Here is a 72,089-nt window from a genome sequence, read left to right as displayed (position 1 = left end):
AAACCCATGACAGCTGCCTGGTTCTGTCTCTGCCATTCCTTCTCCCCAAGGCTGCATTCAGACCAAAAATAGCACTATTAAAAAATCACAACACTGCAGGTGCAGGTATGGGTGTGTGAATATGGATGAGAAAAAAAAAGAAATACAAACTGGGAAGTCCAGGTTGAAGACTTATCAGGCGGTGCGTAACATTTTGTACTCCATTGTGGCAGGATTTAACAACTTTAAAGGGTACTTAGGGCAGGAATAATTTGCTCCATCATCCTGACGCTTGCAAGGAAGCTCACAAAAGAAGTAGCACGATAGTACACGGCGCACACTACAAGGTAATCTGACTGAAGTATGTATGTGTTGCCTGTTGACGTTTGACTGCATTGTTGCAGAGGTTTAGGCTGGTTTAACAGTTCAGCTCAATGTGACATCACCCCTGCGGTGCCAGCACAGTGGGTTTTGTTGACTGCTTTTTTTTTTGAAGAAGAAGAAGAAGTGCTCATATCTGTGCAAACTCAAGCTTTGCTCCTGTCCTCCTCATTGTTGTTGTTTCGTACGCACACAGGCCATGCACTAGTCCAGCTCAGCCAACAGACGTCTGTTGACGGAGGCAGGGAGTAGCTACAGCAGCACTTTTTTTTCTTGATATAGCTTAGCCATTGTGTATTCAAAGAAGTACACTCCCACCTATGGTAGATTCAGACTGTGTCATCTTACCTTGATCTCATTGTTCCTGACTAGACGCTGGATCCCGCAGATACTTTATTGCTTTTATCATTCTTATTCCACCCCTCACTTTTTCATTTTTCATTTTTGTCTTCTCCTAATATATTCCTTCTTATCTGTTGTTGCAATTTACCTTGCTTTTATTATCAAATATTCATTACAAACATCTTATCATTATCTCATTATAATAAGCTCTGTTGTAATCTATTATTTTTATTAACAAAACCGCTCTCAATTACCCGCCCATTTATTCTGCTTCTTGTTACTGCCACTGGGCACGGATGGTATTTGAGTGCATATCTGAAGGTGTAAACATGCTTGGTGTGAGGGATATTGGACCATATCTCAACATTAAAAAAACCCTCAGCACAACAAACAAAGCTTCTTAATACGTGCATATCAACAGGACGTAGCTGGTGCTACTGTGTGGTTTTTTTTTTTTCAGTGATTTTTCCTTGAGTCAGAACTTCTTGTTCACTCTTTGATGCATGTTATAAAAAAGGGATTATGTGATTATATGATGTAGTGAACTCCTGCTGTGCTAGCACTCTGTATGAACAGCAGAGTATATTGAAGTTGACACTGAAGCACAGACAGTTTTAAAAAGAATACCCCACACCTCCCACACCACGAGGAGATGTATGAGTTAGAAAAAGACTCTGTAAGTTATTCCTACAAAGTAAAAGCTGAATTCAGCAATGACATGCACTATTGCTCATTTAAATACACTCAGGGTTTTTGCTGTGTCATCCTCAGTTGGTCTGGTCTGGTATGACCGGTTGGTGGCCAGTGTTAGCCAGTATGGGCAAACCTTTGGTAGCATTAAATCATTAGTATTACTTGGAATCAAAGGGGCTACTGTGCAGATTGTGTGGCTTTAAAGTGTTTCACTCAAGCATTTGTATTGATCTTGATCTTAAGTGGTTGAATTTTGAAAAACAGGCTGCAGTGCTGGTTTGCAGTTTTTTTAAACTTAAGACTCAGGCTACCTGATGCCTTCTGTTTTCAGTCTATATGCTAAGATAATCATGTCCTCGATTTAGTTCCATGCAACAGGAACAGGAGAGCAGTATTAGTCTTCTCATCTAACTCTTAGCAAGAGAGAGAATAAGTGCATTTCACCAAATGTCGCCTCTGTTAAACTAGAAATGTTGACATTTGAATTATTTAACCACGGCAGCTACTGTTCCCTTATCTGAAAGTGGTTCTTGTCAAATAATGTTAATCAGATCTTCACTTCTATTTAACAATAATGACGAAATATTACATTGCAAAACGTTGGCAATAAAAATATGCCAATAAATACTTTAACTGAAATGTCAAAGCATTTAATGAACAAAGAAAACACACAACCTCTGATTTTCTTTGCAGTCAGACGGTTTTCTGACTTTGCTTCTTTAAGTTTTAACTAATGTTTTAATTAAAGAGCCTTGTGCCAACTTGCCTTGTTACACAGAGCTCTGGCATCGATACCAGATAAGAGAGAGTGCTGGACCAGCAAGCTTTCCAGGCCAGACTTAAACCTCAGAAATCAGAAGCACATGGTAAATATCTTTCGCCACGGATTCACCTGTATGTTCCCACAGTTCCCATAGTGAGTTATATGTGGAATCTTATGGAAGACTCACACAAAAGAATGAAATAATAGTATTTAAGGTGAAAATGGTCAAGCCTTCTTTGCATTTTTAGTTAAGAACACTGAGCTAATTTCACACCTCAGTGAGCTTCTGCATTTAATCATTTCATGTATTTACTGTTGGTATAAGAGCAATTGTGATTTCTTGCTATCCTGTATTAAAATATTTAGCAGCCTTTGTGGTGTAGGAAGCACACAGAAATTAGTGTGAGAAAGAAGGGGAGTAGAAACAGTTAGCAACAAGCAGAGAAAATCTTACGGTAAAATTAACTAATTTAGACATTGGCCATCTTGAACTGACATTTTCAAAGAGGTGGGTTTCCACTAAATTGGCTTTCATTCAAACCAATCTTCTAAAGGTTTTTTGCGTCTGGCAACGTGCCTGTAGCTTGGTCATCTTGATTCTGTTGAAATAAAAGTCCTTATGTCAGGACAACTGGGGTTAAATGTTGATCCATTAAGATAAGAAAATCCTTTATTAGTCCCTCAGTGGGGAAATTGCATTTAGCAACAGCAGGGGTACAGTACAGTAAGTAAAAGTAAAATATAAGTAAGAGTAAGTTCAGTCATTGTTCAAAGTGGTCCATGCTTTTTCTTAAGTCATATGTTAATGGTGAAATCTTAGGCTGGTATCATCTTAGGCTGGTTTAACAGTTCAGCTCAATGTGACAGCACCCCTGCTAATAAATTATTTGAGACACCACAAATTACTGTGAAAGTCATCAGTAAACCTGTAATTATAATTATTATAATGGTGGTTATTAACAGTTTATCTGTATCAGTAAATAATCATTATTATTATCTTAACTATTGCAAATAATAATACATTACTGCTTCAACCAAAACAGTTCCGTTGCAGGCCATAAAACCAAAACAATGACATGAAGGGCAATAAAAAAAACAACAGAGGGAAACGTTTAAAAATGTTTGATTAGACATAAGCAAGACTAAGTAAAACTAACACCTGTTTATACATCACTTACCTCCTCATGTTGCCCATACTGTGATGGCTGGGTTATTGCCCAGAAAAAGCTAAAATCCCTCAATGCAGGGCTTCCAAAAAGCTACAGAGGCACTGCAGGTAAGTAAGACTCTGAAGATTATGAAGTCTATAAAGATCACTGTGTTTTCAGCTGCTTGCTGATATGGTTTTTCTGTCTGCTTCCATCTAAATTAAGAAAAGCCTCTCAGCTACAACATTTCACCGACCAAGACACATCTGGCTTATGAGGCTTGAGCCTGCTGTGACCACGTACTGTCTGGTAAATACAACTATATTCTTCGCAGCTGGCTTAATCTGGTGGGGACTTCATAAATCCTCAAATTCATCACTGAAAACTGTCAGTATAACTCAGGTTCTCTCCACAGCTGTATCCAGGAAAACTGATTTGTCTTAGGGGCTTGTGAAGCCTGACTTTATTTGTGTAATATTTACTGTTACTTTGGTTTAAAAATTAGCTGTAGTCTTGTTCTACCATTCTGATCCTGATGTTAGTGAATCAATCAAATCAATTCTAAGCTGAACTGATTCTGACCAATTTTTAAAAAAATGTACTGCTTCCACACATGAAAAAGTGACACAATTAATTACCTTCCAAGATGTCATTAAGTGGAAATTTTATTTACCACTGACTGTGGTATTGATTGACACTACTGTCTCTTAATGCAGTCCTCGAGGGAAACTGCCCAACAAATTAGCATTATATGCTAATGCTAATTTGTTGGGCAGTTTGCACCACATAAATCAGTATTAAAGAACAAGAGTCCTGCATTGCACTGGGCCACTGTGTCAAAACCAAGTTCTAACACATGCATTAACTGATTTTTTTTTTTTGGCCACTTGGTGGCAGCGGAACAAGTTGTAAACACTGACATAAGACATAAGACAGTAATTTTAAATCTTAAGTTGATGGGGTGAATAATATCTATCTATTTATCCATCTATTTATACCCAAATCTATGCCCTTGCTCTTCTGTCTTAATGGGTAGTTGAAGATGACAGGGTACATACACAGTGCACAGTGTTTGGGAGGTGGTCAGGGGTCAAAAAGGGCCCAACAGCAAATTTGTGCCCCAGTGGCTTATAGACCAAATGGTCATCCATCACCACAGCCTGTTTCATCTATGAAAAATCTTGTGTTAAACTCTCAAAGGCCTGTGTCACCAGGGCCTAAATGGGGTCACCATTATTAGTGTTGGTGGCATCGATGTCCATTTCTGTGACAGAAAAAAACAAAGAGAAAAAGATGGTGGGAGAACAGTAGAGAGTAAAAATATTAGTCTGACTGTTTTCTTTGCTTGGTTTTGTCACATCTGTTTTATTCACCCACAGTGAATGTATTGAATGAATGTATTCCCTCACTCCATGCAAACATTTCCAAACCAAAATCAATCATTTTCAACTTCATTCTAAATTTCATATCCAAATCTCTTCAGTGTATCTGGACTTGAAATGAACAAAGTATGTGCACATAAAGTAGACTGAGTGACAACAGTTAATACCAGCGAGTGCATAGCGGCGACTATTTATTCCTACTGAGACAAGAACCTGTTGTTGTTTTTGCAAGTAATGTCATCAGCCTGACAAAAATGAAGATAAATCTGCAATTAAACTATGCACAGATGATACAATTCAACAAGCCGTCGCAGCGCATAGGAAAATAACACAGGAAATAAGGACATAAAACACATTTATACATCGTGGTCATCCTACCATCGAGTCATTGTTGGAAATGGCTTTTGACTACAGGTGAATGTGACAAAAGGAAGCCGGGAATACTTAGGAGATCTATATCCTTTACCCTTCTCCGCCTCTCAAAATAGATTTTCTAGTTTAACCAGACATAGTACATGTTTCAGCTCTTTCCATGACCTTTCAGTCTGCCAGTGGAATGCACCATACAATACCATTTAAAGGCTTCATGTCGCTTATACATGGGCCAAGAAAACATAAAGTAATGCACAAGAACTAACCTGTACAAGCACACATGCATAGCGCATAGACACAGAGGAGGACACACTAATATCATAGTAAAGTAGTGAGGTAAAAGCAGCAAAATGTCACAGTAAAAATACATTATGAGAAAAAGTAATATGCAGAAAGTCAATCAATACTTTTATGTTAAATGATTAAATGTCTTTGTGTGATGTGAGAAGGTTGCTTGTAGTGATGGACCAGCATGAAATTATGATCGAACCCTACAATTCCTCTCAGCTCTACAAAGATTTTTTTTTTTTAGCATTTTTTTTTTTTTTTTAGCATTTTTCAGCTAATAGTTTTGGTTTCATGACCTGAAATTGTACCATTTTGGTTCATTCACTGCTCTCCTCAACCTCATAACCACAGAGGGCAGCTGTTCTAGAAGTCAAGCAATAAACCTACTGTGCACTACTTGCCCAGCACCAAACAGGTTACAGGTGAAATCAGCGACTAGCTGGTGAACAAAGTGGAGCAAATAGACGCTAAAAAACCAGATATTTCCCTGAGGAGAAGGTGCAAACTATGCAAGACAGAGCTACAAGAGTCAGCCTTTAATTAACGTGTCATCTGCTACGAAATGCAGTTGCAAATAAATGTTTGTCTGAATAGATAGTTTGCCTTTTGTCAACATCATAGTTTACACGACGATAATATGTGAATGTTTTGTTTACAGCTTCTTTACCATAGCTTTACAATATAGCTCCTGTTTTATGGCCTTTTATCAATTTTGATCATGGTGGAGCTAATTTTTTAAACTGTTGCATAATGAAATCTGTAACAATATGAACGTTTACAAACTCATCACTTATTTTGTGCAAAAAATCTGAATTTATAAAGTAGCTAATAACTGTAGCTTCCTTTTTTTCTCAGAAAGGTAGCAGAGGAGACACAGAAAGTGACATGAAATATAAATTTTCAAGTAAAGCAAGTGCTTCAATTTCGTACTTAAGTATAGCACCTGGGTGAATGTACGCACAAATGAATCCTTGTAGACTGGTGTTTTATACTCCTGGGGAACTGAATCAGTGCCCAGTGTATTCAGTGTTATTCCAGTGAGCTCTGTTAACTCATCCAGACTGAATGGACTTCAAACAGACACACAGAATGCATAATGCATATTATGTCAAAAATGATTCACTTTCGAGGGTAAATATTTTTCATGTTCATAATGTTTCACCTCATCTTTCATGCTTTCTCCACCTACCTTTGTTGACTGACTGAGCAGCTCCCTTTGAGTATTTATTGTTTGAGGTACAGAGGGTTACTGCTGACAGGTTCACAGAGGACAGATTTTGAGCGCTGGATGTGAGAAATGATCAGTGAGAAACTGATGAACTGACCCGTTTCGCTGAAGAGGACACACATGGGATGTGTGAAACAGTGAGCATTTGATAACGAGAGAGAATAATTGAAATAGAATGAACCCTAATCACAAAAAAAGAAAGAAAAAAAATCTGTCTTAACATTTTATGGGAGACATTTGCAGGAGATAAAATCCACATTTAGACAGGGAATTCATAAAACTCTTTCACAGACACACAAACACACACCCCTCTGCTAATGTTAGAGGCCTTTCATGTGAGATAGGTCGGTCTATCAAAGTTTTTTATATTTCACTGGTTTATTTTTGCCTTTCCTCTGTCTCTTTTGCATTCAGAAAGAGGGTGGAGTATTTAAAGCAACAAAACCAGCAAACATTTTTGATGCTAGACTGATACTCATGCTTTGTAGTTCCAGTAATATTATAAAAATTGTGAACTGTAAATATAGACGTAAATAAATCTGCTGTCATCCACAATTGCTTTTCAGATTAAAAACTTCCAAACTAATTCAATGCCCATATTTCATATCTCTTTTGAAGCAGTGATGGAGAGGAGGACTCTGAACAAACTGTTATCCATCATGGATAACCCTGACCACCCTCTCCATCCTGTACTGGACGGACAGCGGAGCGCCTTCTCCAAAAGGCTCAGACAGCTTCGCTGTCATAGGAACCGCTACAGGAAATCATTCCTGCCACATGCTATAGGACTGTATAACTCATCACCCCTGTGCCAGAGATAACCTGTGTTATTGCTGTTATGATGATTATGCACCTTAACCTTGTTTACAACTGTATTTCATCCTGCACTCTTATTCATTTTTATTCTTGCACATTCATATTACTGTCCTACAGTTTTACAGTCTTAATAGTTTTCATAGTTATTTATAACAATTTTTTATCTTGCACTCCTATTCATCTTATTTTGCACATTCATATTACTGTTCTATAGTTTTTACAGTTCTTATAGTTCCATAGCTGTTTATAAGAATATTTCATTCTGCACTCTTATTCCTCTCATATTGCACAGTCATATTACAGTGGTATAGTTTTTATTGTTTCATTGTTGTTTATATACTTATTCATCCTGCACTCTTATTCTTCTTATATTTGCACATCCATACTACTCGACTGTTTTGGTGCACTGACTTGCTACTATGCACTTTCTGGAGAATTCATTGTACTACTTTGTACATTTGTACTCTGGTTTCACAAACTTAACTTATTGTTACCGCTGACTGTTACTCATACTTAGCTTTATTTAGCTTTTTTACTGCAGATTTATGTAGGGCAAATCTCCTTATTTTTTGTACTTGTGACCATTGTACTATTGTGTTTATTACCTGTACACGGCTGCTATAACAGTTGAATTTCCCAGTTTGGGATCAATAAAGTATTTTTATCTTATCTTATCTTATCTTATATTTAATGTCTTAATATTAGACTGTGACAAATTTGTGCTATTTATAAGCTGAACATATTTATAAGCGGAACACCTCCTATACTCTATCCATCTATCAAATACTTTCTTGGATGAGAATCTCTGTTTTGCTTTGACTCTGTAATTCCCGAGTATATCAACCTAATTAGAAAACAGTGAATAAAAAAGCAGAATTCATTGCACCTTAATGTGTAACTGCAGGCCACTGGCTTCCATTATGTTTTGTCACATTGTGATGCCCTAATATGTAATAACTAATGCTCAACAGTCATGACTTATCTGTATGGATTCACTGTGGTTCCGGTGAAAATGCACAAAACCAAATGAACAAACAAACCAGTGTGAGACATGAAATGATGATGAATAAACGCGAAAACATTCTTAAAAATCTTTGTTCTCACTAGCTTTTACTGTCACGCTGGAGAAGACGAGGCTCACCCATATGCATTTGAAAAAGACAATTAATTTGTCATAAAAATGTGACAGGCTCAATCAATATGTAAAATCATGGTGGAAAAGAGAAAATATCGTAAATCTTTATGTTGTGAATGAAGCATTTTCCCGTTGTTATGTAGGATTTGGTGGCTCTAGAGAAAAACACTGGATCACTAAAGTCAATAGTAAACATTGCCAGGGAACAATGAATGTATGGACAAACTTTTGTGTCAATCTATGTGGCAATTGTATCTGTTGACATATTTCTCAGACTGACAGGCTGGCTTTACTATCCTAAGAGTCACGCCGCTAACATGCACACAGGCAGACACACACACACACACACACACACACACACACACACACACACACACACACACACACACACACACACACACACACACACACACACACACACACACACACACACACACAGACAAAATAACTGCTTACAAGTGTTGAACTGAGCAACATTTGATTTCTCAAAAGACTGATTTGAGCCCACACGCTTACGTTGTGTTTGAAAGTCTGACCCATTCAGCCCTCAGATAATACAGAACTATCGCCACTTATCATTACTTCCAGTATCTCCTTTTTTCACTGACAAGGAAAGTAATGAAAAGTTGGAAATGATCATCAGTGAGCTGACAGAAAGGGGTGGGAGAGGAGAGCCTAGGGAGACAAAAAGTTCACACTGCATTTGTTGAGGTTTCAGATAATCTCTCCATCTGTTTCTTCCGAGTTGCTGTGAAAATGAGTCTGAAGAGAAACTGACGTCCTCTTAAGCCCCCAATACTCCCCTGTGCTGGAGTGGGCTGATGATGAATGAGCCCACTGTTGGCCAGCTTAAGTGGTACATCACTCAGAAATAAAGCAACACACACTCCCACACACAACGTCAGCAACAACAACAAAAAAAAAATTAGTTGCTGTTAGATACACACCATGGACTTGAAACACCTTGAAAAATGAAAGAATCCAACACAGATTTATTAGAAAAATAGGATTTCCTTTGAGACTTCTTGAAGCTGCACCAATCAATATTTTCTTATTAACTGTGGGTCAAATGACTATGTGATAGGACAGAGGTCCCTCAAAGTGATGAATTAACAGTGAATTATAATCCAACTCTGCAGTGCTACAGAGTTTTTAAGCATCTTTCAGCTCAGTGTTTCGGTTTTATGACCTGCAGCTTTACTGCTTCGGTTCACTCTCAGCTCTTATCGACTGTTTTAGCCAGCTCTGATTAATCCACTGTACACTACCTGTCCAGCACCAGCACAGCGTCAGACGTATTAAGCTAAAATGGCCCAATATTATTCTCAAGAGTTGGTTGAAACAAAGCAGAGCTAAAAGGCGAGTGAACATTGAACTTAAATTTGTCATGTAGTTAGTCACATCAGTCTAAATGAATGCTAATGTTGCTCTGTCTGCTGGAAATGTTAAAAGACAGCTCTAACATTTTAGCCATACCAAGTTCACAGTGTTGTATTTACAGCTCGTTCCACTGCACCCGAGTGACCAGAAAATCCATTAATGCTGTTTTAAGAATCTTCACTGCAGTAAACTCCTGGTAAGATAATCTGAAACATAACATATTCTGTAATGATATAAAAAAAATAGGTTGAGATTCTAATTATTGTTAGTTTCATATTTGAATGTTAGGGCAAAATTGAGTTGATGAAAATATGGAGTGACTCTCAAGGTGGATTGTTTTCAGAAGATTTAATGGCTCAGGTGTATAACTGATAAGATGTGATGTGACAAAAAGGGCTTAAAGGATTTTACTGATTTTAGTTTTTAACACCAGGACACCTGGAGTGATGATCGTCTTTTCAAGCTTCGCCTCTCCCCTTGTGTCCTCGTTAATCCCCACCCATTAAAACCTGGAAGCCTCACTCCAAACTGTGTTTAATTACCTACCTATGAGTCACAAAATGCTAATGGGAAGATGTATATCTTTATTTGTATAACCATGTTTTCCTTGTTTCACAGTTCGTTTATTGATTAATATGTCTTGCAACCGGTGTTATAAGATCTGCATGTATATCAGAAACGAAAAATTCAATTATACCTAATTTCTCTTTTGATTTACTCCTCTGTTTTCTGTGTGCTGTGATTTGTAAAATATTATTTGAACCATCCAGCTACATATTGATTCCAAACTAATGAACTGCTGAAACAGCTGCTGGATCCTTGTGTTTTAATGTGCATCCAATTCCAGATGTTCTGTGAACCAGTGGCATCATCATTATTCATTCATTAAAGCTTTTTTTTTTATTTCCTTTGTCAGGACTGTGACCACAACAGCTGTCTCTACTGCATAGAGTAAAGCTGTGCTCCCCCACATTTAAAGTTTCACTACAAAGGCAAACGTGCTGAAGGTCTTCATCACAGATGAAGGAGGAGCAGGAAAGAGAAAATCAATAGGACAAAAGTGTTGATTGATGAACTGATTCCCCGAGGTACGAGGGGCCTCAGTTGTATCAGAAGTTGGCCCCTCCTACGTTAACTCACTGCTCTTCCCTGTTATGAGACTCTGAGAGATGTCAGCCCCTATCTGACTTGCGCCTAATCCAGCCAAAGCTATCAGATCTGCAAAGGTCATGGACGAAAGAGTCATTTTCTACGTAGTGTCACACAGATCACAGAGCACAGTGGAAGCAATTTTTGAGGCTTCACTGATTGCCATGGATAGTCCTGGCAAGTCTGTTTAAATGCAGTAACATCAGTATTCAGCACAAAGCTACACCCTGCAAGACAGAAAAGAAGAAAGTAAATCACAGGAATTAAAGATTTACTGTGATGTACATCGTGTTGTATCAGTGTATTACATCTTGTGGTAAAACGACTAGTCTAAGGCAGCATATGGTCTTACCCTCTGCTGGGGTTAGACTGAGATATCAGTTTGCCAACATGGCAGACCTAAAGGTGGTAATCCTCAGAGATAAATGTTGACCATCAAACAAAAATGCCTTCAGAAGCAGTTACTCACATTGCTGCTGTCTCTACAGTTGCTCATAGGCACGAACATAAGTGTTCGATACCACCGCACCCACAACCACTGTTTCAACAAACAAGCCACCAGATTGTTGTTGTACATGGGGAGACCTGTGATACCAGGAAACATATGAAGCGCTCTCTTGAAAAAGTAAATTCCATGAATCGACAATGATCCAAACAACATGTAGTCGGGCGTCGCCGACGATAATGAAATAATGTGGCCAGAAATCGACCTGTTTGTACATATGCTTACACTGAACAAAACCTTAGACCATATATAGACATGTAGTATTTTATGGCAGGATATATCTAATCAAAATCAAGAGGGCTTTTGGTTTCCTGTGAACAGTTTCACAGCCACTTATGAAGTATGACTTCATGTAGCTTCTCTTTAGCCTTTTACAGTCGGGAAAAACTTCTGCCTGAATCCTTTCTAAATCTATTTTGCACACTTGATTGCACAACAGTTCTTTTATTATTTTCACACAACTGTTTTCAATGTTTTTTGTTTTTTTTTCCTATGTCAGTGCTTGATAGCAGATGCTGACTACCACGTTTGCCACTCAGGGGGGAGTGACTATGGTGACTTGAACATATGGTCATTACGTTAAATGCATGAAGCTGAAGTGCATGGGCCCTGGTGAAAATTATTGTTACAGTAATAAAACACTGCATCTTGAGGAGGTTACACTTGGGTTCATGGTGGTTGTTGTATCTATACTGCTTAACATGGCCTTTAAATATGGTATGTCAATACTACCACCCAAATGTCTGATCATCACTAATGTGCTTCATGGACAGCAGTCATACTAATTTGTCACATAGAAATATAAAATGACCTGTTTAATTATTTTGCTTTTGAATAAACGGGAATCATGATTATAACTGAATGTGAGAGGTGGCTCACTACACTATTAACAACCGCTGGCAAACCTGAAATTATTTTGTTAGCCTGGGGTTATTGATGATTGCATGATGCATTATTGACTTTGTAGATATTGGCATTCGTATCAGCCTTTAAAATCCAATATAGGTGGAACTGTACTATCAGCATACGACATTCACAATACACATCACTTCGTATGGAATGAATTCTGTAAGGCTGCTTTATCTGGCTGTTGGTTGTAACTCTTTTCCTAGTTTGCTCTGAGTCTCTGCTACTTCCCTCCATTTTCTTACCTCTACAGCTCCTCTACCTCTTCTGTCCATCATGATGCTTCTTTTTTTTAATATAACTTACATTTTCTTATTTTCGTCTGCCAATCAGGCCACCCCGAGGGCAAAACATGTATGTGCAAATGGTTGCATTCCACCATTCACACAGGTGGACGCACATCTATACATGCAGAGCCACACACAGCAACACAAACACACAGTCCTATCTTTCATAACATAGCAAGTGACTCCCAGTGGAATGCTGTTGGGTAGATTATTGATTGCAAGGCAGGTGAGTGACAGCAGTTCATGGAAACAATATTTCTACAATGATAAACACTCAGTCTGGTGAAATATGATACATATTTTTCTAAAATCACTGTGTGTTACGTATTACGTACATACATATAGGGTCATGCAGAGGAGAGATGCTTATAGTTTTGTGATGTGTTCTGTGATGACAATATTTCTGCTCTCTGGAGGGTTGCCCTGCGGACTGCAGAAATGTTGTTGATGTTAGAAAACCCCAGGGGGGGAAGAATTCAGAAAATCACGTGACACACACATCTCCTCCCCATCTTGCTTGCTCCACTGAGTTTGCTTATTTTATTAATTAGTAAACACAATTTATTTTTAATTTCTTCTCTGATAGTGGTTTCTTTATGCATCATTGGGTCCCTTTGCGTCCGTCTCGCTCTCCCTGTGTGTATGTATGTGTGCATGAGTGTGCACGTCACCCGTAAACTAATATTGTTAAAGTATTCCCTGGGGCACAGGAACACAGGAAGCCTGAATCAGCTATTGACTCTGTCCTCCTTCATTAGAAGAGTATAAAATCACTACTTTATTGATTCCTCTCTAACCTTTGCCTCATTTGATGTTTAACATTGTTTTCTGTCCCTCTCTCCGCTTGTTTCTCCAATTTTTTTTCTTATTGTCTCCTGTTTCTTTCTTCCCTTTTTCCCATTTTTCCCTGCCTTCCACTTTATGGACCCTTGATGGCAACAAATTCTCATTTCTCTGTCCTCACCTTCTGCTCTTTCTTATCTATTTAATATCCTTTTTTTCTCCTAATTGTCCATTTTCCTCCTCTGCCTTTTCCTCACAGATTCCCAGTGACAATAGTTTCTGAGGCAACACCTTGTGTCTGGGTGACCTTGAAGTGACCTCTCTCTTTCCACTGTGACTGAAGCATGATTTCGCTGACTCCATTTCTATTTCGGGCCCTTGCACAGCAGTCCCCCAAGAGGGGTATTTCCTGCATCATGAAGACGCTTTTGACTCAAAAATCAAGAGTAATGTTAATATATGTGAAGCCTTGCAGTTTACAACTACAAGACATGAATATGAGCGTAGTCTGGAAATAAAAAGACTATTCAAATGCACCAATGCCAAGAGAAAATGTGTAAAAGGCTTAACAGTCTGTAGTAATTATGTGTTCCAAGAGTTTATTGACTTTACTGCACCGCCAGAAGACTTTTGATGCTAAAAGCCTTTTTTTTTATGGCTATCATAATCATGGTTTTTAGTTCTCGCCATTCTGCAGATAATTGTAAAGATTTAAAGGTTGACAGAGTTGCCAACAACACAAGGTAACAAAATATAATGTAGATTTATGATTTAAATAAAACTGGTGCATTTGTTTGTGGCGATGTTTACATACTGTGAGTGGAAAAGCCACTGAATGTAAGATGGCTTTTTGTGAACTGCTTTCACATTTTTCACAACAGATGGCAATGAAGGGCACATCTGCAGGCACTTCTGCTGATTTACTTCTTATGGTGTGTGTGTGTGTGTGTACATGTGTATGCGCATCTGAATGTGTGTGTGGTTTTTTTTTGTGCATTTACGTCATCTTCCAGAGAGCGCTGCATTCAGGCCAACCTCAGGAGGGCGAGGGCAGGTGGAGACGGCGAGGAGAGCCACAGAACACCCAAGAGAAAATGGGGGAGCGACTGAGTCGCACTGTTACAGATAAAGAAAGACTGAAGAAAAAAGAGTGATTAAGCAAGGGAGATATGGGGTCCAGGAAAGGGAGACACGAGTGAAGGGAGGGGCAGGGAGGGCAAGGACACTGAACTGAGACAGGCAGAATACTCTTGGGATGAAAGGATGAGAAAGAAAGAGACAGTGACAGAGAGAAAGGGAACTCTTATGTCACTCTGAAGAGGACATGTCTTCTGTCTGACCTTTTCAGACGAATTCACACCCCTCCACCCTCTCCCTCTTCTCACCCAAGCTTTAAAAAAGCCCTTTGTGGCTCCTCCTAGCTTTTATTTCATGTTTTCCTCCTCTTTTCTCACATAAATATTGGCGAGCACAGGCAACTACTCTGACCTCTTACACTGCTGCTCTCCTCTTTGGAATTTGGTGTGGTAATTTAGTAATTACAGCTTATTTGACTGTTGCTTTAAACTCCTCTGGATTAAAATGCCATTTAATGCCCAAGATGACACAGCAAGAAAATGTATACTGTAGACAATAACAAGAAAAAACAATAACCCAGTGTTGCTGGATGTCATGTCTGCTCTGTGTTTTCTCTGTTTATTTGGGTGGCACAGTGGCTCAGAGTTTAGCACTCGCTTCTTACATTTTGTTACACATCATTGTGTTTACATTTTTCCTCTGAGCCTCCCAGTGTATTCCCATGTCAAAAGACACAAATACATATCAGGTATAAGGAATAGTTGTGGCCACTGCCTCAGGCCACTGCACTTGTCATGGAACTAGAATCTGTCCTTAGGTGCAACACTATGGCTGGGAGAGGATGAATCTCCATGTGGGAATCAATGAAGTACTAATGCAGAAGCAGATTTGATGCATAGGAATGAGTTACCAAACCTTGTTACAAGAATTGGTAACATTGGCTGTTTGTTGCTAAATCAAATCGAGACCAGGAGCATAATATGTTGGAGTTTGTCCGTTAAACATGGATTTTAATGCTTGTGGTCCAAGTGGCTTATTTCATGTCGCCCATGGCAATACTGCCATCTCAAATCAGCCCATACCTTGTTTGCCATATTTAAAACTGTGCCACACCTTGGTACATATGCTTTACCCTCATGCCAAATGAATGTCTTCAGTGCAAGATTGGTCTGCTGTGTGGGTACAACATCCATATCCACTTCGTCACATTTAAAAGCAGCATGTACATTTTAATAAGGAAAAGCCAATCACAGCTTGCTGTTGAGCAGTAGGTCTGTACCCACATCTTAAATATTTAGGAAAGTGTTTAGGAAAAAATTCTTTATTTAAGATTTAAGTTGGAATTATGCTATGTCTGAGCAGCCCTCTCATGTGTCCCCAGCCACCACACCACCTTCCCTCACTGTGTTGTGTCGTATAAAATGTACTGATGAATGTAACAGTGCTGCTCTCTGTGGGTCAAACTATACAACTACAATTTTTTATTTCAACTAAGTTACACTCTAATCTAGGTTCATACGTGCTAGAATGATGTAAAACGTGATGGAAGTAGATTAATATTCTAGGATATCCTCCAGCTTATATTTAAGGCTGACAGTGGTGGTTATGATAATGCTGTTGGTGATCTCCATTGCCTTAATGAACTGTTTGTTGGTCTTCGTGATAATTCTTTCTGATTACATTCGCATACAGGTGGATTCATAAAGAGGAGAAATAATGTTGTTTCCTCATGAAATTGGAATAAAACCTCTCATAACAGCTACTCGTCCAAGGTCTGAGGTCTTAAAAGCTTACAGACTTTTAAATCAAATAATTTTTTATTAATCCACTATCGGAGAAACGTGTGTCTAGTTGTTTATAACAACCTACAGCGCTGCGGTTAAATTGAATTCCTCTATATACTAATTTTATACAGTCTATGATACTAACCCATCTGCAGGAAGTCCACAACTGACACTCGCGAGTTGTCAGGAAGTCTCGCGATATCGAATGCAACTCATTCGAGCTAAAGTGGAGGGATTTCTGTGTGTGCGGTGTTGTGACCAAGCTAACGGCTAGTAGAGCAAAGATAAGTTATCTGCAGATAACTTGCTCCTCTTCACGAACAAGTCATCCGTGAGGTGAGGACTTTGCTACCAAGCGAGACTCCGTTAACTCAAAGGCAAGCAGGTGCTTTTAAAATGATTAGCTTGATAGCATTTTACGAATAGCAGCAGAAACTAACGTTCACCCTTTAATTTATCCTCAGCGTGTAACTTACTGTTACAGGAGCGCTGAGCAAGAATTAAACAGCTAAACACAGAGACGTAAACAAAAAAGTACCAGCAGTGTTTGACGCAAATAGGCTAGTAAATACTAGCTTTAGTGTTTGGTTGCTAAGTTAGCTGTAGCTAACTGTAACTGTCTTTTGGCGTTTTTGTAACTTTAATCTGTTGAATCTGACCTGGTTCAAGTTATTATACGACCGTTGACTTAAAGCGTCATGCAGATTGCGAGTTCCCCACTGGGATGAATAAATCTATGTGTCCATCTGTCTGTCTTAGTCACTTAATTGTGACCTCATTATTGTAGCCTACCTTCTGATTGAGTATTAGCAAGTGAACTATCTAAGGCAGTGTTGTTTGCATCACTGTAGTAAAACTTTACTGACTCTTGCCCTCACTCTGAACTTCCCCTCTGCGCACTGCAATACCAGTGACTCTCAAAATGGATTTAGAAGACGACACCACTGTGTTAACAACCTTGAAGTCCTTCAATTCCTTCATCAGCCGCCCTGAACATCCACAGCGGCTGTCAGATCACTCTGCAGGGAGTGGAAACCTGCAGAGTCAGTACAAACGCAGCATGGAGGTATACAGAAACTGACAGCATCACCAGTAACTTGTGTAGAGACAGTATTAACATGCAACCTCCGCACTGACTGACTTGTTTTCCCTTATAGCTGTTGGAAGCAGCAGAGAGGGTTCACTCAAAGAATCGCTACCTTCAGTTGGACCAGGAGAAGAAGCAGATGGAGCTGAGTCACAAGCGAGCTCGCTTTGAATTAGAGAAGGCTGCTTCTGACAGTGCACGAGACTTGGAGGTACCGGTCACACATCCTTACACTTTTATACAATACAAATGAGAATATGGTGATGATTAATTCTTATGTTAGGTTACTGCACAGATATAGTATACAGGATTTTCTCATCATCATCAAGTGTCAGAGAAAACACTAAGTAAAATTTCTTTCTTAAACTTTTACGTTAAAGCATGAGGTTGACCGCAACCAGGAACTCTTGGGACGAATAAAAAAGTTGGAGGACAGAGAGATTGAGGCAGCTAAAAACCTTTCAGAGCAGGTGGAAGCAAGTCGTGCGCTCCGTAAGAACATGGAGGGCCTGAACAAGAAACTGGAGGAGCGAGATTCTAGGCTTAACACTGCTAACCAGGTATACACACACACAGACTCGCACATGAACTTCATTTACTACACTGGTCATGTCTCTTATCTTATGTTGGCTCACTTCTGTAATCTCTTCCCAGACCATCAGTTCTTTGAAGGATGAGATCAGAGAGCTGAAGCAAAAGATTCAAAACAAAGACTCAACAATTTCTACTCAGACGCTGGAAAACCAGGAACTGCAGGAACAGCTAGATTTACAGCGCAGGTACAGACATATACAGAGACAATTCCTTGTGAGCTGTGCTGCATAAGATAAATGCTGACGACACACTTCTCTCTGATTGGTATCATACTCAGGAAGTATCAGGAAGTCTCTCAGCTTTGCCAAAGTCTCCAATCTGCCCAGTCCTCCTGCTCAGAACACATCATCAAGATCAAGGTATGTTGCAGACACACACAAATGGACATTACTTTTGGCCACTCTTGTCATCTCAGAGTTTGTGCTTCGAGGACAGACTTGTTCGTCATGCAAAAATGCAATGTGCAAACTTGAATTAAAGAAGAATTAAATTACAAACATGCATCCCTGCAGACAATATGAAACCTGGATAATATGGGGACACTTTATACAGTGACATGCCACTCACTTTGAGCTGTATGTAAACATCATATCCCAAATATGATTAAAAAAACAGGTTTAAATTTATAACCAGGATAGCTGTGTGCATATAGCTATCTTGTCTGAACTGAACTTTATCACATTTTTGTATTCAGATTACAGAATGTTTAACAAAGGGAAGAGCACTGAATGTTTTTGCAGTGCACTGAATACACATGTACTGTCGTCTTTTCTTTTGGATGATTTCTGTCTTTACTTTTGACAGGAGTTGGAGAGACGCCTTTCTCTCCAGGAGCAAGACATTGCTATTGTGAAGACTGTTAAGTCGGAGGTGGCCAGGGTTCCAGATCTGGAGAAAGAGCTGAAGCGCCTCAGAGATGATAATGCCTTTCTTAGGTTAAATCCATTTTTAACTTTTGAATGCCTTCTAAAAGGTTTCACCTGTCAGTGGAGTAGACAGACTTTCACATTTAAAGACTACATCCTAGTGTGATCCCACAGTGCTCAAAAAGTTTGTCTCAAACTTCTTGACATTTCATTGTTACTTTGCGTCATCACACACAGGAGACATTAGGTGACAGGTGTCTGTGCTCGTTTTGTTTTTGGATCCTCCAAACCAGACACAGTTTGTTCAGGTTTGGGCTGTCTGTATATAAGCACCATGAAAAGATGAAGAGGTTGAGTGGGAGAAAAGTTGTTACATGTAAGAAATATAAAATCAACAGTGAGGATAGATCAAGCGCAGAAAAACTCAGCCATGTTTCCCACTTTGGCAGTATTCTGATTGAATAAGGATTTTCATGCATGTAGATTCCTGCTGATGATACCTGACTGTTTTTTTTTTGTAGTAAACAAATATGGGAAAAGTAATTAATGTTGGAATGTAACATGGACACCATCCACACAGATTGTTAACATCTATTGGCTTTGAAGTTAATTATTGGATTTGAAGCTTTGAAGTTAATTTTGTGTGTTTTTGTCTGCTCAATTCGCTCTGTCTAGAGAAAGCAGAGAGAATTGCAGCTTGCTGAAAGAGGAGGTAGAGGGCTTAAGGAAGAAGCTGGAGAGGATGGAGAAAACCAAAGAAGAGCTGATCAATATGGAACTGGAGAAAGAGGTAAGATGTGTGCAGCTGTGAGATTCACTCTGAATGTAATTAATTTGTAATAATGCTCACTTCGTTATAACATTTTGCTACTTTAAATATGAAATGGAGAGATTGAAAAGCGCATTGTACTTATATTAGAACCTGACTGATGTATCAGCAGGTCAGACTTTTTGGATAATATTGTCTGTCTACACCTGTATTTGTATCATTGTCCACATTTGCATATTATATTTTAGGCTGCACTCTTTGCGTTTTTGACTGATTTTATTTTTTTTAATTCAAGTTTGAACTATTTTTGTTCTATTTGTATTTTTTTAATATTTAACATTCAGTAAAATCTACTTTTTAAAAGTTACTCTCAGCCTGCCTCTCTACTTTTGTCACTACATTTGCATAACTATATGTCCTTGATCATTTCCTAAAACATGTTAAATGTAAATGCACAATGTTGTCTACAGTTTGATATTGTCAACAGCCTTAAAACACACATTTGTCAGACTCTGACTTGCATATATGCATTCTTCTCTACTGTCATAGCAATGACGTGATCTTTCTGTACGTGGACAAACATGTAACCTGATATTTCTTCAATCCTTAGAGGCTGGCTGAGAAGCTTCAAGCTTGGGAAAACCTGGGGCAATCTACTGGACTCAACATAAGGTCAGACACTGTGTGAAGGTGTGTCTGAATGTGAAGCTGTGAGATAGAAACAGAGAGTTGGACATCTGGGTGTTTTCCCAAGTTTTTTTTTTTAAATATATTTTTATGAAATATGAAATAGTGCCACTAGGTGGAGATGTCGTCACTCCAAATGAATACATCTCATCACTGGGTTGATTCCACCAGCATGTATTAGTGTGTGTGTGTGTTTTTTTTATATACCTGCTTATGTGTGCACTGAGTGTGTCTCAATGCATTCGGTCAAAACTGGTAATGAGAGAATGATTGCATGTTTCCTTGTGAGCAGTGGAGCTGATCTGACTGATTATAACTCTCCAACGCTGTCCATTGCATGCATGCACACACGCACACACATACACACACTGACACCATTTTCTCTGTGATTAACTCTGGTTGTGATGTAAACAGAATGTTAAATCGAACACATCCACACAGCCTATCTAATTGTCTGATTGTTTGTGTGTGTGTGTGTGTTGGGTGTGTTGGGTGGGGGTGGGGGGTTAAAATGTATGCAACACCTTCCTACAGGGTAAAAAGAAAAACGTAGACACGCTGTAAATTACGAAATGAAATTAAATCCTTTCTCATGCAAGGCCTCATTTTAGTCCTATGTAATGTGTTATGGGATCTGACAGCATTTGTTAAATTTACAATTATTAAAAGACCTGGGAGGATCATAGGGATGTAATACGAACCTCACTTTAATATATAAAATAATTTGGTTGGGCTGTCCATCATTTCTCTGAAAATGTAAATCTGACTAGGCTGTCATCCTGGGTAGATTGACTTGAAATCCTTCTTAACAGTCAGGTGTTCAGACTGCCATGTGATTGGCTGCCTCAGTGGTGGTGATTTAAAAAACAAACAATCAAAAAAACTGTGTTGCACATAAAGCAAAAGGGCAGCCGAGTTTGTGACGGTCATACTGATCAAAAGTAAAGGTTAATGCAGGTTGGAAATCAACATCAACAACAAACTCTTTGAAGGTGTTTTTACTGTTATTTAAAAGTCTAAATTAATTGTCAGAGGGATCAGAATGTTTTTTTTTTCTTGGCACAGTAAAAGGTAAATAGAAAGTAAGAACGGTTCATTCAGGAGCCTGTTCACCTTAATTGCACTATGAATATTTGTATTGACGTGGATTTCTGCATTAGTGGGACATTGTGATTGCATTATGGGCTGTTAAGCAGTCGTCATCTTTCAGGCATATAATGGTCAAAGTTTTTATGAAGAAGGTTTAGAATGATGAAATAAGTGAAAGTCAGTCTTGATTTATGTCATCATACTGTTTATTTGTCGTTGAAAACGATCAGCAAGTTCCAAAAGAAAAAAAAGAAGAGAAAATTGATAACGCTGCAGTGACAGAATGATAATATCACAGTGCCATCAGCAATATCACGGTGTCTGAATTGATGATGACATCAACACAAAACTGCCTGTTTAGGGTGTTTTTTTCTGATTAAAGATGATATATCTCATCTGGGCTGCAGTGTTGTGGCACACCAGTAAGTATTTGTATTATTGATTTGTTAACTTTACTGGCCAGCAAGTCATTTCTCATAACTGAAAGCTCCTCATACTTTATACATTGTTTTCCTATACTTTACGTATTGTAGCCTCTTCTGTCACTGAAGAATTTGGGGTGGTCATTTATGGCGTGAATAGAATACGTAGTGGAGCAATTGTTAATGAGGAGTAAACACACTGGCGCTGTAGTCGAGGATTTGATTTCTTACCAGTAATTTGTGCTGCTTTGCCAGACGAAAATAACTTTTGGACAGACGTTAACCCTACCCAACAGCAATCAGTGTGGCTGCCCGGTGGAGTAGACAAGCCTCACAGCCACAGCCTGAATTTGCCAGTCGTTGGCTGGTTGCTGGTATTTATTTCCTTTCCTTCTGTTTCATAGCGTGATAACATTGTGCTTGCTTATGTGTGTAGCCATGTGGTTGACAATTGAAAATTGACAGAAACAAAATGAAAATATTTTCTTAAAATTAGGCTGTTGTATGGAACAATGTTGAAGGGACAATATGTGGGGAGATTTTCTGGGAATGGGTTTTCTTCTCACTAACATTTTTTTTTTGTCTGGCTAAAGACAGAAATTAGACAGTTTGGTACATGTGTCTCAAGTTTTTCCCTGCTGGAGGAATAGTTTTGACTCAAAGCTGAAGCTAATTGGGATCACGCCAGGTAGTTCACGCAGTGTGTTTGAAATACAGTTTGAGGTGTTTATGTGTTTGTCTGTGTGTTCTATATATGTGGGTCTTGATGCTGTCACAACAATGGTTCCTGGCTTTTCTTTTTGTGTCCTTACCTGCTCCCAAGTTCCCACAGTTAAGAAGTTTTTGTATTACATTTAGAAAAAGGTGGTGTATATTCTTGCACAAATTGCCATGCTATTAGGTGATCGTAAAATGTAGTCTGTTGACACCTCTCTCTGAGCTCTGTATATTTTTGCCAAAACACGAAAACAATGAGAATGTTAATAAATTACTTATCTAAGTAATTTATCTGGCAGTGATTGGTTCCGACCTGTAAAATGAGGGTTTACTGCTTTTCTCGGTTAAATATTATTGTAATGTCCCTGAAACTGATGAGCATTTTCCACTTCTGCCACATTTTATGTTCCGATCAGTCAAATAATCAAAAGAAAAACCAATAGATTAATATAGGAATAGATAATGAAAATTTTTTGCAGCCTTGTATGTACATGTTTTGAATCATCAGAGTTTTGTAGTGTCCATGTGTGTCCATCTGTGCTGCTCAGATTTTGTAAGCTGATCTCTACAGTATCTTGTTTGTGTTGTTGTTGGAGTAGTGGATAGATAAATACGTCTCTGATCACAAATATTCTCCAGAGTTGAACTCACAACACTTTAACAAGGCTCTGGATTAAACACCGGTGATAGACTCACTTCCCTCTACTCGCTTAAGTGTGTCCTCAAAACTATACGCACAGTGGGCTTACACTGCTTTGACACTACATTTACTCTTGACAGGGTCACACTTCACAGTTGTTCAAGACATGCCACCCAATAATACACACCCGACTCGTTATTCGCAACATGAACAGGGATGGCTTGATGGCTCGTGGCCTCGGGGGTGGGAGGAGAAAAAAACAGCAGAACACAGAAAAAAACAGCCTCTCATATGGACTCAGGAGAAGGCTAATCCTTCTGTGCTTATGGCAAAGTGGAATTACCTACTTTGGGTACCGTAGTTATTCCATCATATGATTCATGAACTCATATTTTAATCATGAGATTATTTCCATACCTAAGGCTCCACCTAGCTGAGAGGAAGTGATGATAAATCCACGCCACCCAGCTTTCACATGGTATACTCTGGTTTTCCAACCTTGACGTTAACCTTGACTGCTCAGCCTTCTCTTTTCATTTAGCTAATTTGTCATATGACTCAGCTCACTGCCGAATGTTGGTGGAGCAAAATAGCTTTCAGGTTACCACTGACTGTCTCTAGTGAAAGCTGAAGTTTGAACATATGCTTTATTTATTTATTTCTTTTCCTGGAAGTAAGCAATGTTGCTCTAACTTCATGATGTCGAGTTGCACTACAGAGCAAGCTGCATCACTTCTCAGGTTTATAATTTTAACTGCTAGGTGGCAGCAAAAGTGGGATTTAGAGCTAAACTCTCCCAACGTTTGCCCATTTCACTGGAGATGAAGATAATTTTTTGTTTTCCATGGTTAAACACAGGATTTAGTCTTTGGAGGTCATGTGGTGAATTTCCGTCTGACTATGTGACCTTCTGTGTTGTCGCCTTCCCATTGCGTGTTTATGTGTTTTGCAATCTGTCAATCTCTCCCATGGAGTGAGTTTGTTTTGTAGAACTGTGGCCAGTATTTAGCCCACTATCCTCCGCTCATCTTTCCCTCTGCTGCTCATGTCATTTTATGTCCCAGCTCCCCACTGACTGACTAACAAAGGAATATGGAAACGCTGTCGTTTTCATCTATTCTTTGTCCTTTCTGCTTTCTCAGTCATATTGATTTTTTATTGTGTGTGTCTATGCGTGTGTGTATATGTGGACACACGTGCATGCTAACTGTTCTGTGCTGTGTCTGTCTGTCTGTAGGAAACCGGAGGATCTGTCCAGGGAGGTGATTCAGATCCAGCAGAGAGAAATTGCTCTGAAAGAGCAGAACTACACACTCAACAGCCGGTAACACACACTTCCTCACGCACACACAAAATCCCTCTCTCTGCCTTCAAACCTTTTTCTCTCGTTCTGTCTTCTGCATGCCTCTTTCCCCCCCATGTATCTATTAGAGCGTATCTCTGAGAAGTCCTTAATTGTCACAAAGTTAATTAAACTGGTCCTGATTCTGATAGCACTCCTGACAGTAACCACTGGTGTGTGAGTGTGTGTGTGAGAGATTGTGAGTGAGAGAGAGGGAATTCACTAATTAAACTTGTCCTGTTTAGGCAGAGGTGATGTCTGTGGGGAGAGCAGCGTGCATGCTCTGGTATATTCATGCTGCATTTCAGTCTTGCTAAGAAAGCTTTCATTAGCTAACAAGCATCTCTCTTCTGCTGAGCATATTGGGCTCATTATGAAATATTAGAAACAGCAGAATGGGAGATGGGTGGGTGCGGGAGGGGATGGTGAAGGGAGCTTATGCTGTAATTAATGTCCTCCGGTATAATTATTGTCCTATTGATCAGACCTGGCACAAATCGCTGCTGCAGATATTTTCTGGACAGTTGTCCAGGAATTATTTGGTGTTAGCCAGGTAAGTTGTCTGTTAGGGAGTGTTATTCTAAATTGACTATGAATTGCTTTTCTCAGATTGTCTGAACATTCAGCACTAATGAGCCAGTTTCCCTCTTTCCCTGCCCTTTCTCCCCCTTGTTATTAACCTGCACACACACACCCTCTTGCTTTGCACCTATTCATTTATCCTGGTCTGTCAGTGTGAGGAGTGTGGAGCGCTCGCAGGCTGAACTCCGTGCAGAGCTGGCCCAGCAGCGCAGCAAGACTCTGGAGGAACAGAAGAAGAGGGAGACACAGGACGCTCTGGTCCGTCGACTACAGAAGAGAGTGTTGTTATTGACAAAGGTGCCTGACCGTCGAAGACACTCACACAAAAACACAGACACACCAGTAACTATTCATACCTTCATGACGCAACCTTTCCAAAATTTTACTTTATACATTCAGGGAACACAGTTTACAGTTGAATCTCCAGGCCAGCACAGAATTCCTAATCTCCCCTTTACCCCTCTCTCCTTCTGATTGGTCGATTAATGTCATGTGAGTGCTCTATCTGTCTGTCCTGCTTTCCCCTGCTCTGCAGTTCCTGACTAGACCTCCCTGTGATATTGATTTCTCCGTGTGTGTAATTCCCTAGGTCAACATGCTCAGTCTCTTAGTACACAAATCACACACACACACACACACACACACACTCTCTCTCTCTCTCTCTCTCTCTCTCTCAGCCACCACCATAACTAAGCAGAGCTAAAGGCATGCTGGAAATATGACTTGGCCCAAGACTGTTTTGGCAGAGACTGCAGTCAGCCATTTGCACTTCACCAAGTATTCAGAGGGTGTGAATAATTGTTTTTTATCATCCAGTCACAATGAATTTAAAAAAATATCCGTTGCAGTTGTTGTTGAATGCACTGCTTTTTAAAACTTTGACCCTTTTATTTATTCACGGATTGTTTTCTGAACATTTTTGTTCTAGCCAGCCAAATATTCTTAAAGTTACATTAGGCTTAATGAATATCCCTGAATATATTAATGCCTCTCACCCAACCACAATCTACAACTGCCCAAGAATATTTGTCCCTTTATTTATCATTTTTATTTCGTTCGTTTTGTATATTTCCAAGAGAACTACATCTTATTAATGTGAGAGATATGGTAGGGCTGCAGCCAATTAACATTTTTCCTGTTTATCTTTATGATGCCTTATTTAGCTAACTGTCATTAGTGTTACTTTCTGAGTAAAAGTCTTTTTTGCATGTTGCAATAAGTTGATTTTCAAGATGTAGACATTTTATACATCATGCAATATCAAACAATGGAATTCATTTGTTCAATAAAACAGAGGAAAGAAGCAAATCCTCACATTTGAAAAGCTTGAACCAGGGAAGATTTTGATACTTTTGTTTGAGGATCGATTATTAATATCGCTGTCAATTCATTTTGTATTGATCAACTAAAATTGTTTGAGCACTAAGATATACAGATCCCTAGATTCCCTTTCCACCTGTGGGAATGTTATAGCCTCACACTCCCTCACAAATCAATGATGATTAAGTGCCTGGTTCAGCTGCAGCTTGACAGCAGTTCTTAAAGAAGTGGAGAGGAGAATAAATTTCATTTCACACACACACACACACACACCCTGGGTTTTTCTAGCCTTACCAGTGAAATGAATCCTTCCCTCTGCCACAAGGCTGCGTCTCCTTTATTCTGCTGTTGCCGTGCTTAGATGTTTTATTTCTTATATACTTTTGTGGGACGGACTTTCTTATCCATTAGAGGCGAAATCACGTCTTCATGCACTAGATAAAACAGTTGACATAAAAGCAATTTAAAAAAAAAAAAATAGATGATGAAAACAGTAATGATAGTTTTATCACTCTGTCCTCCTGCTCCCTGTTTGTTTGTGTGTTTTTAAAATGAGAGTTTTTATCAGAGAAGAGCTGACAGATTTTTGATTTAGATTGAGTGAATTTCATTGCACATTAATAGACAGTAAATAGCCAAAGGGCCTGCTGTTTAGGATAGGCAGCAAACACACACTGACCTCTAAACGTGTTCGTACCTTTCTGTTTTTACTTCTGTTCCCTCTGTCTTCCTGTTTTGTCGTCATCTTCTCTCCTTCTCAAGGTTCTCAGAGGATATACGTATTAGGCATTTTGTGTGATGTTGCATGACAAATGACGCTGCTTCAGTGCCAAAACAAATAAAGTTGAATTAAGGATGATTTTTCATATAGTGTTTTTAAAGGACCCGACTCAGTCATCTTTAAATGGATTATGGTGGTTTTGATCTGGCTAATCACAGGCTGAATCAGATTAGGGTAATCATGGTTTGTTTTTTGATACTACCCTATGAGCTAATCTGATAGGACAATTGCAGCTCATTATTCAAAGAATTTTACATCCAGGGATTTCAAGGTGCTTTTTAAGCCTTTTTAAAAAGACAGCACTACTTAGCAATAAACATATCAGCATACTGGTATTTATTGCTACTATTTATTCACCTGACTTGGACCTGAATGTCATATGTTTCCCCAAATTAGCCCAGTTAAAAATAGACTATTGAGCTGTTAATGACCCTCAAAATTCAAGGATGGTCCTGAGCAGCGTGGTTGTTTGTGAGGTGTGTGTTAAAAGCCTGATTGCCTCAAAATGCTCTTTGCTTAGCTTCATAATACAGAGTGGACCGGCACAGTGAAGGGAGGGGAGGAGACGCATCATTTTAACTGTCTTGACTGACATGGAATTTGCATTAATAAGTGGCCTGTTTGCCTGTTTATAAACAGATTAGATTGTTCTCATTCATCATGTTACCTGGCAACCAGTACAGATTCACTACGTAACAATTACATGTAGTAATTATTCATTACTGGTAAAATTTTCTAATGTGATATTTCTTTTTCCTTTGTTTAGACGTGAGTTTTCAGTTTATTAGTTCACACATGGACGGTAAAAGCGGACTTGTCGTTCAAAGCTGAATGACTAAAAGGGACATATAGTTTTAAGAAAGTGTAATTATTTTGTAGATAATTATGATGTTTATAGTGTGTGCTTACTACTGTGTATTTTTTCTAGTGCCACAACCCTCAATCATGCACACGTCTCACTTCTCTTTAAATGTTTGGGTTTTATTTTTTTGTTTTTTTTTAACCATTCTGAGTCTTGCATATTTTTGTGTGTGAGAGTGAACATACACACTCAAACATCAAGCATAAAGTCACAGACTGACAGAGACTCGTGAGCTGTTTGGATACAGCGTGTCAGTCTGAGTGACACTTGTGAAGATGTTGACTTGAAGAGGTTTTGATCCTCTCTTCACCAAGAGAAGCAGCTACTTGGTGTGTTGATTTACTGGACAGAGTACAGTGCTGAGGACATGTCTTTCATCCCAGTATTCTAGAGGAGAGAAAAATTTGCTGGAATTTTTAAATTATCACATTACATCTCGGATAAGAGAGATGAAGCAGCATAATATTATATGCTTCATTTGCTAAGACATTTCTCTGTCATGACTCTCTGATTTAATTTCTTGATTTATTCTTTGTCTACAAAGACATTTGTCTTTGATTTGATTATTACACGAGGAGAAATGCAAATGAGCGTGACCACAACCCTAGGCTTCTCTTGTCACAGCTTGGATGAGAAATGCGCAGCTGCCTCATACTTTGTTCCTCATTTACAAAGGCATTTGCCCGTCATAAGAACATGCCAAACAGTCATACGAAAGTAACACAGACAAATCAGTAAAACATCAAAGAGCTTTGATACACGTACAGAAGGATTATATATCTGACAGCACAAAATTCTGTAGTATAGAGCAGGATTTCTATTTTGTAGGGTCATGTTAATGTGCATGTGTGTGTATTACAGGAGCGCGATGGAATGCGGGCTATACTAGAGTCCTATGACAGCGAGCTGGCGCCTACCGAGTATTCTCCTCAACTCAGCAAACGGCTCAGAGAGGCAGAGGATGTCCTGCTGAAGACACAGAGCCACAATGCAGAGATGGAGGTTTGTGTGCAGGCCTGTGTGTGTGTACATGCACAAATACAAAACTTGTATTTATTTCTACCCTTCTGTGTCTTGCCATATTGCCAAGTTTATTCTTATAAGAATAACACTGAATTCAGTATGTAATTGAAGTTGCTGGCCAGTTTAGGATGCATGTTGTTGAGTAGCACTTTGCTCATCGTTATTGGGACTATAAATGTGTGCTTCTCAGCTTCTCCCTGTCTACACAATAAGTTCTCTTGCTTATTGAGCAAGTTGACAGATATCTGCACTGAAAAGTGATAAATTGATAAAACTGCTCATGTGGTACACAGAGACATTGAGAGCACTGCAATGAAATTAATAAGGTTGAAGTGTCAGCGTTACAAAGCTTAATGAACTTCAACTTTGGTTGACATATGGTTGCGCCTGCTCCTGCTCTGCTTTCCTGCTCTGTTTCCGTCAATAATGTAATGCAGTAGAATAAGGACAAAAAGTCTTTTTGCACTCTTGTATTTTGTATATGTAACGCCCCCCCTTTTGTCTCGTCTGTCAATTCAGGCCCAGCTGACCAAAGCACAGGAAGAGACGGGGACGCTCAAACTGCAGCTACAAACAGTTAGTATACATGTGCACACAGACTCTTGCGCATGTTATTGTTAGTGCTTTTGTCTGTGACATACAGACAAATACATATGGTTTTCAGTGACTCAAATTGACAGGTGAAGGGAAGCATACTACTAACATTGGAATCTCTTTTTAGTTTTAACTATTACAGCAGCCTGAGTGGTTTCCAGGTTGCAGTGACATTAACGTGAGTTTTGATAGATTAAATGGTCCAATTAATGTGTTAAGTTTGCTGTGTGTATTAATTATGGGTTGTGGAAGCTACAGAAAAGTTACAAGAAAGTAGACTGTTTTAAAATCTGAAATAAAGCTGGGATAAAGTAAAGATTTGGCAGGTGTGACCTGGACTCTCTTATGCACTGTGTGGCTCTGTTTCTATGTCTTCACTTGTTCTATGATCTCCCTTCTTTTCATGGCTCCTTGTTGCCAAGGAGACATCAACATGGCCATGGCAATGAGTATTGACGTGTGAAATCCACCTGTCTGGTATAGCAGTAATTACTTATTCGTCTTGGGAAGACTGGGAGTGAGGATGAGCAGAGAGACAGACAGATGCTGTCAGAAAGAGAGGAAAATGGGTGTGCAAATGGAAATGAGGGATAATTGCAGAGAGGAGAGTGAGATCAGAGAAAAACTAAGAAACAGACAGACTAAGAACAAGTACTAGGGGGAAGAAATCGGGACATTGTGAAATCGAAAATGAGTCTGTGGACTAATGGTGTATAAAGGATGTATCTGTTTGTCTGAATGTCTGTCTGGAAAAGATAGCAGCACACTGGAATAGAGTCTTCAGGATTTCTCTGCAGGCAAAAGGTTTCTGCCAGGCACATGGCCCAAGGTGGTCTGATGTTAGTGCACCAGGCCCATTTTCTTTTCTGTCTGTCCCAGGTGGAGCTGGAGCTGGAGTCTCTGAAGAAGCAGCAGGCCTCTGCTGCTGACAGCAGCTCTTTAGCGACCAAAGAAGAGGTCAGCATACTCAGGTACTTAGCACACATAACACACACACACAACCTGTTGCAGAGACCACTATGTCAAAACCTGGCACATGAAAGATTCATGTCTATGCCTAGGGTGGATTAACTCACCCAGACCTCACACGCTTGTCTGTGAGCAGCACTATACCTCTGGGATTAACCTGTTGTCAACAATATGCGTAGGCGCTATTCTACGTGGTAGATCTCAATTACAAGCAAGTAAGTGTGCGTGCATGTATTTTTCAGACAAAAAATTGAAGACTTAGAGGCAGAGCGGCAGCGTTTGGAGGAGCAGAACAACATTCTGGAGATGAGACTGGAGAGACACAACCTACAGGTAGGCACCAAAAGTTCCCTCCAACTGTTTTCTGTGATGGATTTACTCGTCTGACACAAAGGAACCAATTTAATAACCCCAAGGGCAGGAGCCTAGCCCATATGACACCACAGATTGATGCACACAGACGCTTCCCATATCTGACAGTTTTTCAAATACAATTGGACCCAGGTGTGATTCCAGCAGAGTCCAATGGAAAAGTTGTAGAACTTGCTGCTGACTTAAAGTCCTCCTTTATCTGCTGAAGGGATTAAAATAGACAGAACAGCTGGGGGAGGAGGGGGTATTGTTAAAATAAATGTAGACCTCCCCCAGTGTTGGCGTGTATGTATGTGTGTGCGCACACGTGTGTGTTTCATCTCAGTCAAGTCCTCTAACTCCCCTGACACATACTGTGCCAAACTAAGTCTACCAGGGCACTTTAATGAAACGTGTGTGGGCAAGCGTGTTGGCTCCATTTAGCCGCGTGGTGAATGAAATCCACATGCTCTGAAGCATGACCACCACTTTTAAGGCAATTGACAACCGAGTTTGCGTAGGTGTGTGCATGTGTGTGCGTGCACAGGTTTCAAGGTTGCACAGTAAATGGATCGGGTCAGTTCTTAGGAGTTAATTTTTATGACTCCTCCATGGTCTAATGCACACCAAGAGACCTCTACATAAGACTGCGTGATGAGATGAGTGACTGAATGGAGAAGTATTTGAAAGGAGAAATGAATGGCTGAATGAATAGGCATAGGGTGACTTACAGAATTGAATGCTTGAATAAATTGACAGTAGGATTTTTCATTATATCAACTTGCACTTTAGATTCCCGTGGCATAAGCCATCATTTCCGCCCTGTTCTTATATTTAGATCATACTGACTAGTGTGACTGTCAAGCACTCAGATTACCAGTGTAATGAGACCGCTTTTCGTGGACTTAAGCTCAATCATCCCCACCCGCAGTCTGTCAGGAGGCACTCCTGGGAAATTCTGATTTTCATACACCTATATTTCAAGTCTATATGTATTAGCAGTTGGCATTTTTCAATACTATCGAAACAAACATGCCTAGTCACATATAATAGTAAGTCAGTTTTATCATATTGTTAACAATGCAATATGTTATGATTAGTATCTTGCATACTGGTTAGGTGGTGGATGCTTGTTGTCATGGGAGGTCTCAAAGCCAGGTAATTAGGTTAGCCAGCTATCTTTGCTAACATGTGCCAGGCCCGAAGTAATTAAAGAATAAGCTACTAACTGAAACTTAGGTAATAAAGACGTGTTCATGAAAAACATAAACACATTATGTCCTGTGCACCATATTTTTTACAACCACCACGACTGTTCAGAAAAGTAAAGTAGATGCTTTATGAATTGGTTATATGTATTACCAGTTTCATTTGGGGACAGAGAGTAGCAAAACATAAACTTGACGAAATTATTGCTTTGTGACCAGAATGTACTGGATTATTGTTTTATTAAATTTTTAAGTGTGGTTGTGTTAGGGATATTTGCTCTGAATTTGTCTGACAAGGCCATCTCCAAGAGCCTGCAGTATTCAATTTAGTCTTATTATTAAGAACAATAATGTTATTTCCAGGCAGGCTTTCAGAACCTGTCAAGAGCTTTTCTTCTTTCCTCCGTGTGTGTTCTTTCTTATTTTAAGTTGCCCTTCTGTGGTTTGGACCCTCTGTTCTTTTTGGTAAGACGTGGCATCGTCATCATGCCTGCAAAAAATACAACTGAATTGCTGCTTTTTTGAAATTGGCTGTTAACAAATGAGAATCAGTAGTCACTTATCAATCCATGCTCTACAACCTCCCTTTTTGTTTTGTCCCCCCCCCCCCCCTTTTTGTTTTTTTTGGCCCTACAGACCGTAACAGTTACGATTAAGTCTACCGTAACGGTAGACTTAACACTGGTGTACTTTGTCTTTGTGCTCTGGTGCTCTTGCTGTCATGTCAGTGTCTAGACAAAGATAATTGTTGCGTTGCAAGAGGTTGCATCAACATAGTCTCTGTTGTGCATGTGCTTGCATGGGAAAGCCCAACTGTTTAATATGCAGCCATAGTAACATTATGTTTAGACATTATTTCCAGATAGAAAGAGCAACAGTGCTAGATGTTAAAGCTATTGATTTTTTATCCTGAGTATGTCCTGCTTGTTGCCCAAGTAAGTTTTTCTTTTTTTCTCCAGTTTAAATGTAGGTGTTTAGCTGTGCAGTTGCAGTGGTAGTATTGTCATATGAAGGTTTACATGTTTGCAATGAATAAATCTGAGAACATCGTTAGATTTTGATGGCCTGCAAACAATCGCTCGAGGCTGCCTCTCCGGCAGTGGGGCTTAAATTTTAAAGTTCGTAGTGAGTGTGGGGTTTTTAGGCAATGCAGCAGGTAGTGATAAGATTTTTTGCTCTCTTTTTAGATGTTTTACTCGTCATAATGTCGGGCAGATGGTCAGATAATTGCCAGCAGTCGACGCCAACATGACACCAAAACAACAGTCGTGTGATTAACACTTACCTCTTCAGTTGCCTTGGGGGAACCCTGTCCATATTATATTTCACTGTGATGACTGAATTTTGATTAAGTAGCTTATGCACCTGTCACATTGAAATTGTTACAGAGTGGAGGTTCTTCACTCACAAACGATCTTTGACAAATACTAACAGCAGCGTGCAGAAAGCACTGTCATCAAGTTACTCGTTAATTAGTTACAGCTGAAATGATGTACTGCCGGCGACGTTTGTCAGTGGAAGCAGCGAAAGTGATGCTCAGAACCAGCTAAAAATGAGAAGCTGCTAGCTGAATGTTTTCTACACTGCTTTGCTAATGATTAGCAAGCCTCGTCAGAGCTTAGTGGATCTGTGTACTTTTCCAACCTCGCTCTCTGAACTCAGAGTCCCTCCCCGCTGTGCCTAAATAATATTTCACATTCACACGCTAATTTTCACTGGCTTATGCAGCTGGATGCTGCACAGTAGAGCCGGCCTGCCAGGGAGATGAGCTGCAACACTAAAAGGCTGAGGTGGTCAAAACATAGCGCAGTACAGTAATGAAAGGATCAGATTTTTATCTACGTTGTTTTAGCCGGTACTGATCCGTTAAAATAGGCTCCACTAGATACCAATGGCATCTTACGACTTTTTCTACAAAAGTAACTAGATATTTTTTTAATGAGAATATTTTGTCATGTTAAAAAGCCCAGCCTTCTTCCCTTTCTCCCTGTACTTTTTGTTTGTCCCTTTGTTTTTAAATTTATATCACAGGCCCACATTGTGTGAGATCTCTGCCAGATCATTAAATTTGCGATGCTGTTGTATACTGTGAATGAGTCTTAAACATACCGTACCTTTCCAGGTATTGAATTTGTCTAAATTGATGAGAACCTTCCTTTTATCACCATGAAGCACATAGATTCCAGTGTTGTTGCTATGTACCATTGACTGAGCTTCTTCATCACCACACAGTGTGTCTTCCCATCACACTCCAGGTCTGACATGTAGGGAGTTTTCTGCATTGATAGGAAGAAAAAGTCATGATGTTTCTATGTAAAATTGATAACAGCTTCTCGACTTTTGAGCAGAAGAGATGATGGCACTCCCGCTCGGTTTTTAACCTGTAAATCAGTGAAATGATTCAAGACGCCAGAGAAGAGTGCCTCATCTGTCTTCAGCCTGCTCGGTGTAAGATGCAATTTGAGAGAAAAATGTCAGTAATGACAGTTATGGTGAAACACATTTGATTGAACATAAGTATTTTTTGCATCTACTTCAAGACTTCCAAAGGGGGGATTTTCTTTTCCAGATTTTTATTCTGGAGAATACTTGTGGAATATTGTAAAATCTCCCTTCTACAGCCTTTAAAATCATAAACAGTTCTTTCACAATTAAATTACAGCTATTTCCTGTTTAGCTATAAAATGAGGAAAACCCATCTGTTTTGTGTTTTGTGGCAACAAGCAAATTGGAGTCCAGTTACCAGCTCAAAGACATAAGAGAGATCACCCAGTGCTTGCAATGCTTGCAGGTGCAATGGCTTGTGTATCCATGAACAACCCCAGAGGCCCAGGTCTCTTTGGACAGCAGGCCAGCCCCCCCCACCCTTCTACAATTGCTATGTGAGCCCTCGCAAAAACAACTGATGACATGGACATGAAAGTGCCCAGCAAAGATATGCTGTAAGACACCCTTTCTCTTGGTTCCAACTGCAGTAACATGTTAATGATATTTAAGCCCCGTCTATGCAGCTTGTCAGTATACAGTTTGCACTGGGGAATCTGAAGTTAACCTTGCAGCCTTTTTCTGCTTTTGTCCCTCGCGTCATCAACCCATGCTAACCTGTGCGTCTTGGTTCCTTCTTACTGCTCTTCAGAACAACAGATTATATTCCCAGTTTGTTCTTTGCATGTGTATCTGAGCATAACTAAGGATTTTATCAAAGGATCCGAAAATATTTGTGTCCTCAGCTAAGCCTTATGGGGATAAGCCTGTTACCAAACAAAATTTTCTCTAGGCTGTTTCACTACAACTACTACTCCTAACTCCAACTTGAGCTTGAGCTTGAGGCTCCAGTTGGCTTATGTCTACCTTCCATCAGCCTGGGCTGTTTAAGTGACTCTCTGAATTAAGGACATCTGTGCTACAGTGAGCTGGTAACCATCAAATTTTACCCCTGCAGGAAAAAACACTTGAGTGTAACCTTGCCAGGTTAATCCATGGTTCCCTCATTGCCTTATATAGAGCCTGCCCAGAAACCTTGTTCCTTGTTCATTGTGGCCAGCCCATATCACAAAAGGCCTCAGAAGGGTTTCTTCTCATTGTGAATGTTTTCACATCATATGTCATATAGTAGTTATCAGTTCCTACTTTGTCCTTGTATCACACAGCTTGATGCACCTTTGCGTAGGTAAGGCCACAGATGATATGGACCAAATATGAAGAGATAGCTGATACTGTTGTAATAGTAACACATTCATGCTATAAACTATACACATTACAGTATTTATATATTTAATTATTACTCAAAGGATGGGTATACCCATGGGTATATCCATATTAAAAAATTCTGTTACCACCGCAATACAGTTGAGAAAATGCTTACAACATAAAAACTTAAACAGTGGATGAATACAGTAAATGAAATAATAATGAAAATGTACTTTTCTAAGCAATTGGTGGTGGTGGGGGTACCTTCCCTGAGAAATGAGAGGCAATGCATCATCTTCACTACCAAGCATGACGCTATTATATCTGGATTTGCATAAATCTAAGAACAAGATTAGCATTAAGGTAGTAAGCAATGTATACCATGTTTAGGTTCCCAGGCTTTTTTTCTTTTTCAACATGTCTCTAAATTGTTATAAATAATAGAAAAAGAGTAGCAAAAAAACAGTAACATTTCTTTCTGTGACATACCAGATAGTTAAACTGGATAATCCCGAACGTTGCTGCCAGAGAACTAATTTTTGGTAAAACAAAATCCATCATTTGAGCTCCGCAAATTAAATATTGTACACCTCCACTATGCTGGATGATGCCACAGACCTCAGAGATGGATATCCAAACCTGTACGGCCAGTGCCATGTAATTGGGGATGGGATTTGGGTGAACCAATCCTTTAAATGCACCTGTGACGTTCTCAGGGCAAAAAAAAGCCAACCAAGAAAAGAGCTCAAATCTGTTTTTGATAATATGACTCAGTGAAAGAGGTTTGCTGCTCCAGCGTCTCCTGTCTCCTCATTCAACCTCTCTTTTATCAGTTCATGCGGTTTAAAGGTGTGTGTGTGCGTGCATATTTTTTTTTTCTTCGTTATTTTTTGATAGTAGCCCTCTGCTCTCACACTCATGCACACTCACTCACCATTGGTGTGTCACCTGTTCCATCAGTGACTCATGTGTCCCCTGTGGTCGGTGCTGTGTTGAGTATATAAGTGGATGTTTCAGAGCGATTTGTTCAGCTGTGTTAAAAACAGACATTGTTCCCTGGACTTCGACCCCCTCCCCCCCTCCTCCATGCTCTTGATCTCTTGCTCTCTTGCTCTCTTTCCCTGCCTCTTGCTCTTTTTTTATAACAGACTCTGCTCCCTGGTATTAGATGTGTTGTTATTGTTGTTCTATGAATAAGAGATATGTAGCCTCAGGCACTTACAATGGCACTCCACCTTGCTGCACTGTAAATACTGTGTGGAAGAGGAGACTGTATATATGCATGTAAACACACAAACACACACACACACAGACAAAAATAGGCCAACTGAAATACTGTAATATAATAACTCAGGCAATTTGGCATTTCTCTGTTGTGGCAGCAGTAAGCTAAATTATAATTTATAAGTACACAGTGCACCACTTTCTCTTTTCAAAAGCAGACATACATGTGTAAAGGTACTGAGAATCTTTAGATTTCATGTCCTATTTTTTGTTCAGTGGATCATATTTTCAAGCATACATTCAATTCATTTGATCGCCTTTTGCCAGTCGATTTCTGCTCGTAAGGTAAAATAGATGGACAAGATGCATTTTTCCCAATTCTCATTTCAGTTCAATTTGTGAGGAGGGGTCAACCAGTCAGAAAAATGTTATTTCTCAGCTCACTCTGAAAGTGATGTGCTAAAGAGAAATACATTTCCTTTGTTTTTTTTTTTTGCCATTGAGCAGTCAATTAAAACTTTGCCCCCCCGGCTTTGTCCAGGCTTCCAAAAAGTGAAATCTATGGCCAAATCATTCTAATTTTTGCTAGCTTGACCTAATTTTAAGGAAGTATTTTTGAAAGAGTTTTCACTTTTTGACAGAACGTAGCTGTTGGCTGCGTTTTGAGGACTTTACTGTTTTTTTTGTGCTGGGTTTACAGCTCTAATCTACATATCTGTCTCACACTATCTGGCTCTCCCTCCCATTTTCTCTTGCTGTTTTTCACAGCACACATACAGGCGCATCCTTGAATAAACTCTCCATACACAGACGCAGAACTTCAAAAGATTTACGCAGAAAGAAAATAAACCAGGACTTTATTTGGCTGTGACGTACGTGATGTCCAGTTGAAATGGTTGGATATAAATACACACATGCTCTGTTCCTCATTTTGGAAAGCTCAGTCCCTCTGTTCCTTTTAAATTATACAAAGCGTTATTTATAAGCGTGTGAGGCATTTTTTCCTCCATCCATGTTGCTTTTTCCCCCTACCCTCAAGGCAATGATAGCCCATCCACCCTTTGTTTTCACCGTGTTCTTTTCTGTGTCCTTCACCATTTCCCATCTTCATATCCCCTTTCTCCTCGTCTGCCTCTTGCTCTCCCCCACGCCTGTAGTTTATTTGGAAACCGTCGCTTGGGGGCATATGGAATCTAATTTAGCCAGTAATCAAGAGTTGAGATTGGTGTGTGTGTGTTTGTGCTCCTGTTTTGTGTGTTTTCTTATATTGGCATTAAGCTAAGATAGACTCTTCTCATTTACCCAGACCTTATAGAATAAAAACAAAGCCAGAAAAGAAGGAAATCACGTTTTCAGAAAACATTGTCATTTTTGCTCCAGTGTTTGCTTCCAGTTGAGAGTATTTTCTTGTCGCTCACATCCGTCTGTATTTACTACTCGTTATATGTGACACGTTAGTCTGTTTGAGAGATACACTGCTACTGTTAAATCTTGTTGGACTCAGCTAAACTATAAGAATGGCATCAATATGTTATGAAACAATTACTAAAATTTATCTGTTGCCAGCATTTTTACTGTGGCAGTTTTTGTAAATTTTTATTTCTACAGCTACAAATTTTTTGAGTCATTGTAACTGAAAGCATGGACAGATTTTTGGGAAGACATTTCTGTGCATTGGCCTGCTTTAGCTCTACATCTTAGCTCTGCTAATTTTTGGCTCGTGATTACATAAGAGTTTTCAGTGGAGAACTGCTGTATGAAAGCACACACTATTTTTTATTATTTTATTACTATTTCTGATGATTCTTGAATTAGAGTTTAGACAGCAAGATCATATTTTAAATCCACTCAAGAACTCAGAAGAAAAACTCTTCAACTGATGGTCATCTGATCTTTGTCTTTATGTCTGTTTTTGTCTCAGGGCGACTATGATCCAGTCAAAACCAGAGTTCTTCACCTCAAAATGAACCCCACTGCTGTTGCCAAGCAACAGCGTCAGCAGGAAGTGGAGGCCCTTCGGGAGGAAGTGACACATCTCAGGGAACTTGTGCGCACGTTGCAGGACGGAGGCGCTCTGGTCCATTCTCAGGACGATTCCAGTATGCACAGCTCCAGCCTCGGCCTCTGTTTGCCGCCATCAAAGGAGGTGCTGGGTAAGCTCCACAACACAGACACACACTGACAGACTCCCCTGCACTAAACTGGCTTGTAATAGCCACGTTATAAACAGCAGTGGGCAGTTGCCCTTGTCCATCACATTTCCATTGCCATTCTTTTTTTTTTTATGGACTATATTAACTGAGGTAAGCAGCAGAGCAGATATTATGGGAGAAATAAATTTTGACCAACAGAATATGTTAATGTAGGACACAGAAAGTACATACACCTAAAAGGGCTCAATTTGAGTGATAAAGAACTATAGCCAGTTTTTACACTATAGCACTAAGCTTGAAATGCTATGTAATGTAGGTACTGTTTTGACGCTGTGTTGAATATGATTGGATAAGTTACGCAGTTTGTGTTTGAACAGACAAATTTGCTTACTTTTTCCTGTGAGCTACCAGAATTGTTCAGCTAGGTCCTAGTTTTCTCTGAAACCTGAACTATTTAATATTTCTGTCCAAATTACCAGTTCCCCTCTGTCAGAATAATTTATAAAAACTGAAAGAAGAGAAACTGTTTGCCTACTCCGTCTAAACTGAAGTAAGTAGAAAATAGCTTCATTGATATTTAAGGCCGCTGAGGTCTTTGTCCTCTTAGGTGTGAGAATGTGACAGACAGTTAGAGGGAGGAAGTGTAGTTATGACAGGGTTAAATATTTAATTGGAGTTCAGGGCAGTTCAGCGCTGGAAGTCTGTTGGCTAATTTGTCTTCTGAGGACCACAGTGCACTCTCTCTTGCTCTCTCTCTCTCACCCACCCACTTCTCTCCCCTTGCCCCTTCCTCCTCTCAGCCTTCATTTTCCTTTTTACACTTCCTTTCACTCTTGTCTTCTTTCTGTCCTTTTCCCCAGCCATTATATTTTGCCTGTTCCCGACCCGTTGTTCTTATGTATTTCTTTTTTTTTCCAGGTGAAATGATGATTGATTTTCTTTCCAGTGTGCTCAATTTAAACTCTAGCTCTAGATAATGCAGACCCAATGTGTCTGGAAAATTATCAAAGATGAACTGAATAATTTTAATGTCTCAGACATTGTTTATGTAGAAAAGTTTTACTCCATGGGCTACATATGACTGGCAGTAATGGTGGAATCTCACCATAAGATTAATAATAAATAGACTATAAGTTGGTGGCATGTGTGTGTATATGAGCTGTAGGTGAGCAGTGTTACCAGGGATCTTTTGCTATAAGTATGCTTTACAGTTTTTAATGAGATTTCAAACCATTATGAAAGCAAAAACATTTAAAATGAAGTTTAGGATTAAAGTGACAGGAATTATACTTTAATATGGCTCATTTTTGTGCCAGATTATAAATTCTTCCATTATACTCATCAAGCATTTTTTTTTATTAACATTAAACCAGCGAATTGAGCTTTTGTATTATTCCAAGCTTCACACATGGCTGCATTTTATGAATGGTGGAGGAGTTCTTCTTTTTTTTTGGTTCTTCTTGGAAACATCCTGAGGGTTACTTTGCAGTTGGAAGAGAAAACATTATTGAACATATTGAGTTTGAACACTCAGTTCACCTGCTGTCTTCCTGCTGTAGGGCTTCATTTAAAACAGTAAAACATTTTGACAGTAGTCCATGATGTAGCCAGAAAGTAAATGGTATCACTATTTTTTGTCCTGTATTCCTTTTTCTCTTTCAGCTTGAGTAGTCCTCAGAAATCAGAGGAAACAAAGTCAGGACAACATTACACTTATGTTAGGTTTCCTGGCTTGATAAGCCCCATTTTGTAAACTTCTGCTGTTCTTTGTTGTTACAGCAACAAATGATTTGTGTCATTACCCGTTTTTGTTAATTTTTCTGTCACGTTCAGTTGAACAGATACAAATGCAAACTTTGGGAGCTGTTCAAGTTGAAAAATGAGCAGGCAAAAATATATAAATAAGAAGCTCCCTCAGCAGTGGAATTTTCTTGACAGCTTTCAAGAGAAAGTGTGCCCAGACCCCCAGAGACCAATTAAGGGCAAAAGTCAAAGTCACTAACTTTCTCAAAACTTGACAGTTGGTTTAAAAAGCTTCTTAGCCTAATACTTTGATTTTGCAACTCAATACACACATTGGCATAAACATATATGTACACAATTATCTTTGTGACTGCAGAGGCAGTAACACTCCGTGTCCCCGCACACATCTATTTGTCTGGCTGCTACAGTAAATTTAAGCAGCGTCTACTTCATGCTGTCACTTGAGAATTAACAGCCATTCTCAGTGCTGTTTGATAGCTGTCATAGAGTGACAGTTTTGTCACAATCCCCAATTCTTGAAACAGTATTTATCATCACTGACTGACACTCAAGAGGAGCCCAGTCACCCAGGAGACAGACAGGCTCACAGACGCTCTATCAGACACACTGATAGACTCTTATGTTTATACTTTCTAGCCATCTACTTGTTTAATAAAGACAGATAAAAATGTAATAGGCTAAGATGTATGAAAAGAGGAGTGATGGGTGGAAATAATTATCAATCACAGCAGGGTTAGAAGCCTGAGCTATGAAAATGCACCACTGTCACTATTAACTGCTCTTGCAAGTATATAAAAGGTGCGTGTGTGGGTGTGTATGTATGAGAGTACACAAGAGAATAGAGACGCGGTGACTGGTTAAAGTATCTAATTCTTATCAAAGGAGATGTACATTTGAACAACTGAAATGCCTTTGACCTTGAAAAATTAATCAATGCAAAGTAAGCTTTTCAGGGTTGTTAGCATTAAGCGTTTTATCAAATAGTTTTTCTCCATTTTTAAATTCTCTCTCTGCTTCTCCTGCCTGTTTTTATTACTCTCCTTTTTTTCTTAAACACTTCTCTAAAACTTTTAACTTTGGCAGAAATGATGGACAGTCAGGACAGGCATTTTCTATGATGCAAACAACAGGAACAAGACTGAGGACAGCTGTTCAGTGATAAAGACGAGACTGTGTTTCAGTAGCGCATACACAAACCTATTTAGAACATTTTCCAGTAAATGATGGTCGTTCTGTTCTCCTCGCTCGTTTCACCGTTTCTGAGGTTATGTTATATTCATGCACAAACGCACAGGCTCACGTGTATGTGTATCCCTTTTAACATTGGCTGCAGTGATAACATTGTAAATAATTCCCTCCATAATGACTCATTTTTGCTCAGATAAAGTAATTTCTCTTCCTTCTCAAATCCAGCCTTCAAATGAAAGTAATTATCGCAAATTGATTTTCAACAAATTAAAGTCAAGTCCCATCCTCCTTCTCCTCTCCATGATTCTCTCTGCTCCCAGCTAGGATATGCAACTGACAGCTTTAGCCACCACTGTACTGTGAGCATTATAGTGTTTTGTAGACCCTGAGTGAGCAGATGGAGTGCTGCAGGGAGTGTGTATTTGATATGGAGCCGTCCATCTATGCTGCATGAGCTTAGTGAGTTGAGCATGTACTTGCACAGCTCCTTGGAGAACAAATCTTGCACATGCAGCAGAATCTCAGGAGTGTTAAAAAAACATCACCACCGACCAAAATTCCAAACTTAGTATACATTCCAGACCAGCGTGAGAACATCTGTCTCATGCATTCTCCTAACTTCTCTGTGTGTGGCAGATTTACGTAAGCAGATGGAAAGCTCTGAGCTCAGGAACCAGAGGCTGAAGGAGGTATTTCAGAAGAAAATCCAGGAGTTCCGCACAGTCTGCTACGTCCTGACCGGCTATCAGATAGATATCACCACTGAGAACCAATACAGGCTCACCTCCGTGTATGCAGAGCACATGGACGACTCCTTGCTCTTCAAAAAGGTACGTATGCTTTACATTTAGGGCGGGGTAATGTGGGCACAACGAAATATCACACTATTTTTGACTAACAACTTACATGTTGAGAAAACATGTAAGTATAACTTTGGTGCAATCAAAGACACAGAACAAAGTAAGTGTAAGTTATGTGTAAGTTATGCATAATCTCAGAAATATGTTGAACTGTAACACAACTTTTAAGACCAGAAAAACACTACCATTGAAACCATATCACCACATTACTATCAATAAAATCCCAGATATCCAGTCTCATAAAATGAACCCAGCATTACTGATACATTCTTTTGCCTCCACACCTGCGGCAGCCGTAGCCAGAGGGATTATGTTTTCTTCAAATTTGGCACAGATGTTCACTTGGATTTGAGGATGAACTGACTAGACTTCGGTCGTCAAAGGTCAAGGTCACTGTGACCTCACAAAACACATTTTAGTCCATAACTGAGGAATTCTCATGCCAATTATGAGAAAAGTGTGTTCTTCTGTAAGCGAATGCACGGTGATCATAAACGTAGAAGTGTAAAGTGAAAAGGGAAACACTGTCAGCATCGAAATTCCTACAGGCTGTAGCATCTGTGTGAGTGCTGATATCTGTCTCAGTGAGCTCTCACACAAATGCTTCAGGAAGTGCAAATTTGACCTTGCAAGGTGCATTCTTTCCCCTTTTTACTGTATCCCTCCCACATCCATGTTTATGCACCATTACGCCACGTTATAGCTTTGTGCCCAACTCGGCCATGCAGTGAGAGGAACACTACGCCGACAGAGACCGTCCCCTGCTGTTTGTATTGAATGTGTGGAGGAATGGTTGGTGTGTGTGTGTGAGTGTGAGAGAGAGAGAAAGGAAGAGAGTGATGACTGGGCAGTGTCACAGGGCTGGGCCGCATTAATCGATCACCACTCCCCATACACTCATTGAGTGGGCTAAATAAAAACTGTATTTGTGTCTGTCCCTGAGCTGTTGAGCAAATCTTTCCTTAAGTAGCTTTACAGTGAAAACATCCTGTTGTGCTCCCTTGGCACTTACCTCTTTGTCTCTTTCTTTCCGTTTCTCTCCTCTCTCCATCCTGTCTTGCTACACTTTTCCCTCCTTTATCTCTCTCTTTTTGTTTATCTCCCCCTCTCTCTCTCTCTGTTACTCTCTGATCTGAGTGTGCAGCAGTAGCTAATCACCGTGTTGTTGCTGCGTTGCGTTATGATAGGGGCCCTCTAGCTAGAACAGAAACCATGGAGAATCCATAGCGGCAAGGTAGAAGGCAGCCTTATTATCTTGGCAGGCTAATTATTGTGGTCAAGTGGTAGACGATGGTGACTGGTCATTGCCTTGCTCAGGGATTCTCTTGAATGCCGGTGCAATAGCGAATAACATGAGAGTAAGGAATAGGGAGGATTTGAATGTGCATGTGCGCGTACATGTATTTTTTTCCTCACTGGTGTGTCCAATCTGCTCCATCGAACCCACCTGCGACCCTGCCAGAAGAGATAATTCACTGTCAATATTTATTAACCTCAGACTGCGTTCATAGACCACACGCACACTCGCACACACACAGTCGTAATACCCTCATAGTGCGCACTGTCACACTCAGATGCACACATACTCACTCAAATCTCAACACTCTCCATCACACCACACTTCACCACACAGCATCTCCCACCACCCCTTACTCTGTTGGGTGCACATGCATACAGATGTACAAAGACACCCACACACACAAAACAGATGCTAACACCTCCAGTATTAGTATTCAGGGTGTTCTCCACTGTCTGAGTGTGTATGACACACACGCCTGGTGGCCTATGGGAGCGGAGAGGCCTGTACTACTAATGGAATACGACACTCACACCACGCACATGCACACACACATATAAGGAACACCCACGCTTGAAGGAACACATACACATGACAACACAATATACATAGCATGCTCTTTAGGCGCGCGTGTGAGTGTAATCTGGGTTGTGAGAATATAAAGTGGACTAATTGTAGGATGAAGCAGGAGTAAGTGGAGAGAAAATGGGGGATTTTGGACAGGAAGCATAGAATTCTTTACAAATAGGATTCTAATGTTATTCACCTCAGCAACAGGGTTGCCAGATAATCCTGCTAATATCCCCCTCTAGCAGAGGCACCCAAATCCCCCTCCTATGGTGTAAGCTGTTTAACCTGCAGCTGTCACATTCCCTCTCTCTCTCTTTTCTCATGCATTCATTATGTCGCACTCTCATTCAAATGATTTCTTTACCCTCTATTCACAATTACTTTTCAGCCAACAGTGCTTTAATTTGATAATTTAAATGTTAAAAGTTACATTTTCCGATATGGGCACCTTCTTGTTACTCAGTCACTCAGTCCCGCGTGAGTCTCAACAGGGATGGTAGACAGACAGGATAATGGTGGTAATTATGACTGCAAGAAATGTTTTGTTTATTCAGTCTTTGTCCCTGTGTTGGCTCAGATGTTGTTATTAAAACTATTTTTTCCATTCATCTGTGCAAAGTGTCAGCGTTTTTGGGAAAAAAAGGAACAATGCTTATTTCATCATAACTTATGCAAACATATGCTTAAGCTGCAGAGAAAATATCTCAAATTTAACCTGTGTTCTAAATAAAGTAGCTACTAACGATTATTAGTATTATTTATTAATCTGCCTATTATTTCCTCCCTTATTAGACAGTCTTCTATTCTATCAAAAATGTCAAAGAATTTTCTTTGTGTCTTTTGTCCAATTAAGTCCATAAGATGTGCAGCTGTAAAAGCAGCAAATCTTCACATTGAAAAAGCTGCAACTAAAGGAGGGTTGGAGTGATGAATATTCATGATGGAACATTAGAAACAAGGACAACAATGTACAGCATTATCAGATTTAAAACCAACCGGCTGAATTCCTGTTCTAACATAGCTGGTTGCCATACGAAATGCTGGCATGTTACCATATACATGTTAAAAAGACGATATGATAAACATAGCTGGTAGTCTTTGCTTATTTGTTTTATTGTTGCATGAAATTTATCTTAATCAAGATGCAGACCTCCACAACATTTATCATAAAATACTGAATTTTAGATACATTCGTACACTTCAAAGTCAGAAGGAATCTCATTATGCTGGCACCTCCATGCTGTTGTTTTTGATCAATTTTACAGAATAAAGTCAGAAGCTCAGCTGTGTGTGTTTTCTGTTGACAGCTGATCTTTCACTGGTGGGAGATCAAAAGTTGTGAGTGTCAAAGTCGACTGTAACTGTGCGATTCTGTTTTTTAATGGCAAGTGGCAAACAAGAACCAGGTACTTAGTCATCGCTGGTCTATGTGGAGAAATTATGTTTGTCAATTAATAATGGATTAATGCAATGTTATGTTAAAATGGCTGTGATTCCCGAATTATTTTGATAGGGAAAGCGTGCAAAAAATGTTTGTGTGTATTCGCTGAGTTGAGCATGTGTGTAATGTATATTTTTGGCTCACCCCTAGGTGAGAGGGCTGATTAGCATCAGTGATTAGGTATTTATGAGGCTCTGCTAATCAGCGAGATAAACACCTTAGCTGTGCGAGCAAGTGAGTTATTTGAACATTTTTCTTCCAGAAGTTTCAAGGAGAGGGAGACACGGCTTGCGTTTCACCGTATTAACATTTCCTCATTGAACGGTTCAGATAAACACAAAGTCCAAAAAGCTGACATTATAAGGATAGAGACATTATTTGCAGTTTTTGAATGAAGTGATTTGATTGCTGGAGACCTATGAAATAAGTTGTGTTTATAATTTCCTTTTTATTTCTTCTAAGGTACTGAAAAAAAGTGGTATTTTAATTTCATCGTGCAGTATTGCTGGCTGGAGACATGCAGCAGCTCCAATGAAACAAACTTGACTTGAGAATTGACCTGTGATGTTTGTGTTGTTCTAGTTTGTGCCTGAGAAACTTAAGTTGAGCAACTTTAGTTGAGTCAGACCAGTTAAAAAAAAACAAGAGAGGAATATTGTAGACAAACAAGTCTTACAAGTTGTGTGTCTCTGTAAGCAATCTCCCAGAGCAGATGCACCGCTGGGCTTATACACCTCTGCTATTGATTAGCTCATTAACAAATAAACAAACACTTGCACAGAGCTGTGCTCTCCACAGCGGTTACTAAAAACTTCTAGATGTTCTCAATTGACTCACTTTTTTTTCTTTTTCTTTCCCTCCCTCCTTTGCGCTCTCTCACTCTTCCTTCATTTTTCGTGACACCGGTTCCCCTGTCTTCCCTTCCTAATGAAAGCAGAAGATAGAATCTCGGGGCCAGCTCATTAAAAACATACTCCCAATTAACTGTCAACCCTCTCACCAGAGAGATGGAGGGAACGGAAATAATGTATGGAGAAATGGTGGAGAGTGTTTGACGCGTGGACAGAACGTTTAAAAAATTACAATGGTTTAAAGAAGCAATGAACAAGTGCCTTTTGAAAAAGCAAAATCATTTGTGTCTGTGTGTGAGAGTGGGAGAAGGAAGAGGACAGTTAATAAAGTACAGTTTATGAACACTGTCGAGTCTTAATGACCTGTCTCTGTTTTATCAGCCACTTGGGAATGATTAACGCCACACAAATGTGTGTTTGCCTGTGAGCGTGTGTGTATGTGTGTGTAAGACAGATCGTAAGCCATCACTGCTTGAATGGTGTAGTCATTTGTCGGTTATAGCTTAATTTTGAAATAACTTCGAAGCACAGCTCGACTGTCAGGGTTGCCGGTGGCTACAGAGCCAATCAGACTCGAGCCACGGGAGCAGTCAGGAGCTGGTGTAGTGGAGGCCAACTGGGCCAGTGGCCAGAAAAATTTCCCAGTGATAAGCCTGTTGTCTTTCCCTCTCTCTTTTTCTGACCAATCAGATTTAATGTCACCGGAGTGTTAGTTTTATTTGCAGCAGGCAGTATGGCAGCTACTTAAAATGATAAGGACTGATAAAGGTGGTGTTGTTGTTGTTGTTAATTGATTTTAGAGTAAAGTGGAATGAGAGAGCTCATTTTAAAGAGTTACAGCACATTCATTGCCCACAACAACAGTATTGACAGCACTCAGTGTAAAAGTATTGATACAGCTGCTTTTAAAAATGAGGACAGTTAGAGAACCGTCCTATTTATAACCAGTGCTGTGGTAACGTTCTGTTTTTTTTTTTTTTTTTTTTTATCTCGTGTGACTCTCAAAATATTTCATTGACAAAACAACTGTGCTGCTTGTTCCACGTGTGTATCCAAACAGTAGCAACAGGTACAGTAACAACAACAAAGATCCAACTGGGAACATGAAGAGCATTTATCATATCCAAGTAATTACACACGCCTGCAGGCATACACAGACATGAAGGGTTTTAACTTGCTCATGAAAAGATGCCAGACGGTGAACTGCTTGACAAAAACCGAAAAAAGCCACCCCATCATCATTTGCATAATGTTTGAGGAATTAAAAATCAAATTGATTCCTAACTTCAAAATTAAACTTTGTGTGATATCTTGTACGTGACTTTGCCTGTAGGATGGCAAATATTCAGTTAAAACTCCTTCATTAGGATTTTGAAAAATATTGGTGTGTTGGATAAATGCAGTCTTAGAGAAATTTGATGAATGCCCCCTTTAATGAATGCCTCTCTCAATTTTCATTTAACATGTCCGGCGTATCGCTGGTTTCATTTACCACATTTAGGTAATCAGGCTTCATTCACAAATACTGTGCCAACTGTACTCGTTCTGTGAAGATAATTCTCTTGCTGTAGCCCAGTAGTATATCTATTTTTAGCAGAATCTGATCGAATAAGGTCATGATGCAGACAAAAGAACAATGCAGCTTTAAAAAAAAAAATCAAGATATTGCTGAGCTATTGTTTGTGAGTTTGTGGATGAATGTTTGCGTGTACTCTATATTTATCTCACATAATTCCCTGTGCAAAATAGATCTCGTGTTATTACTGAGATAACGATAAGATCCATTAGGTCTTACATTCCTCTTTTTGTTGTTTTTAGTCATCAAAAATTTCTTTGTTTGTGCACATGGATGAACTCTTGTTTGTGTGTATAAGACAGCGTTTAGAGCAATAAATTGAATATGAAACTAAGAAGGATAGATGAGTGGGTGTTTGAAATATTTTGGGAAAAGAAACAAGGCTTGCTGGGACTGAATTTCACTTTGCTCACTGACTGAAACAAAACATTCACTGATGTATCGCTGATAGCTATGAAGATAAACATGAGCAAAGCACTAATAAACAGTAAACACAAAGGCTGATGGGAATACAAGAGTGAATAAATTAGCTGCATTTCCAGTGCATGTGGCTTTATGTACTTAAACCTTCAGAGAGAAATCTTGGAGTTAAAATCCCGGTGAAAGAAGAAAATGTTGACTGTGATTTCTCCTGACGGTTTCCTGTCCTGCTTGCCCTCGGGGTGTGTATATGTGTGTGTCTGTGCATGCACGTTTGTGTGCGTGCACCTGTCGGCATCACTAGCTCCTCTGGTCGATGTTGAGGACATATGTCTGCTGTCTCCATGGTAACATGATACATCTGAACCACACATAAGTCCACTTGAGTTCATGGTTATTCCTGAGCAGGAGAAGGCCACTCCAGCTTTGTCACAAGACTTCTAGTGGTTCGCACATTAATGTTGTCCTCATAACTTTATTAATCACTTAGCCCAGTCAGCCCCATGTTTTTTGTTGGCACTGATCTCAAATCAGTTAACCATGTCCAGAATTAATTCCTATTGATTTTATTTGATTCTTGATGATGCAGTTACTTAAGATAACTTTCTCCTAGGATTTCTCCTAGTGAGCAACACTGTTGTTTCCTTGAATATGAAATACTTTAAAGTGCACATTATCTGCTAAATTGTAAACACATATTCCGGCTATAAAACTGTGGACCAAGGATTTATTTTCCTTGGCAAATGCAAAACAACTAAAACATGATCCATCTATGTTTTTTAGGCACATCCAAGGGCATCATCTTTATGCATGTTAGCAGCAGATGCTTCAACTAAATACAGACAACCACTTCAGTGATCACTTTGAGAGCAGACAGGGCAGAAACTGAAGGTCTGCTCACTAATTCATCTGCACTGTTTGTGTTGACAAGATGTCAGCCTGATATCTGTAGACCTGTGACAAATTAAAGGAAAAACCTGAATAAATGAGTGGAGAGACATAACGAATGCACATGCTTCCACACAGGTTCACTACATGGTACAATTAAGCAATTAATATCCAATCATGCTCTGTGGCAGGTATAAAAATGCAAAGCGGGCCCAGCTGATTTTGATTTCGTATCAAGATGACAGGAGGAAAAGATCTAAGTTCTATTGAAAGAGAGTTCATTGTTGGGTCACGGATGGTACAAAGACTGTTCAGCTGGTTTGAAAGTAACAGTAAGTGACATCTGCATTTAGATCAATGGAATAGATGTCAGTAAATAGCCGATACGTAAGAAAAAAAACAGCAGAGCAGCTGTCAAAGCAAATGTCAGTGCAGGACATGATCAGACTGCGTCAACAAGAACAGTCTGTCGACAGTAAAATAGCGAGGGATATTATTGTAGGGTTGCAGTGCTTAAACTCCCCATTAAATAGCTTAATTCACAGTTGAGAGTTCAGTGGTGTAAAGACCATGGACACTGGACTACAGGGATGGGGAAAAAAGTGATATGCTCAGATGAATCATCCTTCACCATGTTCTCGATTTGGCGAGTGCATTTGTCGTGCACCAGGAGAACAGTACAGGCCTGAATGCTTGACCCCTGCAGTGAGGGGATCCGGTGGCTCCGTTGTGCTGTGGGGGGTTATTTTGCTGACATGGTTTGGGTCCACTTAGAGGGAAGGGTCTTTAATTTTTCACGCATCTGTAGCTAGCAAGTGTTAGCAGGGACAGACTGAGTAAAGCAGCATCCACACACAATTCACTTGAGTTCCACAGCCTCACATCTTGAAGTCAGAGATTTCTCTGGCTACTCTTCATTTTCTTCTTCCTCTCTCCTTAACAAACACAAACAGAACTCAGATCAGTGTGTCTCTTTACAATCTATCCCTTTTTAGCTTGAGAGAGAGACAGAGTTATCAAACCATCCTGAGTCACGACAGTCCCATAAACTGCGACGGGTCCACATAGACTGTAAATAATCACATCACAGTTTACGAGTCAGTTGTTACTCAAGGTGAGTCATATAGCCAGCTCACATCTATGTTACTTTTGAACTTCAAACTCTTTTTTTTCAATTTATGAATAAAAAAACAAAACATCACATACCTGTTGCATCAATACACCTAAGATCTAGGACAAGTTGATGAAGCTGATGAATAAGTGACCAAACAAGGTCTGAACAGTACTTCACTGGGTCTATGTGACGTAAAGGGAGGGATTCATTAGTTTGGTGGTACCAACCGGCAGCGTTACACGTCTAACCAAAACAACATCTTTAACAGTAAGACGAACACAGCGTCACTGCCAGTTCACAGTTAATTTGGAAAACCTCACCTGTTGTTTAGCTCTTCAAGATTCCAACAGCTAAATCTTGTTTGCTGGACCCATGTTTGTTTTGCTTTGAGTCTTATCTTAAATGCATAGTGCATAATACGTCCTGTACCGGGTTTTGGCTGAAATTCACACTGCATATAAATACCCTTTTTCCTCCTCACTTGGAATATGTTGCACGGAATTTTAATGGGGAAAAAATTCAGCTCAGTGGGTGGACTCCTTCTGTAATAGTCCAGGCTTTGTTTAATACTACACAGAGGTAAGCACACTGACGCTGTCAGTTTCTCAACTCTAACTAGCTGTTTAATGACACCCAGGGCAGAGCAGGATTGCATATGAGTTTTTCTCTGCGTGACAAAATGATTCACAACCATAGAGGATAAATAAATACATTTGATAAAATTACAGTTAAAAAGCAGCAGGGAAGCAGCTGGATTTCACAGTCATTTGTGCAATTTCTGGGAGCTTAGGGCACCACCACAGTTAACACCTGTGTAATTACAAATGCACAAATTTTGAGTTTCCTTTAGATTTAAGGAAATGCTCAGAAATTAAAATGAAAAAGAATTTATGTTAACAACAACAGCACATCTTAAGTTTACCTTAAGGTGTCTTATTCTGACGACTGTAACTAATTCAATGTTTTATGTATTTATGCCAGTGAGAATCAGGATGATTATTATACGGTTTATTGTACCACTCGCAAAATAGTTTTCTGTCAGATGTATGTAGTCATTAGTTATTTATTGATTAGACACATGAACAACACTTTAAAAACAGTAAACAAAAAGCTGATTAGAATATAAATATGGATAAAATAGCTGCTGATTTAATTATTTTTTGAGGAAGCTCTTCTCCGTCTCTCTCTCTCTCTCTCTCTCTCTCTCTCTCTCTCTCTCTCTCTCTCTCTCTCTCTGACATCCTCCTCCTGACTGCAGAAAAATGCCAAAATCTGCATTTAAATTGAAAGTTATTCATCTGCATATTTCTGATTATTCAATTAATTTGCCTTCTGTTTTTTTTCTCACCCCCACCAATCAGCAGCTATGCCATCCAGTGGAATTGTTTATTGCTTATTGTTGATGATGCTGCTGTTGGTAGGACGGTGGTGTGTGTGTGTGTGAATATTTATGTGTGAATGTTTATGGATCGGTGGGAGCAGAGGTGGGCAAAGGTGGAATCTGAAAAGAGGCAAAGATATAAATGAGAACTGAATTAATTCTTTTTTTTTTTTTTATTTCAGTGCATCTCTGTCACTGCACTGAGATGAACTGGATAGAGATGTATGCAGCAGAGGCAGGAGAGAACAAGACAGAGAGGGCAAGGGAGAGAAGAAAAGGCTCCTCATTAGCGGTGGAGAGCGGAGACAGAGGTCAACTGATCTGTGAACTGCATGTCACCACCTCAATATAGAGCCATCTGTCTCATCCGCACAGGCACATTCAGTCTGAGGCCTCTATTTCAACAGTACAGCTACAAAGACCTGTGCAAAGCAGCATGTCATCTGTAAGGACAGTGAAGCTGTCTTTAAGCGTTTCAGTCAGTCAGTCAGCAAGTGAAGATGCATTAATAGAAAAGAAATTTAGAGTTAAATTTTAATTTTTGAGTCCTAATCAGCTGTGTGTGTGGAAGTTTGTGTGATTATTCTACATCTTTCTGATGTTGGTTGTGTATGGTGCGCAGTGGCACCCCGTGAATGTGGTGGTGTGGCACTCTTCAGATCAGACACCAAGACTAGTGATGGCAATTGAGAACTGGTTCCATTTGAGAACTTACTAAGTTCGAACCTCCACGTTTTTCGGACAGTTGCACATACTCGTACATCTCTGCTCCTGGAAACGTGCAAAAAGGAGTCATGGTAAAGCGTGGCTTCATGCCATGAATAAAGATGACTGCTGCACTCCTGCTTTCAGTGTGAAAACAAGTGACCATGATAGATCTTCAGCTTAGTGCAAAGCAGTGCTTTGCTAGTTGCATTAAATTTGTATTTTTGGTTTTTGGTGCTTTTGTAACTTTCAGTTGTTTTCTTCAGCCAATCCCATGAAAAGATCAAAACCAACAATGCATTTGTCCACTTTTCAGATTTTTCTCAGCCTGTCTGTGATTCCCAGCCTGTTTGTTCCTGCTGCAGACATAAATCTTTAAAAAGAGGTCACAAATATAGGAAACGTTACACAAAACAGTACATTTGTAGGGCACTATTTTCAGCAGTGGATTTGGTGCATTAGCGAGCGTTTGTGGCAGTGTGACGGTGCATGCGGGATAGACTCAAAATAAACTGCAGTGCCCATGTTTATCCTAATGAAGGAACATGTGTACAAGTGCAGCAGCGTGGCTCATTGATGCATTTTTCTTCGTTTTTCGTTAATAGTGGAGCTCTATGGCACATACACGATACTTAAGTCGGTCAGTTTTTTTCCCCACTCCTACCTAACCTGTTTAAGCGCATGGGTGAGAACCTTTACTCTGACTCTGTCTGCGCTTGGAGAGGAGCATGATTGGCATTCAGGCAGCATGCAGCTCCTTGGTTGGATGAGGTCACACTAAAGCCCCGCCCTGCATCTCAAGCCAGGAAGTATTGATTTCCTTTAATTGGATAGACAAATGAAAAGAGGGGATGAATGGGATAGCACTCCTCCTCTCCATTGTTGAGGTCTGTCCTTCTTACATTTTGTGTGCAAGTTTGTCTTGTTGGGTTTTTACCCCTGATTTTGGAAACAAATAGAAGTTTTCTTCCATTTCTATATTTTTACGCTGGGTGAAGTTGGTGTCGCCCTGTTGGAGGAACTTAGGAAACTGATATTTCCCTTAACCTCACTCTCATCTCACTCCAGCTGCTGAATGAGGGAAATCCAGTTGTTTTCCAATGTAAACAGGACCTTGTTTTAGTAAAGGTCGAATGTTGTTAAAAACACGTTTTAGGGAAACGGGAATATGCAAATAACCATTGATAAGGTCAGTATTTGAATAAAGCTGATTTAAGAAAAAAAAAAAAACTCCCTTGACCTTTTATTAACATCTTTTGTTTTTTTTTTTTTCCTCAGTACAAAACGTGAGAATAAACTTAACAAGCGATGCTGAATGTGTGGCCCTCTGAGTCACATTTGTTTAAACTTTGGTTCTCTCTAATTAAAAAAAAGGCTTGTTCTCTTGTTTTTGCACATATTATACATGATATTTAATTTTAATAACAAACTATTGATAGGTTATTAAGTCAGGCTGTAATGGTGGTAATGAGCAGAAATAATTCAAACACACAAATTCAATCTGAACGTGCAAGATGTTTTCCCATACATGAACAGAGTCGCATAATATTTCTGCCAAGTTTTTTTCGTTAGCCAGATTAGCCAGTATAAGTACAGCGAGATTTTCAGTCATGTAAGGCAGCCAGCAGAGCTTTTTAATGCCTCCAGTTTGTCTATAACGTACTGGCACAGTCAGCTGGTGTAACTGCATGGATAACTGGGAAGAAAATACATTCTTTTAATAATCTCAGACTTCCCTGACATGACACCCACTTCTGTTGTGGAGTTTGACCTGCGATGTAAAGCCAGCTGGATGCGGTGAAGTGCCGATGTGCCACTAGAAACATGTCATTAAAGCAGCAAGATTGAGACAGCATCAGTTGCTGTTACAAATATGAGTCCTTGAGAGCTGGACTAAAGCTTACTTTGACGCTGTAATATCGGTTTATCTCAACACTGAAAGGGGAAAAACACGTATAAAGAAAAACGTACATGTTGTTCTAAAGACGCTCTGCAAACATTCAAATATTCTTATCTTCAGAAAGACCTTTGTGTAAATGGCAGTGCTTCTAAACTGAGCCAAATTATACTTAATTATAATTGTTAAGAAGAACCAGAGAGGCACTCAGTGCTGGGTTTGGACGGAGAAGAGTGCTGGTAGAATAAATGGCAAGCTGTGTCAAAACCGTCATTGTGTGGGATGTTTGTGTGAAGGCTTTGCACATCGAGTGTCACCAGATGATTAAGTTGTTATGCTGTCTGGTATTAATCTGTTGTGTAGTGCTCTCAGTCCCTTTCACGTGAGTAAGACTAGCCTTGGTGGAAATGTCTTTAAAGAGCTCTGATTCCAGTGTGTGGGTATCTCTTCATTTCATCGTTTGGTTGGCCTTTGTATCCAGCATCTACCCTAGAAAGGTTTTTGTCCACCGCTGAAACATGTGAACCACTATTGGGCATGAGCTTCAGCTGTGTTTTGTGTTTAGTGCTAATTAGCAGATGTTAGTGTCGTGGTATTGTCAGTGTATGGCAGCTTGTATGATTCCATTCAGTTTACAGCGCCACTGTGCCTAAAGAGCCACCAGCATGGCTGTAGACTCTTGGTCTGTAAATTAACAGTGTTTTCAACCCTGTAGCTATCGTTTAATACACGCAGTCCCTCAGTCATGAGCTAAAGCTACTTGTTTTTGATGCACCAGCAACTTATTGAGTAGTACATATAAATAATTTTCAAGTGCTTACTCCTAATTTGAATCTTAATTTACTAGAAATCCTTCAGTGATTTTAAATGTGAAGATTTATCCTGGTGTTGCTGAGTCCAGCTGTTAGAAGACTGTTCAGTGAAAATGTTGAATCTGCTGCCATCAGTGGATTCCCCCTCTTCTGTCTCGTGTTTCACTTCATTTCTCTCTCTCATTGCGTCTCCACATTACTCTAACACTCTTTCTTTGTCTCAGACTCAGAGCACCAGCACTTCAGGTTTGTGTCAATAACATTTCCTAATCTGTGTAACTGTATAACCTGTAGTCAGCCATCTGTGTGTGTTTTTCCGCAAGCACGTTTGGCCACTTGAAATCCAAATGTTATGTGAGGGCGCTAATGTTTCTCCAGACAATGAGTCTGTTACCTTAGGTTTCCTTTCCGACTCACCGTGGGAGTCTTCGGTCCTCAGCTTCAATAGGCCTCCATCAGCTTGTCCGTTGTGTCTCGCACACACATGCCCACTCATGCACACAGTCTGTTCGAACAACAAACTTTGGCAGAAGGTGCTTCAGACACAGAGATCTCCATGGTAACTGGTCGCAGTGTTTTTCTTTGATGTATGTGTTCCATATTCCCAGAGCCCCAGCCGCTTCTAGAGCCGTGTGCACACGCGTGTTTGTGTGTGCGCCTGTGAAGGGAACAGCAGCCTGAGGATATGGCATCGCTTTCAAACAGTCGCGCAGGGAAAGAAAACACCAGGGAGTGTCAGGGAAATAAAGCCACAGAGTGAGGCAGTTAGACGGGAAGTAGTCACAAGAAAGATGGTGTGATTAGAACCATTGGATTGCCTCCCTTCAGTGTCAAGGCTAGAGCAATAAAGATTAATTTTTAATGAAATCACGACCACATGACCTGAACCATGTTGTTGTGAGATGTCTGAATATAAAATCTTTTACAGACACCCGCCTGCTAATTATACGAGTGTTTTCTGTGGCCGTCGTATAAGTCATCTTAATGTGTCTGCATGAGATGGTTCTCAGCACTGAATGCATCTCATCCTGCACTGTTAGTCAGTCCGTTTAAGTCATGTTGCTGCAGATATAGTGCCCAGAGGACTAATCCTCATGACTCAGTCAAAGTTGAGATATGCCAAAGGATGCATCGAGTCACACCACTCATACTCAAACTTAGCGAACAGATTCTAGGAGATGGTTTGCATTATGGGAGTTGAGTCCATCAATTTCTCCTTAATAAAAAAGAACAAGATTTTATACCACCTAACCATCTGTTCATACATCTAAAACAGAGGAAGCAACTTCTTTTTTAATGAAACATTATTTTATGTTTGATAACTCTTTGATAATTACCCAATTAAAAACAGGAATCTCAACTACAGTTAGGAGTCACGGTGGCCTAACAGTCTAAGATGCTTACCACAAAACCGCAACGAATCCAGCTGAGACCTTTGTTGCATGTCATCCACCCTCTCTCCCTAATTTCCTGTCTCCAGCTTCTAGACTGTACACTATCAAAAAATATTTTAAAAGAAGAAAAGACCGTGCCACTAAGGTTACCTGACTTGTTGGCAGGTAAGAAAAGTGATGTTGTTAAAGTGCAACTTAACACCTTGTTTTACCCAGAACACGCTCCTTTCAAATATGAATGTTTTTTTTTTTTTTTTTTTTTTTTTTTTATGTCTCGATAGTGGTGGTGTTTCCTACTTCAGAGTTAATGTGATGTTGCCTTAGACTGAGGGGTGTGGGAACAAAAGGCAGTGTCACAGATCTGGTTTTCTAGACTGCAGAAGTACTTGATGTTCTTTAGAAAAAGGCCAAAAAATAAATAAATAAACAAAAGATGAAGAAATGCCATTGCAGTAACCATTAAAAGCTGGAACTGTAATCAGTTGATAGAATAACACAGTGACAACACATAATTTGTCAGTTGGCTCCATTAAAGCAGAATAAATCAACTAAGCTGTTATTTAATGGAAATTCTACCAGATGAATCAGACGAAACCTTTTGAACTGAAGACGAACACAAAACCTTCTTTGCTAAAACTCATTCAACCCGATGGTGTTTCTTTGCAGCTTGCTAGTTTGTTTTCAGCTCCGAGTTTAAACTAATGTCAGTGCGTTTCTATACATATTCCTGACAAACAACGTCGAAACAGCAAGTCATTGTTTCTTTGTCACTCAAGCACTCTCCGTACTGAATTTAGCCCCAGTTTAGCACTGTGCAGTCAGCTAGCAAATGTCATTAGTTCAGTTATCCTCTCCTTTCATCCATCAGAGATTTGTTGCTGTTCGCACAGAAGTGAACAGCTGAGTTCACCTCAGCCTGTTGTGTGTGAGGAAGCACACTAATTAGTTTGTCAAGTGGGATTTACTTTTTCTTTCTTTTTTTTTTTTTTTTTTATGTGCATGAGAACAAATGTAATATACCAACAACTACACTTTTCAATTTACCGCTGCTAAAGTCTGTTCAATTTTCAAATAATAATGATGAATTCAAGTACAATCAGTTTTTAAAATTATATTTCATCATATTTTTGGGAAGTTATTTAGCTCCTAATCACACTCTGTGGGTATGTAGTAAATTATGAAGTTTATTATTGAATCTTTCTCTGTTCATCTTCTCCCATTCATTATTTTTGCCTTTCCTTTCTTTTAATTTCTTTGCTCAGTATTGTCCCTTCGCTCTCCGTTTTATAAGCCTTCTCGTGATGCTTGTCAAATAAAGATCTTTGTTTCTAACACACACACTGACACAGGACATTTCGCAGATGTCTCAATATCTTCCCAGCATGTCACGGGCCTCTGCTCCTCCTTACCTTCCTCCCTCCCTGCAATGCTTTAATTACTTTATCCCTCGTTTCCCTCATCCCTTTCTCCTTCACTCCATCGCCCCGAGCTGCTCCTCATTCCTTTTAATTAATCCACACAGATTTAAACACCTTCACCCTGCTGTGAATGTGTACACACACACGTACACACTTGAAAATCCCCAGTAGACAATAACAACTTAAAGTGATCTTGCTTCACTTTGAAAGTTTCTCTCCTGAGATGGATGTAGTGGAAAACCCAGGTCTTATTTTCTGATATTGTGTATTGTTTTTTGATGTCTGTATTTGTGTGTGTGTGTGTGTGTGTGTGTGTGTGTGTGTGTGTGTGTGCAGGGCTCCAATGGAAGCATGCAGCTCATGGAGACAGAGTTCTCCAAAACCCTGGGAGAGATGGTGGCCCTTCATCTGCATCACCAGAAGAGCATCCCAGCATTCCTCTCTGCCGTGACCCTCGACCTCTTCAGCAGACAAACCACTATCTGAAGTAATCTGACACCTTCTCAGGCACAGTGGTGTAAAGTCTAGGATTGGGATTAGTTTTGATTTTAATTTTCTATGTATTTTCTTTGCCCTCTCACTTGGCTTCTGCCTTCTCTTTTTTTCACAAAATATTCACAAAGTGTTCAATCATATCGCAGTATTTCTCAACAGCTCTGACATATGAGTTGTGCAGTCAGTGCCGTGTTTGTGGAGGATGAACACCTTGTTTGATGGAATGTTTCCATCTTGCATTCAAAAGGCTAAGAAAGCGACTTGGTATCCCTGTTTGTATTCTGAATATTTTATCAATGAATCTTTGAGAAATACGTTTTTTCTTAGCAGGACAAAGTTGTCATGAAAATGACACACAAAAGCCACTGATATTTGAATGCTTTTGTCGTGAGAGTTTGACATATACTTCCCACCATGTTTAATATAAACTGTGGAGCAGAGGAAATGTTTGTGTGGCTCTCTGGATCTGCAGCGGATGTGTTTTGCGTGGTCTTTACCATGGCTGAGTCATTGTTGACTCTTTTTATTCTGCCTTTTGTGTCCTCTCTCTAGGGGCCTCATATAAAAGTTTTTACACAGATTTGTTGTGGCTACAAGAAGTCTAAGCCAATCCAGAGACTGTGTTAAAGAAATCCATTTGTATACAATATCTGTGGATTCTATCATTAATTTTTTTTTCCCTTTTTCTCACTCATGTCCTGCAATATATCAGAATTTGAAGTTTGTTTTCATCAGTATGATTTAGTTATGCCATAGATATTGTTTCTTGCTTGTCTCTCCCTGGCTCTTCTGTTCATACGAATCAGTAAGAGAGAAATATGAGGAGTATACAGAGATAAGAGGCAGCCTTGACTTCCTCTAACCACATTAGAAATCCACACTACTGCTTGAATCTTGGAATAAATTCAGTATTTGACCTGTAATAATGTGCGATCAATAATAATCTCGCCGAATTTCAGTGTTCTCAGTGTGTAATTGCGGGCTAGTGTACTACTGTAGTGTATTACTGTTCTCTTTACTGCAAAGTGGTGAAAACGGAACAATTAATCATGACGCAAAATCATTTGGAATATCATACCTGGAAAAATCAAACATATAAGACAAGGCTGTTTGCTGCCTTTCAAAAACTGTTTCATAGTGAAATTACCACCACGACAAATCTGTCACCTGTTAGCTTTTTATTCAAGTGAGTAGAGACACTGTGAATAAAAGAACATGTTAATTCTACAACACAATTTTAGTTCAGGACAGTGGCTCAAATTTTTTCTGGCATGCCCACACCCTCCCCATCCCACGATTTTTATCAGTCATTAACAACGATACAGGAAGCAACTAATAAAACAACAAACTGTCAACAAACTCTTGCATTTATTGAAAATGCATTTATAACGCAACATGTTAATTTTGTTTTTTATGAACTTTGAATTATTCCTTTTCCCGAAGTTAGTTAACAATCATGCCTGTGTGTACTAGTACGAGGACAAATACGAGACAAGGGAAATTTCTTGGCAACAATAACGGGAAATGGCAGAAATAAACATGGGGTGAAGAGGGAAGCAAGGGAGCGATCCAATAAAACTGAGAAACGAAAGGAAGTGAACTGTGAATAAAGCCACTTATCACAGCAACAATATAAGAACTCCAGCTGGTGCAGCCATATGTCTCATGAGAAAACATATTCTCCTGTACAGTACATGCCACATACTGTCCTTGTTTTTTTCTTCTTCTTCTTCTTCTTTTTTTTTGTCACACTATTTCATTTTCGCAACACAGCACATCTACTGTGCACCCGACAGCTCTCACCTAGAGGTCATATTTTAGAGGCTTGCACGTAAGCTGTGCAACACATGCAGTAGTGTTGCATATAATGTTCTGTTTCAGCAGTGTGAGATGTGCTTTGGCTTTATAATCATCATCCCATAAAATTACTGTATCCTCTCTTCTGTTTGATTTTTTTTTTTTTTTTTAAGGTGGAGTGTGTAAATGGCGATCAATAAAGCATATGTGTTACCGTGACTGTTGAAAGACTTCAATGAATGAATTAATTTTGCAGCAACAATTAACTGTAGTAAATCACCTACTGTACCTCCAACAATGGCAAGGCCAAATCCCGGCTGGTGAGAAACTGAAAGGTTTAATGAGCCAAATAAATTGACAGTTCTCACCGCCTTGTTGTTGCATGCCCCTGTGATCCTAGGTGCTGTGTTGTCAGGTGAAACTGCTCTGGTAAGCTCTCCTCAGGCTGTTAGTCCCAGGTGAGCAGCTGAGCTAAGTGCAATTCAGAGACCTCTGTGGAACAGTGTCTTTATGAAAGAACAGTGTCATCTGGACAAGAGATACCGGGGGACCCCTGGAAGGGAAGCTTACAGGCGAGTGACTGGTGGCTAGGTCCGTGCCCTCGGGCGTGATCGGCCTCAGACCGAATGTGGTTACTCCATTGATGCAGAGGGGGCGTTGATTCAGAAGGCCTCAGCAAAAAAAAACAAACAAAAAAAAAACATGTAGGCTCCTCCGGCAAAAAAGTTAAATCTAGCTCAGCTTTGCTACGTCATCCGGCAAATCGCTGCTTTGCCCAGTCACAGATGTGCAAGTTAACCTCCCTGGTAGATTTATTTTATGAACATGAACTGCATATTTCCAGTGTTTATCTGGTGATTGTTGCTATGAATGATAAATAATTTTTGCTGTGAGTACTTTACCAAGCAGGAAAATTGTTCCTCATATTATGAACCACTCTGCAGTGTTTTGATGTCTGATAAGCCTTTGAACTATTGGATCTGTAAACCAAATTGGACAAACACCCACAAAGTTTTAATGTGCACAGATTCAGTGCATTTCCAGTTGAATGGCAGACACCTTTTATGCCCTAGCCACAAAAACCAGCTCTTAAGAAGTGAAATGTCACCTCTGTGGAAGGAGCCACAGCCAGTGAAAGGAAGAGCATTACCAACTAGATATATTTGGGCTCACCTCTATGCACAGGTGCTGCTCTGTCACCAAATGTTTTAGATAGAGACTTTCTTTTAGACTCTTCTGGAGTTGCCAAGTGTGAAAATGTCTGGAGGATGGAGCTGGGGCCAGAAGATTGTTGGTGTCTCTGCTGGTGGATACCAGGGCTGAAGGAAGCTGTCAAGCTGAAGACGGTGTTTTGGGCTCCGTTAGCCCAGGAGGCTTCTGAGAAGTGGAGGAGGTATCATGAGCCCTGAAAAACAGAGGCTGCTGTGGTTGCGGAAGCAAAAACTCAGATGTGATAAGAGTTCGAAGGGGTCATGGAGTGGGACGGAGAAACTGTCAGTCGACACAGGCAGGGGAGACGCCGTCTACGCTGATAACTGCCTAAATGGCTGAGTTTCTTGAGAGATATTGTTGGGTGGTGAAAGGATCACTACGAGTAACTTCTGAACCCGTCCAGCACACCCTCTGTGGAGGAAGCAAAGTTGGAAATTCTTCTTTTTTATCTTTGTTCTTTTTTTTTACCGCAGGACCATCAGGACTCCTCAGTGTGTTATTGTGCTCACACAGTGGCCACCTGCTACGGGCAAAAAGAGGCTGTGCTTAAATCGTCATTCATTTTTTAAAGTTTTTGTTGTCAGTTTAACCCATGGTTAGCTCCGTTTTACCAGTGAGAATTACCTGACACACAAGTAGTAAAAGGATTTTCTGTATGATGAAGACTGTTAGTTTCACAGTGGGTTATAAGTGCAGTGTTACAGTCTAGAAATGTGTATGATAACTGAAAAGGAAGTAGGTGATCCTCTTGATATGCTTCTGTGGCTGTAATGTTATGCCATGTGAGCCCTGCCTGCAGAGAAGAAAAATAGACGCTCTACATTCAGCTTTCATCCATATTAATTAAATTTCTGTCTTTCACTACCTGTTAAACCCCAATTTTCTTCCTGTCCCGCATCCTCTCTGCTCTCCCCTCTTCTTTTCACTTTTTTATTCATTCCTTATTTCATCAACCCATCATCTCTCAGTCGAAAACAATTAGTACACCCCTTGATAACTCATTAACTATAAATGAGGTGGTAGAATGAGGTTGAAAATGCCAAAGCTGAGCTTTATAACTCTGCAGCATGCGTCAGATTTCACACACTCCAAAACACACCAATCCTCATCAAGCAGTAAACAATTCATTTTGAAAGACGTTTTTTTTAAATATATGCAGCAGAAAGCATTTCAAGGAAGCATTAAATCTTTAAAAACCATTCCCATGCATGTTTAATTTATTAAAACGTATAGGAGTGACATTTCATTTTCATCTTTCGGCTTTTTTTTTTTTTTCAGCACAGAGAAATATTGGTAAGTGAGCCCTGCTGAGAAAAGACATCCCCACAACAGAGCAGAGTCCCAGCTGGAAACCAGAGAGGCTTATGGGGACTGAAAGAGAAGACCTGTCAATTCTTTCTTTCATCTCTCACCCCTCTTTTCTTCCTGTCTCTACCCTCCTCACTAAACTCTCCATCTGCCTGTTTCCACTCACACAGGAAGCTCAGTATCGTTTTCTCTGAAGTGAGTCTTTCTCCCATCTCTTCCTCCAGTCTCCCGCTCTCTCCCTTTCTAAAGTCTCAGCAGAGACACAGCAGCTGTCATGATTTGGTTCAGATCTGAGTTTCTCTTCCTTGGGTTCCCCTCAGAGTAGAAACAGCATGATACTGTACTCACTAAGGAAGGTGTGTGCAGCAGAAGTTAGGGTTTCATGTGTACACACAGTAATGTGCGGTGGGACTGCAGTGAAAACTCTTTGCTATATGACCTCTTTCGCACCTGAATTCAGTCCAGCATTTACCTGACATTATATTGGCGATTAAACATGATACACACTTTTTTAAAGGGTTATGTCACTGTAATAGTAACATTGCACATACCAAGTTATTCGCTGACAGCCGGATTGCTAGAGAAGTCCAACAGGGCAGGAAACATGTGAAGTCAGATGTTCATAAAGGCTTTAAAACTGTGCCGTAGATTTGTGTGCACTTTTCCTGTGAAATGACATGAGGGATTATTTCTAACTTTAAAGTTGCACGTGTACTGAGAAACTGAAGTCAAGGTTGTGAAGAATTCAGCAGTTATGCTCACGGGTGCAGTGTTATCATAGCTGATGGACATGATTGCCATTGACTAAAAAAGAAAATAAGATCGGAGTCCTAATTTACTGGAATTATCCTTTAAATTTACTTGTTTATGTACTCTCCCTTATCCTTGGTAATGGTTTAGAGCAGTGATTTCATACCTATTTGGCTCCCAACAAAGAGTGTTGGGAGCCAATTTTTTCTTTTAAAATTGTCTCAATTGAGTTTCAGTCCCCAAAGATGAAAATATCCATTATTTAACAAAAAAAAAAAACATAAAACATGATTTTATTTTCTTTCTTATCCCCTAAATCATGCTCATCATGACCCCCCAGATATATTATAGATCCCTTTAAGGGGTCTCAACCCCAAGCTTGGTGAACCACTTAGCCCGCTCACTGACTGCACATTGTTTTTTTTACCTCAAACGTTTTCTACCTTCCTGGCGTCCATTGTGTTCCAGCATTCCCCAGTTTGCAAATTTGCAGAGACACTGAAATTGGCAAACCATTATCAACACTGCAATCCCTTTATTTGTTTATGCTATTGTAATCTGGTAATGCAGCTCTACGCAAATACTTCTTTGAAAACTCTCTGTGGCCAGGATTTAATATGTTGTCAGAAAAATCAAACACAGAAGACAAACTACAATGAGCAAGCACAGATAATGTGTAGATCATGACTGTAATTTTCTTTTGATAAACTAAGTTGCTGTTCTGTTGCCAAACCTCTGAAATGTCAGATGTCAGGGTCACCTGCACCAACAGGCAGCATTTTCAGAGCGCTCGGTGCTCCGCACCTCACGACAACAACATAACTTTGACAAAACCTAAAGGTAAAGAACTGTTTGTTGTGATGGATCACTGGAGTCAGCCAAGTTGATTTTCATGCTTTCCTGGCATGAGGTGAAGTCAGAGTTTCCCTGGAAGGTGGGAAATTAATCTAAAATCTGCACACAGACTGCACTAGTTTTTTTTTATTGGAATTTAACAAAATTAACTGTAATTAAATAAAATATACTTATGGAAATAATTTACGAGATGCAGCTGATTATTGAGACAGTTGCTTGTCTATGAGCATGTGCAAAAGCCACAGTTATCTCCTTTCAAACAAGCAATTTTAAATTTAAAAATCTTAGATTTTTTCATGTGAAATTTTGGATATTTTCAGCCATTACCAGGGGCTACCTCATGATCATTCTCTGGCACAACAATTGGCCGAGTCTAATGGTGCATTAATGCACTCAGAATTAGTGCCAGACCAAGAGAGCAAATTTGGAAGGAGCTGCAAAAGGGCAAAGTTTATACCTCTGATGATGGACCTCCACAGAGCAGCTTCATTAACAAATCTCTATCCATTCATTATTACATTTTGGAGCTGTTGCAGCGCTTAATGTCTGGCAAGTGTAATTCTCAACAGCCGCTGCCTCTAATCCTCACTCCCGTACAGTGTATATGGCTGTTCAGAGGGCCAGTGGAAATGTGCATGCAGGCAGGCAGGTCTCCAGGCAGACTCCAATATGGCTGCCAGAACAGGAGAGTGACAGTTTGGCTAATTAGAGCACTTTTAATTTGCACTGCCTTGATCTCCCGTCTTAGACTCCTTCAATCTGGGAGCGCATGTGTGTGCGTGTGCAAGAATGCATGCGGGTGTGTGTTTGTGTATTTTGAGCCAGTTCTGTGTCACCTTGTGTAGTAATTTAAAAAGGTGAGATAGTCTGAGGAAGGCTAAACAACAAAATATCTGTCATTTAGCCTCCCTCAAACTTTGTCTGTCCTCTTTCCCAGCTAATTCATTTATCTTTTTAAGCATCGTTTTCCTGATGGCTCACATTCTGTCCCTTGTTTTTCTGCATCCTGTCCCAAATTTCTACTCAAACACACTCATCACACTCTCTTAATGAAAGCAGCAGTTTCAGGGTCAACGATCTCCACCACTCCAGAACTAGTTATGTCGGCTGGTGTCCTTGTTCTGAAACTAAACAAAGTTTTATTTTTGAAAAAGAATTTTGACTGGAACTGTTACTGCTCTGCATCGAGATCTGCTGGATGATTGGCCTCATAAGATATTTAAACGGGAGGGGTTTAGATATGTTCCTCCCGTCAGAGAGTTAACCAGCGTAACCGCTGACCTAATAACTCACAAGTCGTGTTGTTCGCCTCTCAGCCAGCCTCGACCTTTCCACAGTGTTCTCTCACTTACACTGTACATTATTAATGCCGCTTGGCCTATCATTTGTGCGTGTGTGTTGCAGTGAGAAGTAGGGCCCTCCCTTTAGTGGGTTGATTTTAATATGTATTAATACAGTGGTGAGAATGTTTCCCATTATTACTCTTATCATCATGCTCCATCAAGCCGCCTCCTTCTACAGGCTGGCCCACATTAGGCCACGATCTTTGAGAGAGACAGTGAGTCTAATTCCCATTCTTAAAAGAAGGTTATTTCACAAAGACGACCCCAAGGGCTTTGAGAGAAATCAAAACTCTGAAAATGAGCAAAGAGCCTTTCTGTCCTCCTTTATCTTCCTTCGCCCCTTATTCCTAATTCCGTTTCCTTCTCTTTTCTGTTTTTTTTTTCTTCTCTCTGTCCTCATATCTCTGCTGTCCTCCATCCCTGCCGTAGGCGTCACTGTAAATGCCACATGGAGAATGAAGGAGGAGGGTTATTGTTTGTGCCTAGGGAGGCCTCTTTTTGTACTCGGGCAGGCGTCAGCTCGGACAGCTATAGAGTGACAGGGGTGGACGGGCAGCACACACACACATAAAAAGAGAGATATTTTGGTCACTGCAGCTCTGGCTGTGACGAGCCTGACAACCATTTGTGTTCCAAACTCTGGCGCTGGGGCAAGCTGGAGGCTACTTCCTCGCTCTGCGTAACAGTGCTTTGATAAGACCGCATCTAGAAAGGGCAGCTCTCAACCACAGCGCTTCAAAACTAGGCTTAATGCAGGTTCTCCTCCAGCAGCAGTAATACCAGGAGTTGTTTGGCTGCCCTTTTCAACTACCCCACCGGGTACAGGACTGAAGTCTTTCATTCTGCTGGCCAGAAGTGCTCTTTAATAAGCCGCCCCGCGTCATGACTGCGTTATGTGCATTTCTGTAAATACCACGTATAATTTTAAAAGTTCAACAACAACATGAAATCTCAAAGTTTTAAATTGAACTATTTTAATGTCTTTTTTTATTAAAAAAAAAAATAAGTGTCTCGCTCTCCTTGCATCTACTAATGTTTATGTTCGAACAAAAAAAAAAGAGTGCTTGAAACCACACAGAGTACTTCTGTCTGTTTCTGGGAGTTTTAGAATGAGCGAGAGATCTGGGGTGTCACAAAGGGAGGAAAATGAGGTTGTGGAGAGAGATGATGTAACCATGGAGACATACCAAGCTCACCTGCCCTGGGTTAGAATCACACAAGACGGATAGGAGATGGAAGGATAATGAAAAGATTCGGTTAGGACATGTTCTCTTCGCACTGTCTTGATAGAAGTCGCCCACTGTCAGGCCCCTAAGCCACTTGTACTGCAGCAGTTTAAAGATAAGGAGTAATGAACCTCGCCGGTGTTGTACTGTAGTTGCAATTTTCAGTCAGTCAGTTTGGGATGGAATTGGATAGTACTCCTGCACACGAATTACACTGCCATTATGAATCTAAAGGGTTATTCCACCTGTAAAGATAAGCCCCTGATCCAGGCCTTGTATTCCAGCTCTGTGTCATTACCTACATGTGCACTCAACTGTGCTGCAACATGAGAGTGTACAAAATCTCTCGGCCTCAAATCAACATTGGAGATAATGAGGTAATGAAAATCCTGTTTTTAGAGTGGATGAAGAGTGAGTGGCTCCTCACCGACTCCTCTCCTCCTATTTTCTTAAGAGACACTGGAAGAAACACTTTTTTTTTTTAAAACAGATGAGAAAATTTAATACAGTGCTAATGTTTGTGCGTCAAAGGTGCAGTGCTCGTAGCACTGCAGAGTGGCCCAATTCATAGTGTTATATGTAGATTATATTACTGTATAATTTTTACTGTTGTATTTACTTGTAAGAGGCATTTTACTGCTGCAACTTGGCGAGATGGAGCTAGTTTTAGTTTCTCTGTATAATGTTGGACAGCTCAATCTGTAAAACTGCAAAAATCCCACTCTTTTAAAGACAATTCTTGCTATAATTTGGTCCTAAAAACCTTAATTCAAATTTCTACTCTGTAATATATAAAATGATACTTGAATTTAGAAAATACTAATAATAAATTGATATCTAAGACATGAGGACTCTGGGCTCTAGCTACTTACTAAACACAGATGTGAGAGAGGTATCAGTCCCCTCATCCAACCATCATAAAGAAAGTGAATAAGTATATCTCCCGAAATGTCACACTCTACCTTTAAATATTTCAGATGATGTCTAAAATGTAAGCAGGTTCCATGAAAGTTTGCAGTTTGGAGATTTTTAACTGACAATAGCACTTTAACATTACAAAATTAACTTTATTTAAAACTGAGATATAAACCTTCTGGGTTAAGTTCAAAAACGCTGGATTCTACTTTTCCCAAAATGTAAATCAATTAAGTCTTCATGTTAGACTTTACCTGCCCTGTTAACTACTGAGTAGTATTCCTCATGACAATTAAACTCATCTTGATGTGTAAAATCAGTGGAGTTCTCCTTTAAGTGCAGCACAGGAGTACATGTACTTACCCATCACTGGGTGTGACATAACCATCCATGTTGTGTAAAACAGCCAGAGGTTGGATAAGCAGGTGTGTTTCTGTGAGATTCATTCAGGATTTCGATCATTCTTTTGTAACCAAGTTACCCTTTTTGAAGGTAGCCTAGATTCCAGATTGCGCTGATGTTCAAGCTGCTGACAGTTCAAACTCCAACCACGTCAAACCTTTTGTTTGGCACAAAACATCCTGAAATTGTCGGAGATGTAGGTTACATCACCAGCGTTGCATCCACAAACACTGTGTAGTTCCTTGGACAAAAATAGACAGTCTTCAGTTTTCTTGAATCTGTCAGTGTTATTTTAACTTTTCCTGCCGTATTCAACACCAAATTCCAAAATATCTGGTGACTTGCTGGGTGTATAGATACTAACTCTCAAGACACTCCTCATTAGAAGGTTCACTTGGTCCATTCACTTGCCGCTGTCAATTAAAATTCAGCAAAGTAAGCATCCTAATTCATTTCACTATGGACACGCTCCAAACGGGGCCTTTTTATTCACAGTGCCAATCCAACGTGGCATTACCTCTTTTTTTCCCCCCCTTGGTTGAAGTCTTTTGTGAAGCAGTGTTTTGACTGAGGGTGTCTTGGGTTTGTCAGTATCCATGTTCATCCAAGTTTTCCTGAAGCAAATTTGGCCCACATTTACATTTAGTCAGATTTGGTTTGGACTGAGACATAAGAAGTGTTTACGTATTTATTTAACAAGATTATATTTGACTACAAGCCAAGAAAAGGTTCACAAATATCAGTCAGTTAACCAGTTTGAGTGATTAATTACTGTGATGCCTTTATGTTGTGTGATGCTGTAAAACTACAAATTAGCAACATGTTGTATTAGTAATACATTTTTAACTGTGTGCAACCACTGAGTTAAAAACATACTGTATCAGATAGTAGGGCATTGTTTACACATAAACTAACTTTTATATGTTTGTCATCATCCTAAAGGGTTGCTTCACCCAGATGACAAAAACCTAATTTTCTCTCTTTCCTCCAATTTGAATCTTGTCCTTCAGACATTTTAGGTGTAACTTATCTAGGTTTTGAGATATCTGTCTCCGAGGTTTCTGCTTCCAGTCCAACGCAGTAGAGTGAATGGAATGTTGTTTTTAATTGTAATGAAAAGATAGTCCATGTGAGTGGTGGTTATTCACGAGTAACATCGTTTCTTGGCAGTCACATTGCTGTTGAATTTTTAGCCAGTATTTAGAGGCGTTTAGAGGCACAACTTTGGTCCTGGTTGAAATATCTCAGCAGCCTTTTGGTTTATGATCAAATACCTGCAAAACTAATGACAGTCCCATTAGCCTCAGCAGTACTTTGTGTTTAGCGCTAATTAGCAAATGCAAATTCAAGGCTGTCAGCACCAAAACCATAACATCATTCACTTCCATTGTACAGGGGAGGAAGCAGAAGGCTGAATGGCATGTATCTAAAAACCTGGACAAATGGAAACACAGTTATCTGGTTCTCTGGTTTGTCCAGAGTCACTGGGACAGCGTTGTGGAAAGAGTTGTTTCTGTTGATTTTTTTTTTTTTAAATGCAATTTTTCAACACTGTGAGCATCCCATACCAAATTTAGTTCCCCTTCATTGCACTGAGGCAATCTCAGAAATCTCAGAGACAGATCACTGGAACTAAGTAAGAAAATGTTTTTATATTTTAAATGGGTGAATTGACTCTTTAAGCATGTACTCCATGGATGTATTAAGAGAGCTGGATATGGCACCGTCACTCAGCCTTGCCGGTAGTTTGTGCCTGTGACCACTCGCAGTATTGAAAAAAATCCAAAGCAGTCCAAAAAGCAGGTTTAAGCAACTGTCGACAGGGCAGATCAAACTACAAACAAGGTCTGTTTTTACCCTTTCTGTTATTACGTTTTAATCTGTGGAGGGTTTATTTTTGTAAAACTTTGCTAAAGCCTAGAAAAGTTAGTTTTACATCAGTGAAGTCATCCCAATCTTAAGTCTACGGGGCGAGTAGGAACGTGCGGATGGGGCCAGCAGGCAAAACACTGATGCGTATGTGCAGTGGGCCGCGCAAACTGGAAGCAAACCTGGAAGCAAACCTGGAAGCAAACCTGGAAGCTAGAAAACATTTTGGCTCAAGCGGCAGGCGGGCACTTTTCCTTAAAGCGAATGGATGCAATCTTTGAGTCCGGTATCCAGTTCTCATAATACATCCATGACTTCAAGCAGAAGTAATAAGAAGTAATCATCCATCTTTGAAATGTAAAATGAATGTCCTGAGTGTGTTTAAAAGTTCTGGCATACATATGTTTTCTCCAGGAAAGGAGACAGTGAAAGAAAGGCTATTTTATTGTGCTCATTTAAATTTTTTGACAAGAAAATAAAGAAAGCCTCTGAGAGATCCTATGGCAGAACGTTCTCTCTCTTTCTCTCGCTTTCTCTCTCGCTCTCTCTCTCTCTCGCTCCTGAGTCATTCACCAGAAGAGTATAACACAAGCTTCCACTGAAGATTTCCTTGCAGCATGCTCCATTGTTGTTTCTGTCTGTTGTCAGAAGGACCTCTATTTATTTCCACTTTCTAGGCAATGTTGTTTCAAAAACACAGTTTCTCTTCATCACGCTTCAAAGACTAGCAGCGCTGGTTTGGGTCACCGTCGACTGGACCGTCGGCTCGTTGTTGTCTGGCTCCAGACGAGCTCTGCTACTCTGTGACACATGATGAATTCAGGCCATAATTGTTCATAAACAGAATGGAGGAAAAAACAAAACAAAAAACAAAACAGTAGTTACATCGCTACATTGATATTACTGTTACTCAAAGAATGCTCAAGTGAGGCTTAAGAATCAAGCAATTACAAAATTGCAGTCAGGAAAGTAT

General features: G+C 39.8%; 1 protein-coding gene across 2 annotated transcripts; it reads left to right on the top strand.

Moving 5' to 3' along the window:
• The first annotated feature begins 16,623 nt into the window (after window positions 1-16,623).
• On the top strand, window positions 16,624-61,455 carry mad1l1 (mitotic arrest deficient 1 like 1). 2 transcript variants are annotated; one of them, XM_041037106.1, is made up of 18 exons: window positions 16,624-16,734; window positions 17,310-17,464; window positions 17,556-17,696; window positions 17,866-18,045; window positions 18,140-18,264; window positions 18,357-18,438; window positions 18,884-19,014; window positions 19,621-19,735; window positions 20,325-20,386; window positions 24,507-24,593; window positions 25,346-25,490; window positions 29,018-29,158; window positions 29,699-29,755; window positions 30,653-30,744; window positions 30,985-31,075; window positions 39,137-39,368; window positions 42,957-43,150; window positions 59,281-61,455. In XM_041037106.1, the coding sequence occupies exons 2-18, from the start codon at window positions 17,321-17,323 to the stop codon at window positions 59,428-59,430; spliced, it is 2,169 nt and encodes a 722-aa protein (XP_040893040.1). In that variant the 5' UTR covers window positions 16,624-16,734; window positions 17,310-17,320; the 3' UTR covers window positions 59,431-61,455. The 2 variants fall into 2 exon arrangements, with proteins under 2 accessions (XP_040893040.1, XP_040893041.1); XM_041037107.1 differs by having other exon boundaries at window positions 16,636-16,783.
• Window positions 61,456-72,089: the final 10,634 nt, after the last annotated feature.

Source organism: Toxotes jaculatrix, chromosome 4, assembly GCF_017976425.1.
Source record: "Toxotes jaculatrix isolate fToxJac2 chromosome 4, fToxJac2.pri, whole genome shotgun sequence".
Classification (NCBI taxonomy): domain Eukaryota; kingdom Metazoa; phylum Chordata; class Actinopteri; family Toxotidae; genus Toxotes; species Toxotes jaculatrix.
This window is presented reverse-complemented; position numbering and strand designations above follow the sequence as displayed.

Bases quoted from the DNA above. Each gene is read 5' to 3' on its own strand.
- mad1l1 (XM_041037106.1), top strand. From the start codon at position 17,321: ATGGATTTAGAAGACGACACCACTGTGTTAACAACCTTGAAGTCCTTC. The intron at 17,697-17,865 runs GTACCGGTCACA...TTTACGTTAAAG, and splicing joins ACAGTGCACGAGACTTGGAG to CATGAGGTTGACCGCAACCA. The intron at 31,076-39,136 runs GTAGGCACCAAA...TTTTTGTCTCAG, and splicing joins TGGAGAGACACAACCTACAG to GGCGACTATGATCCAGTCAA.